The sequence below is a fragment of the Kogia breviceps genome, chromosome 1 (genome assembly GCF_026419965.1).
Source record: "Kogia breviceps isolate mKogBre1 chromosome 1, mKogBre1 haplotype 1, whole genome shotgun sequence".
Lineage (NCBI taxonomy): Eukaryota > Metazoa > Chordata > Mammalia > Artiodactyla > Physeteridae > Kogia > Kogia breviceps.
Window position 1 is genome coordinate 58,081,424 of NC_081310.1, and position 64,347 is coordinate 58,145,770.

Below are 64,347 nucleotides of genomic sequence, written 5' to 3' on the forward strand. Positions count from 1 at the left end.
AATTCTCTCTTACTTGAGAGAGGCTGGTCTTTTGCTCTATTCAGGCCTTCAACTGATTGGATGAGGCCCACCCACATTATGAAGGGCAATCTGCTTTGCTCAAAGTCTACCAATTAATATGTTCAACTCAGTAAAACAACACCCTCACAGAAACACCCAGAATAATGTTTGATCAGATATCTGGGCATCGTGTGGCTGAGCCAAGTTGACTCATAAAATTAACCATCACCCCACTCATACTCCTCTCAATGTCTGCCCTCTTGAAAGGATCATAAAAAAGTCATCCACCTTGAAGACTTCAATGGGGCATTTTGCGTCCCAGAAATATTTACACTGTATCTCTAATTGTGGAATTTCAGCACTGATTTCCTATGCAAAGGAAATATGATTTTGAGTGGGGTGTAGGGGTCCAGATTCCTGAAGCCTGTGAAGAAATCACAGCACACTGGCATTTCAGCCAGCTGGCTGGTGGCCCTGCCTGACATTCCTGCTAGGCTTGGTTCACTCTTTTCCAGCTTTGCAGACAGTATGTACAAAAGTTAATTTCTAGCCTTTCTTCAAGCTCTCTTTGGTCCCAGCACAGCCGTAAGAAAAATTGTGAAGTAGAGCAAAATACAGGGCATGAAACCAACCAGAAACCACCAAGAGTACTCATCCGTGAGAGGAAGAGGACCTCATTGCCAGGCCAGTGGGGAAACAAGAGACCCCTGGGCTCCAGGAGCTGAGAAGTGGAGCCCAGGGTGAAGGGGTGTGTGTGTGTGTGGTGTGTATGTGTGTGTGTATGTGTGGGTGCCTGTGAGTGTGTGTGTATGGGTGCCTGTGAAAGTTTGTGTGTATGTGTATGCATGGGTGCCTCTGTGTGTGTGTATGCATGGGTGCCTGTGAGTGTATGTCTGTGTGTGAGTGTGTGTGTGTGTGTGTGTGTGTGTGTGTATGAACCCTGACAGAAAGAGCTGGACACACATCTTGCCCTTCCTCAGGCTCTGGTGTTTCAGGTGTCTCTGGCCACAGCCCTGCTCAAGCTTAGTCCACTCTGCCCTTCTTTTGCGCCCCTTTGCCCATGACTCTCACATGCCAGGATCCAGGCTCTGAGCCCTGGTTCCTCACCATTGCCCTGCCCAGGATGCTCAGTCTCCTCAGGGTGTTGGGGAATCTGCTATGGGGCAAGACCCAGGAGGCCAGGCTTCTCCTTTTGGTTTGTCTCTACATCTGCCTCAGGTTCTTCTATCACAAAGTGACTCAAAGCTAGTTGATCTGCCAGCTTCTCTTCTAGCTCCAACAATGTGTGAGTAATTATTTTGGAAAACAGTGAAATTTAATGAATCAGTATATCAGGATGTTTCAGCTGCAAATAACAAAACACTTGGAATAAAGAACTAAATGACCGGGCTGAATAACCACAGCAAACCTGCAGGTCAGAGACAGGTGATGCCAGGATTGGTGTGGAATCTCTGAGAGATCATCAAGGACTCAGGCCCTTCCACCTTCTCTCTCTGCCTTCTTCACGGCTGCCGCGGTCTTCCCTCATGGCGGCAAGATGGCTGCAGTGGCTCCAAGCTTCCATTCTCATGTAGCAGCTTCTCAAGTAGGAAGAAAAGGGGTAAGGGTGAAATCAGTGAGGAAAAGCTTTCTCAGAGCTCTAGTAGCTTCCTTCTGGGTCTCTGGTCAGAACTGGGTCACAGGTCTAATCTTAAACCAATCACTGGACAAAGGGATGGGACGGACCAATCATGATACATCTACCTGGGCCTGATGGATGTACGAACAATTGAAAACTTGGGATTCTGTTAGCAAGAAAGGTTTGGAGCAGCTGTTTGGTGGGTTACACTGTTTCTTTCAGGAGAAAGAAACAGTGTCTGGCTGTTGTAGCCAAAAAGGGAATTTATTGGGAAGAAAATATAGGGTGGGGCCTGGAGGAAATAGGCAGAAAACAGCAGGAGCTTTTGAAATAAAAGCTTTTCAGCCAGAATGGCCTGGTACAGACCCCTCATCACTGGGAAAGAATTCTAGTGCCTCTGTGCCTTGCATCACTTGTTCAAGACAAGTCTTGGCAGAAGTAGCATATTGAATCAGGCTGGGGTTCAGGTCTATGACCTGGACACCTGGGTGCAGAGAGGAGCACCTGGCCTGTTTAGTCTCCCAAGAAGCCACCTACCAAGACCTTATCCAATGGGAGATTCTCATCCAGTAGGAAAGAGGAGTTGGAAGCTGCACAGACAACACAAAGCCAGACAGCACAGCTAATATCCAGGAATTAGAAAAGCCTCTGTGAAGCCTGTGGCTTGGGAGATGCAGTCCTTGGGAAGCAGTGGTTGGCCTTATTTATTTCCACCATGATTAATTACCAGGAAACAAAGTAATGACTATATGCTCCATATCATTTTGCAAATCTTATTAACTGTTGGGTAAGTTCAATTTATTTACAACACTAATATCTGTTTATGTCAGCCAAGTTGGCAGTGTGGTTAGCCGTTTGCAACTTCAAGGAATTAGAATATGGTTAAAACAAACATTAGAAGGAACATCGTCTCTGAGGAGGCTGGGCTGGGGAGGAGTTTGATCTCAGGGCCTTAACTGCAGCTGCTTCTCCCTTGGGTCTTTTCTGCAGCCCCGTGCTCCCGCCACTGCCCCCCCCCGCCCAGGTAAGACATTGATAGGAGCAGGAGCTCCGGAGGGGCCCAGGTTACATCTCCAGTGACTTGGCGATGGGTTGAGTTGGTTAGGAGGAGAGAGGCAGGTGGTCTTGCATTTTACAAGTTCTATTGAATTGAGGCAAAATTTCTGGTCATCTGTAGGACCTTCAATTAAAATGAGTTGAATAGGAGTTAACACAGCCCTGTTTCATCAGCCCTGAATGCAGGGACCTGGGTCTGGGATGGAGGAAAGGATGGGGCAAGAGTGCGGACAAGGGCTTCCCTGGTGGCACAGTGGTTGAGAGTCCGCCTGCCGATGCAGGGGACGCGGGTTCGTGCCCCGGTCCGGGAAGATACGGCACTCCGCGGAGCGGCTAGGCCCGTGAGCCATGGCCGCTGAGCCTGCGCGTCCGGAGCCTGAGCTCCGCAATGGGAAAGGCCACAACAGTTAGAGGCCCGCGTGCCGCAAAAAGAAAAAAAGAAAAGAAAAAATAATAATAATATATAAATAAATTAAAAGAGGGCGCAGAGCCAGTGATGCGCGTGCGCACGGTCGCGCACACTCCCACCTGCGCATGCGCAGACTCGCGCATGCGCACAGTCGCCCCTGCGCACAACGGCGCAAACCGTGTGCGTGCGCAGTTCGTCCAGTCGGCGCCGGCCTCCTGCGATGTTCGTTGAGGTGAAGTTGGCTCCTGGAGCCAGTCTAGTCAGCCTTGAGAATCCTGTGCCGGCTGTTCCTTCTTCTGGAGAGGATGAAGCCACGGAGTCTGCTGAGGTAATGGCCTGGATTTTAATTGGTGCTGAGTGACCTCTTTGCGGGAGGCTTCAGGGTTCGATTCATGCTTACACTTAGGGACAGACGAGGTTCCCTCTTCTTGGGGGCCCACGGGGGTGGGGATCGTCAGCTTAGGGCACGTCAAATGTCCTTTGCTACATCCACTACAATTTAGACGCTTCCGATGTTTAATATCTTTCCTCGCGGTGCACACTGAACCTTGGCGGAGAAACTCAACAGTGGTGGTTGGCACATCATGTAAAAAGAAACATTCTCTTATCAATAAAACTCCTGACTAGAATATTCAAGTCTAATGACTATGCAATTTTAATCATCTTCTTTAAACCCCGCCCCCCGGCCTGCCGCTTATCAGGCCCACTGAGTAGCCTCCTGAGGGACCATCACAAAGTCTCTTACCAGGAGCTCCATGGGAGGGATTGACCCCCGTGCTCACATCACCAGGCCTGAGGCAACCCTACACAGCCAAAGAGGAGTGAGAGAGGGGGGAAGGGGAGCCCACCCTCCTTCTGCCACCTGGATTCCTCTGGGACTCAGGAACCCAGCTGAAGTTGTCTCTCTGCCCTCACATACCCCTCACACACTCAGATTTCCTCCTCATAGCCTCTTCCTTGCCCAGGTGGAGCCATGGATGTGTGTGACAGCTCAGTTTCCATCTACCCACCAAATCCAACCTTCTCAATGACCCCATTAAGGCCTGCTTTCTTCAAAGACTCCTTTCCTGACTGTCCTGCCCCTCCTAGACCTCGCACCCCAAACTCACTCTCTCCCCCACCATCGTTAAGGCAAGGCGTTTATTTCCCTCCAATCAGACACAGTGCTTCTTTCCTTGGTGATCTCTTTTACCTGGCTTAAAGGCCACCTCTGGTGTTTACTCAGCGTGATTTCCCCGGACTACAGATATGATGTGTGTAGCAAATAGAAGGGGTGGGAGGCTAAAGGTAGTCGTTACCATCCATGTATGACATTCCTTCCAGCTTTTTTCTTTCCCAGTTCGTTCGTTCACTCGTTCATTCATTCATCAGTCAGAGCTTGCTCATTTGTCATGTGTCAGGTGCTATGAAAGATAAAGGGCATGAAAGAAAATGGATAAGACATGGTCTCTGCTCTCGCGAAGCTCAGAGTCTAGTAGGGCAGGACAGTTACACAAGCAGATAGTAGTGAGTGCAATGCTGAAGCATTACGGGAGCAGTGTGGAGAAGCACTGAACCTGGGTGGGGATGAAGCTGAATTGCAAAGGATGAGGAGGCATTGTCCGGGAAAGGTGGGGTGGGGGACTGGAGATCAAGAGACCGTGGTCTCCCAGGGAGAGGGGACTGCACAAATAAGAGCCTGGAGGCCAAAAGGCACCAGGTGTGTGTTGGGAACTAAAGGTAGTTTAGAGTTGCTGGACCTTAAGGCAGGAAGTGGTGAGCACTGAGGCCAGAGTTGCTACACACCCAGGGTGTCATCATACTGTAGTCAGTGCCGATGGATCCCCCTGCTGGGGACAGTTTTTGTGACCTTAGACCATGGCCCTGAATGGGTCCCAGAGGCAGGTAAGGGCTGAGCTTGGTGGGCGTTACAATTTGAAAAGGGCCAAAGGACATGAACTTCAGCCTCATGCTAGCCCAGCTCCCTGGGCCTCACCGTATGTATCCTTCCAGACACCCACACTCTGGCTCTCACTGTTGTGGCCTCTCCCGTTGCGGAGCACAGGCTCCGGACGCTCAGGCTCAGCGGCCATGGCTCACGGGCCCAGCCGCTCCGCGGCATGTGGGATCTTCCCGGACCGGGGCCCGAACCCGCGTCCCCTGAATCGGCAGGTGGACTCTCAACCACTGCGCCACCAGGGAAGGCCAAGTCCCTCTTTTAACAAAGAAAGACATGGAAGCCTGGAAAAGGGGTTGCCGGCGGTCACACCGCCAGTTAATGGCAAAATCTGCCCATCTGTTCTTCCCTCAAACCCAGCTCCCTACTGGCTGAGTGGACAACACACCCAGCATCCACCCCCTTCTCCCAGCTTCTCTGGGTATTTTCTTTCAGGCTTTCGGGTGTGCCTGAGGCTAATTTACTTAAACCTCTCCTCCAACAGTTCCTGTTTGGTGGGGGTGGGACCTGGGGTTGCACAGTAAGGCCGGAGGAGAGGTTTGTGGGAAATGCACTTCCTTACTCTAATGAGGACGTTTCCAGAAGTCCCCACTGGTTGTGGGGCAGGGGCTGCGCACAACACAGGGTGGAAACTGTCGGAGGAGGTTCGGAAGAAGGAGGCCCCTGGGAGACAGACACAGATGTGAGGTAGGAGGGCCCCCCCACGTAACCTCTCGGTCAGGTGTGCTGGCGTAGCCTGGTGTGTGGTCTTGAGGAGAGCACAGAGAGCGGACACCAAACAGAAGGACATCTTGTCCTGTGGCCCTCCCCTTGGTAGTGCCCTCTGGGGGTTAGGGGCGGGGAGGGCAGCATACCAGGAATTATGGGAAGTGATCAGGAGGAGCGGCTGGCTTGCCGCGATGCTAGGGGTGATGCCTGGAAGCCCCTGGTGCATGTGCGGCAGTAGGACGGGGTCACACGTGTATCAGTTCTGTAGATGATCGCCTGCAGGTGTTCACTGTATCCTCGTCCCCTCCCCTTGATGTTGGTCTGTCCTGTGACTTGTTTTGGCCAAAGGAATGGAGCATAACATTAGCAGAAGCTGTAAATGTGCTCGTGTGGTTGAGCTTCACCCTGACACACAGAGCACGTCCTTAGCGTCCACTAGTCCCAGAATTCAGAGACGCGTGGGGCAGATGTGAACATGACCCGTGGTCTGAAGCAGAGCCACCGCAGCCCACTTGCAGGCCTTTGAATGAGAGAGAAATAAACATCACCATCTGAGAGTTTGAGGCTGGCCAAGAGCAAATCCTAGAATACAGGTTCCTTTGTGAGTGACAGAAAGTACAAATGAATTGTGCCGTAAATCAAAAAGGTTTTATTTTCTCACATCGAATGTCCAGAGGTAGGCCATCCAGGGAGTTGTCCAGAGCCAAGATCCTACTAGCTTTCTGGTTCCTCAGAAGCTGTGGCCCTCAGCTTCGTGGTCAAAAGTGATGTGGATGCTCAAGGTGCAACCGTCGTGTCCACACTCCAGCCAGGAGGAAGGAGGAAGGAGGAAGGAGGGGGAGAAGAGCATACCCATCTCTCTAAAGAGACTTCCCAGAAGTTTTTGCACACCAGAAGTCATTTTCCAAGTATTTACAACATGGATTTCAATTAATCAGAATGGATGCCCTCTGTCAACGACAGGTACATGGGTACCTGTACTTGTGGGTTGTCCTGATCACATCTTTCCACGTACAAATCTCATTGGCCACAGCTCAGTCGCGTGACCACACCTGGCTTCAAGGAACACTGGGAAATATAGTCTTTATTCCAGACGGCCATGGGCACACTTAGCTACTATCAAAGAAGGAGAGGACCTTTACAGTGGGACAGCTAGCATCTCTGCCACACTATGGAAAGTACTTAAAGCTCTCAGTACAGGTCCACAAACCCTTGCCACAATTTGAAAGACAATTTTTCTGAAAACAAGTATTTTTCAGAAATCATTAGATGGCAAAAGTTGACCCGAAGTGTGTGTTTATCCCTCTTGTGAATATTCGTATATTTGCTGCAGAAATATAACGTTTGATCATGAGGTGCTGCCCTGGATCCCTCTAGGGTATTTGTATGTGTGTGTGAGATACACACGCAAGTACAGTATTTCCTGTAAAATCTTTTAAAAGTCTGAATTTGAAACCCATTTGGCTCAGGGGTTTGGATAGAGTGATCATACATCCCAGTTTGCTTGGGATATTCTGGTTTGCCCTTGTCCTGGTGACATTATTAATAGCTCTCCCAACTTTCACTTTCACAATTGCTCAGTTTGGATGATACATTTATAGGGTCAACCTATGGATAAGAGACTGTGAACCTGTACAAACTAAGCTCTCAGTTAAGGGCAGCTGTTATTACTGTTCCCCAGCAGAGCTCCTGTAGTGCCTATTGATATATACAGATATGCTAAAATGTTTCTTCAAGTAACCATTCAGTTCCTCAGGGCTAAACGGTACCCTCCTGCCGGTTTTGTCTCCATTCTTCATGAATTGGCTTCCAAGATAGTGTGGCAGTCAGTTTCATCCCAGCCACGTCTCAGAGAGCACAGGCTTGGAAGCAATGAACACTAAAATCAAGGCAGTTTTACTGAGTCAGGAACATGACTAGCAAATTCTGAACCTTGGCAGACTTTTCTCTCTTCATTCCTGGCGAATTTAAAAAATAGGTCTGGAGATGCCTGTGGATGCAGCAGAATTCCACAGGCATGATACCCTCTTCGCACCTGAGCAGAGATGTAAGGGAAACAGCTGAGTCAAAAGGCCTTTTCTTGCTTTCGTTAATTGTCCTCTGGGTCTCATGGCCAGGATCCCAGCTGTGAGCAGGGCCGGCCCTGGACAAACCCATAGAAGGCCCCCTTGTGTTCTCTTCCCCTCTGCTCCCTTGGCATCCATGTACCCTCTTAGCTTTCCCACCGCGAGGTGCAGAGAAGTGGATCCCAAACTTGGCTGGTCTTCAGTCAGGCCTGGGGTGTGTGCGAAGAGAGATTGCTGAGGCCTGCCCCAGGTCAGTGATTTGGGAGTCTGGCGCCAAGCCCAGGAATCTGTGTTTTAACTATTCCCCTGGTGATTCTGAAGAGCAGCCCAGTTTAAGAAAACACTGCCATGGTGCAATGAGCAAGGACTTTGGAATCAGACGAAGCGGAGTTCAAGTTTAACTTCTGTCACTGTGGCCTGGGGCTGTTTCTAAGCTTCTCTGAGTCTCAGTCTGCCCATCTGTAAAATGTGAAACTTCAGGAATATAATGTATTTTATTTTATTTTTAAAAGAATTAAAAACTCTCCTTTGAATATATAGTTACATTGCATTTTTTAATGCTCAGTGTTTTTATTGTGTTCACGCATGTGGGATCTTAGTTCCCTGACCAGGGATCCAACCCACGCCCTCTGCAGTGGAAGTGTGGAGTCTTAACCACTGGACCGTCAGGGAGGTCCCAATGTATTTTAAATTTAAAAAATTGTTTTTCAGATTGAAAGTCTATTCTTCTTCTCAAACATAAAATCAGACACTCCCCAGGTAGCCCATTAACACACTGGGAGAACCAAGGAGAATCTCATTGCTGAAAAGAACAGGCATAGGCTTGCCTCCCACCTTATCCTCTGCTCCCCTCCCATCCGGGACAGCAAAGGGCAGAGTTCATGACCTCAGGGTGACAACAAAAGCAGATTTGTCTATGCTTGGCAGGTAGTGTGCAGTCAACAAATATTTGTCGATTGCTTGCTTGATTTTATGTTTTTGTTTACCCAATTTCCTCTAAAATCTTGAGGAATCTAATTCTTGTTTGTGGGGGAGGCATGGTGGGAGAGAGGTGAACTGTGGGATTAGATAATATTTTATAGATGGGCTTTTATATTTCTGCTGTATTTGTGTCAATACGTCTTAATGAGAGAGGATGGTCTTTAGAGTCTGATGGATTTGGTGTCAGATCTTGCCTTCACCATGCGGTCAGGACAAACGACTCTTTTTTTTTTTTAATTAATTTATTTTATTTGTTTATTTTTGGCTGCACCGTGTCTTCGTGGCTGTGCACAAGCTCTTTCTAGTTGTGGTGAGCAGGGACTACTCTTGGTTGCAGTGCGTGGGCTTCTCATTGTGGTGGCTTCTCTTGTTGTGGAGCATGGGCTTTAGGCGTGCGGGCTTCAGTAGTTGTGGCAGGCGGGCTCTAGAGCACAGGCTCAGTAGTTGTGGTGCACGGCCTTAGTTGCTCCGCGGCATGTGAGATCTTCCCGGACCAGGGCTCGAACCCGTGTCTCCTGCATTGGCAGCCGGATTCTTAACCACTGCGTCACCAGGGAAGCCCCAAACTAAACTCTTAGTGGATTAACACGGTGAAGGTTTACCTCATCCAAGTCACAGTCCAGTGCAGGGAGCAGAGGACAAGGTGAAGGGTGCTCTGTTCCATGTAGTCACTCAGGGAGCAAGCTCCTCCCATCTTTTTGGCTTCCTGGTACCCTGGGTCATCCAGATAGCGATGGGAAAGGGCATGATGTACCAAGGTTTTTATGGACTACGACCGGAAGTGGCAAAATCACTGCTGTCCCTATTTCACTGGCAGAATTCAGTGATGCGGTCAGCCTAATAGCAAGAGGACCAGGAAATATAGTTTAAGACGTGCCTAGAAAGAAAAGGAGAAAGTGGATAGTAATGAGCAGTAGAAGGTTCTGCCAGAACCATTCATCAGCTCTGTGACCTTGGGCAAATGCCTTTAACTCTTAGCCTTAGTTTCCTCATCTGTACGATGGGAATGATACACATCTATTGGGCTAGTTATAAGACTTAAAAGAGATATATTACATGCTTGATACACAGTGTGCCCTTGCCTTTTACATACACGGAAGAGCATGTTTTCTTTCCTCTGAGTAGCCCCAAATACTGACTAGTTGAAAGTTTTGGCCTTCAATAAACTTTCCACCAAGTTAGGGGAACACAGATGAGAACACAGCTCCTGTCCCCTGAAGTGGAGGGTTCAGTTTGGATCATCTCCTTTTAAGCGAAGCAGTGAGGCGGTCCCTGAATCTTGGGGGAGTTTGTCTTCAGGTGTTTTCATGACATGTGTTAAGGGTTTGCCGGTGTATTACCTTAAAAACGAGAAACGGGCTTCCCTGGTGGCGCAGTGGTTGAGAGTCCGCCTGCCGATGCTGGGGACGTGGGTTCGTACACCGGTCCGGGAAGATCCCACATGCCGCGGAGCGGCTGGGCCCGTGGGCCATCCGAAACCTGTGCTCCACAACGGGAGAGGCCACAACAGTGAGAGGCCCGCGTACTGCAAAAAATAAAAAACAAACAAACAAGAAAAAACCCAGAAGCATCTGTACTCTAGTTACCTGAAGGAAAGAACCAGAAGACAATGACTTCCATGGCAGCACCAAGCAATTATGTTAATACAAGTAAAAACGTTCTGATGACGCTTGGTAGTCTGTTGGAAAGATTTTGGAAAAAGTATTTTCTTCTCTTGAAATCTTTAAGCAAAGGTCAGTTTGTGCCTTTTGGAGTTAGTCAGCACCTCCCAGCCTAGGGGCAGAAGAACGGAAGCTGTTTCTTCTGTGGCCACCTTCTTCTCTCCTGTCCTTTCTTGGAATGGTCCTCCTGCAAATGAGACGCCTAAGGCTTCGTGCCTGAGTTGACCTACCCCAGAGCTATCCTCTGAGGTCTTCTTTATTGGAACATCCAGACTGCTGCCTAACCACTCTGGCCAGGTTGCAGAACATTCTGTGTACTTGAGCAGCCATACCCAGTGAGGACAAGTAGAAGGGGGTGGATGTAGGAGATGCAAGAAGAGGGGAGAATAGCAGAGCGTTGTCATGGGGAATGGGACATAAATAATGCCTTGTTTCAGAGATGCAGTAATGCCCTGGGTGCTCTGCCCTCCACTGTGTACCCCGTTGGGAGGTTTTGGCAGGGCATGGGGCGTAACCAGAGCTCAGAGCCAGGAGAGGAGAAGGGGGGAGGGCTTGGCAGCCAGATGCTTTCTCTTCCTCTGACTTTTGCTGGGTCACTTACTAATGACAGGGAAGCCAGACTGTGCTTCTTTTCTCCGAATGACTTCCAGCCACATCCCTCCCCATACTCCAACTGGAGGCCACTCTATTTTTAAATTTCTCTTCGGAAGTAGATTCCAGAATTTCCCTAAGTCTTCCCGTCAGGGGAGCTGCTGATCTCCAGTAAATCCAGGGTCACATAGCTTTCTATACTCATTTGCCTTCAGTTTGCATAAATTAGCATGCCGCCAAAAGCAAGCAACCCCGGGAATTAACACAAAAGGACTCAGCTTTTGTGCCCCAGGGAGGTGATGAGGGAGGCAGCGTCATCCCCAGAGAGAGCGGCAGCCCTGACTTGTTGGCAGGAGGTTCCGTCGTCCCCTTGGCCTGCAGGTCCTCAGCGTGGGCTGGTGGGAGGAGGCATCCTCAGATCTGAGTAAACGTCAGAAGGGAGGGAAGCTGGGGGCAGGGGTGGGAGCAGATGTGGAAGGTCCCAGTGAGACGGAGTGCCATTCCAGTGGAGACGGAGACAGCCCGTGGGGCGGGGACAAAGGGAAGAGAGGAGAAGGAGCAAGAGTGGGTGGGTAAGTAGAGGCAAGTTGGTGGCGAGCACTACATGGCCAGTTAGGAGGGCACACGGTGGACATTTGTTAGCTCGCGAGCTCACGGTCCGAGAGAGCGTGTGGCCAGGCAAGTTTCCCAGGAGCCATTTCCATCCTCTCTCGCCAGGCGGGTGTTAGACTGGGTTTTCTCGCTGGGGTCTGGAAAGTCATCCCTTGGGTCTCTGAGGTGTCCCAGCCTGAAAGTGCAGATGACAGATTTTAAGGTGGTTCCAGATGAGACAGGTGACAGCAGGACAGGACTCTGGGTTGTTTTCCCAGAAGGAGGAGCAAGCTACCCCGTCCGCCAATACCGCTTGTTTCCCGGGTGGCCGCGACACTCTTGAACCTGAGTGAAGGGCGCTGCCTGGCGTAGGAGCAGAGGGAGGTGGAGCGGCCCTCACAGCCCGGGGAGGCTGGCACCTGATGCAGTGCCCACTGTCCTAGGTAACACACCTGTCTCTAAGCCACGGAGTTTACTGACTGCTGGCTGTAGGCTGGCCACTCTCCATAGTGCAGGGTCTGATACCTTCTAAGACCATGCACTCCGTGGAGTCAGCCCGTGGTACGGTCAGTAGCGTGGACTTGGGTGTCAGACCCCTTGGGGTTTAATCCTGGCTCCACCACTGGGGATCTTGGGTAAGGTATGTGAACACATCTGTGCCTCAGCTTCTTCATCTGTAAAATGGGAATAACACTGACTACTTCATAGAGCTGTGGAGAAAGAACTAAACACAATAATCCCTATAGAAGTCTTAGAACAGCAGCTGTGTGAGAGGAAGGGCTCAATCGATACAAACATTATCATATGCGGCAGCCCCAAATAAGATGCAGTGAAAGCGATTGCAGAACTTGGAGAGAAACACGGGGTGGGCTGCTAATTTCTTGGCCCCGTGCCCAGTGTGGCAGCTGCTCATACAATTTCTACCCTAGCTGATGCAGCCACAGCACCAGACCATGTGGACAAGGGCCAGTCGTGGGCTCTGGCCAACCACAGGCTAGGAAGTAACACTGTTAGCTGATGATGGTTCCTTGTTATTTCCCCCTCCCTCCAGCAGGGGAGTATGAAGGAAAAGAAATGGCTCCTGTGTTCGTTTGGCTGGAGAAAGGGACCCCAGCAAGAAAGAAAGGTATGGGACCCTTCGTGACTTGTTTCTACCACTCCCAATAGAGGGCCCCTAGGGAGGGCCTGGCATCGTGGGCAAGAAGGGACTGAACATTATGAATGGTCTCTCTCCATGTCCTGGGCCTCCCATCACTTAGAGCTGGCAGAGGGCTGCTGGAATGAGGGGAGCAGGGACTGTGGAAGGTCACCGTTGTGCCTGGATGCAGGAGAATGACGGATGGACTCGTGACTGTAGGTCTTTATAACAAACATTTATAGAGCCTCTAATATGTGTGCTGCACCTGGGGACTCAGAAACTGTAAGACATGGCCACTCCCCTAAAGGAGGTTACAGGCTGTACTAGTTGAAAAGAATTACTTCAATCCCTTCTTCTCAACACAGCCCTTCACAGGTGCCACTTCTCCCTCTGTCCTGGGCACTTAGACAGCCTTGGGGACTCTCACCGTTGGCCTAAGGTGACTTCCCTGACAGCACACCTGTGTCCCACTCTCAGCTTATCACCGACTTGCAGAACTGCTCTCTGCCCGAAAGCACTGGGCTGGCGGATTACAAAGAGTTCTGAGAGGCTTCTTAACAGGCTGTTCTCCACATCATTACTACTCAGATCCCAGAGCAACGTGCCAGCCGCCTGCTTTTTCTCCAGCCCATGCTCTTCCCTCAAGATCAAGCTGCTGGGAATTCCCTGGTGGTCCAGTGGTTGGGACTCCGTGCTTCCACTGCAGGGGGCAAGAGTTCAGTCCCTGGCTGGGGAACTAGGATCGCACATGCCTCGAGGCACGGCCAAAAAAAAAAAAAAAAACCTCCGGCTGCTGATGCTATGGGATGTCTGATAGCCCAGCCTGGGCTCCCTACTCTGGGCCCAATAGTCCGCTTGCTAGAAGTGAACGGAGGAAATAGACTGTAATGTAACAGAGTTGTTGTCTCTTGGACCTGGCCTTAAGAGTTGTGTCTTCGGGGCTTCCCTGGTGGCGCAGTGGTTGAGAGTCCGCCTGCCGATGCAGGGGACACGGGTTCGTGCCCTGGTCCGGGAGGATCCCACATGCCGCAGAGCGGCTGGGCCCGTGAGCCATGGCCGCTGGGCCTGTGCGTCCGGAGCCTGTGCTCCGCAACGGGAGAGGCCACAGCAGTGAGAAGCCCGTGTACTGCAAAAAAAAAAAAAAAAAAAAAAAAAAAGAGTTGTGTCTTCTTGTTTTACATCACCTCCAATTTATCCTCAGCCTGACTTCAGTCATCACCAGCCTAAGTTAAATCCTGGATGCCCAGAAAATTTCAAAACTGGCTGCTAGTTGATTCTTGAATTCAGGGAATTCTTGGACTTTGGGATCAAAAGAAGCTACTTGTGTCTGGAGTACAAGGAGGTGGTTGGAGGGGGGCTGGTTATATGGATCTCAACTTGCCGTATCTGTGTTCCCCCCTCCCCCCATCCATCTCTGAAGGCCAAGACCCAGGCCAGGGCTGGGACAGGCCTCTCTGGGCACAAAAACCTGCCAGCATTGATTTCGCTCCTGAACCAAGAGGCCAAAAGGACATTGTGACGGTGAGGCAATGAACGTGAAACAGAAACGAGTGGCTTTAGTTTCAGGAAGTCCGAAGTGGAAAGCAAGTGTTGACATTCTTTAAGACCCACTGTAGGCTGTATTTTGTGCTGCGCTAGCCAGAAGTCTGCTACTTACTTGAAGTAGGACCTTGGGAAAATCCCCTTCCTCTCTAGGCCTCAACTTCCTCATCTGTAAAGTGCATGTGGGATTAGTCAAGATCCTTCTGGGCCTGACCTGATATGGTTCTAGGTGTTCCAGTAATCTGTCACTCAGAGGACAAAGAGCCTGAAGGTATGTGGGGAGAGATGGGGAGGAAGGGACTAAGAAAGGTTCAGTGGGAGTCCCTGTGAGTTTAGCTAACTGATAGCAGAGAGGAAGAGAGGGGAGTAAAAACATAAAGCGAAAATGGGGAAAAGGGGAAAGCATTTAAGAGTGGGGACTAAGGGGGCCACCAGCATGACCTCAGCGCTCCTCGGGCACATCCGGGCCAGTTTACTTAGTTAGGATGGGGGGTAGGGTTGGGAAGTGGCAAACTGTATTTTCCAAAGAGGGCCACGATGATATTGCCACCCGCCATGTTCTTTGACATCGTGATCTTACCATTTCCCTGTCAAGAGGTGGAGTCTCGTTCCTCTCCCTTCAAATCTGGCCTGGCCTTATGACTTGCTTGTAACCACAGAATGTGGTAGAAGTTATGCTGGGTGACTTCTGAGGCTCAGTCAGAAGCAGCTTCCACTTGGTTATCTTGGGTCACTGGATCTGAGGGAAGCCATCTGACTACCTGAAACCATCATGCTGGAGAGGCCACATGTAGGCATTCCCGTTGACAGTCCCAGCTGAGGCCCACGTACCAGCCGTTTCCCTCAAGGCACCAGATACGTGGAAGAAGCTCCTTTTGACTCTCCAGGCCAGCCTCGCTTGATACCACGAGGAGGAGAAGATTTACCCCGCTGAGTCCTACCCAGATTTCTCATGTAGAAGAATCTATAAAATATAAGAAAATGACTGTTGTTTTAAGCCACAAAGCTTTGGGGTAGTTTGTTATAAAGCAAAAGGTACCGGCACAGGATGGTAGGAGATGTTTAACAATATGAGCTCCCTTGCAATGAAAAATCCTTAAAAATGTATAAACAAGACTTTAAAGATTTCAGAGATGTGTGAAATTTCAAAATTAATTTGGAAACCAACTTTAAATTTTGCCTATTAAGGACATTACAAACAAAACTACCGTTTTCTGTAGGTCACCGTATTATATATTTGAAAATATATTTTTATCATGAGAAAGGGAGAAAAGTCACTATATCCCACCTGAATGGCTGAAAGGAAAGAGGTAACCAGTATCAAATGTTGGCAAAGATGTGGAACAACCAGGACTTTCATACATTCCTGGTGGGAATTATTATTTCCACAGTCATTTTGGAAGGAAAATAGCTTGGCAGTATAATCAGAAGCTGAACATATGCATATATTCAATTCCATTCCTATGTATATGCCGAACAGAAGTTTATGTATGTTTTTACCAACAGATCTGTATATAGATGTTCATAATAGCACTATTTTTATTTTTATTTTTTTATTTTTTATTTTTTTTGCGGTACGCGGGCCTCTCACTTCTGTGGCCTCTCCCGTTGAGGAGCACAGGCTCCGGACGCGCAGGCTCAGCGGCCATGGCTCACGGGCCCAGCCGCTCCGCGGCATGTGGGATCCTCCCAGACTGGGGCACGAACCTGTGTCCCCTGCATTGGCAGGCGGACTCTCAACCACTGTGCCACCAGGGAAGCCCAATAGCACTATTTTTAATAGCCCAAAGCTGGTAATAACTTAAATCAATAACAGAATAAGTTGTAGTATCATCACACAAAGGAATACTGGAGAGCAGTGAAAATAAATGGACGATCGCCAGGAAAGTCATGCACAAACCTCATAAATATGATGTTAAGGAAAAGAAACCCGAGTCAGAGAGTACATACTATGTGATTCCACTATGTAAAGTTGGGGGTTTTTTTGTGGTACGCGGACCTCTCTCACTGTTGTGGCCTCTCCCGTTGCGGAGCACAGGGTCCGGACGCACAGGCTCAGTGGCCGTGGCTCACGGGCCCAGCCACTCGGTGGCATGTGGGATCTTCCCGGACCGGGGCACGAACCCGTGTCCCCTGCATTGGCAGGTGGATTCTCAACCACTGCGCCACCAGGGAAGCCCTGTAAAGTTGAAAAGCAAACAACATTCATCTGTGGTGTTGGAAGCTAGGGTAGTGGTTACCCTTGAGTGGCTGCAAGGGGGCCCTTCCAGAGTTGCAGGGATGTTCTGATTCTTCGCCAGGTGCTAGTTTTGTGGGGTTGCTTATCTCGTCAAATGTCATCGAGTGGTATGCTTACGATGGCACACTCTCCTGCATGAATGTTATAAATTGACCATTGATCAACATTGGGGTTAGGAACCTCCCCACCCCCAGGTGAAAATCCCTATATAACTTTACAGTTGGCCCTCTGAATCCGCGGTTCCGCATGTGCGGGTGCACCCAACCACGGACTGTGTAGTACTGTAGTATGTATTTAGTAAAAAAAAAAATCCAAGTTTCAGTGGACTCGAGCAGTTCAAACTCGTGTTGTTTCAGGGTCAACTGCACTTCAGAATATAATGTTAACAGACAAGGAGGCAGGACATGATCTCAAGGCCAAGGATAGATGTTTAAAAAACTAATTTAGTTTTATGAAAAGCAATATATTTGTTCTTATTTTTCCCTTGAACCAGTGTATATTGCATTGTGGCAGGGTCCTGGGACTGTGAAAGTGTCAGTGGGAAAAGAAAAGAGGGGTGCCGTGGTGAGCATCAGCTGAAGCTGTGGGGAGCAGGCTAGCTGTCCAGGGAAGGCACTTCTCAGCAGCTCCTTGCTGCTGCATTCACAGTACCTGCAAACTGTATCATGTACATGCATGTGCCGATCTAGAAAGGTGTTTCCCAACCTTTCACAGGCTGTGGCACATGTGGAAAATGACATCATTGGAATGGCACACACTGGGGTACCAGATGGGGCTCCTGGCAGCCAAAGCCAAGTGGCCTGGTCCTCCAGGTGCTCCCACGATGAGGGGGGTAACAACCTCAGCACACCTGTGGGATAAGGTCCTCTTACAGAGAGTGTGGGAAGCCATGGGCCTCCATTATCCATTTCACATTCTCTGAACTGGCAAAGGGGAAGAGTCTAGGTTTCCATTGCCCTTCTGCTCTTGGAGAAACCAACTCTGCACACCCCTCGGCCCTGGGTTACAGGTCCCATTTGCAGTCATGAAGATCATGGGGTTCAGGGGAGTTGTGCGGCATTCTGGGTCTCTCCTCTATGCTGTGGCCTTACTTCTATTTCTAGCCTCATTTCCCACCGCACAGCCCGCTCTCTCTGCCGAGCACATTACACCCTGGGCACACTGCAGTTGTCTGTCATCTGTGAACATCTCCCAAGCCCTTCTCCCTCTCCATCACACCATTCCCTGTGCCAGAGCACTCAGCCCGCCATCCCTGTGCTAAGCCCTCCACTTCTCCGTGAAGCCTCTTTCTGTACACTGAGGCCACTACCACGCTGTGATTTGTATTATAGGCGCGCGCGTGCATGTGTGTGTGTGTGTATTGTATGTGAACATCCTCATGGTCCCGGATTCCCTATCTTGCCCACAGTAGGTGCTCAGCAGTTGTTTCTCAAATGGCTTCCATGCTGCAGAGGGACCCTGGCACTAACTCCACCCCTGTTCTTGGCGGTGACTCATTGTCCCCTTGGGTTCGGGTCCCCAGCCTCTCAGGGACCTTTCAGCCATTTCAAACTCTACCGCTCCACTGCCAGGGGCCTGGAGCCATGCCGCCTGGATGAGACACATCCTCATTGCCCAGACCCCCCCACCTCCCCTAGCTCACACCTTTGGGGTTGGCATTAGACTAATTGTGGTGTGACAAAGGGAAAGGGTCACGGTGACTCAGCCTCAGTGCTGACTCCCCTCATTCAAGCGCCAACCTGCAGTACCAGCATGTGGCCACAAGGGGCTCTCTGGGGCGACTCTTTGCCCAGGGGAGGAGGGCTCTCAGATAAACAAGGAACTTCTCAGGGGCTCTGCCCCTCTCCAAGTGCTGAAGCCCCACTGACCGCCTCGGCTGCCTTATCCTGATGTTTTACCCTTAGCCGTCTAGCAGCTGTTGTTTTCTATCTGAACACATTACTCCTTGCTTTCCCGTTGAGCCTCTTTTCTGGCCACCCACTCTACTGACCAATAGCCGCCACAGGGGCAAGTCACCTCCACCTCTGTCAGTTCTACTTCCTTTAGATGAGGGCCAGACCTACACCATGAGCTCCCCGTCTTTCAGGATGTGGGCTGGAAAATTGTCCTGTTCCATCTCTTCAACACCTCCCGACTCTGCCCCCTTCTGTCTCCCCAGTGCCACCCAGGTTCAGGGCTCCCCAACTCTGCCAGGATTAATGCAGTGGCTTCCTGGAGGACCCCGTGTCTCCAGACAGCCCCCTGCCCATCAACTCTCCACCCTGGAGCCAGAGGGATCTTACTCCCATCAGACGCTGGCCTTCAGTGGTTCCGCAAGTCCCATACACTCAAATAGTACCCCAGGCTCCCCAAGACCCAGCTGCCTGATTCTCCAGCCTCACGTCCCTCTTCTCTTGCCCTCCAACCAGTGGTACTGACATACCTGTAGTTGCTTAACACACCGTGACGTTTCAAGCCTTTGTACTTTGCACGCGCTCTTTCCTGTGGCCTGATCATCTCCCACCCCTCCCCCACCTTTACCGTTGCTCCTCATACTTCCTTCACCTGGCTGAGCCCTATTCATCCTTAGAAGTGCCAATTCCCCTGTGAAGCCTTCCCTAACCCCAAAACCCCTCCTCTGAATAGATCCAGTCCCCAAACACACGTCTCTGATTGTATTTGTCACTCAGAGTTGTGATAATTACTCGTGCTGTCCTGTCTCCTCCACCATCCGTGTACCTCTATGCGGGACCGGGGTGGCACACTGTCTGAAAGTTGTTGCACTGAGGTAGCTCCCTCTCTGCACCATCACCTCCCACCCTGAGCAAGTCCTTTAAATGCTCTGAACTTCCGTTTGCTTATCTGCAAAATAGAAAGATGTGAGCATCGGAAGGGGGCACACACATTCAAGAACTTTATAAACGACTAAGGGCTATGCACATGGTTTTAACACTTTTTCTTCCTTCAGACTAGTGTTTAGCTGCACTTGCCTGTGTGGAAATCATAAGATCAAAGGAATGTGATGTGATCTTTTCGTAATTTCTCCACCTTGGGTCCAAGGAAAAGCTGGTGGAGAGTAAACCATTCATTGTGTCTCCCTGCAGCTCCTAGTCTTCTCGGAAGCTCTGGGTTAATCCTGGGGTCAGGAACCTTGTCTGGCCAGGGGCAACAGTGCCTATGTGTAGGTCTCGGGCTGTCTCGCTTTCTCATCAGTGCTCCCCACCAAGTGCTCTCCATTCCCTCCACCAACAGAAGAGACCTCTCCCCACCCTCCCGTGATGAGGTCTGTGGAAGTCACAAACTGAAGGTCCAATCAACAAGGATGCTCTGACCTAACAAATAATCTCACTCACGTGAGGGTTAAGGATTTGATTTTGGAGCCCCAAGAAGAAAAAAGTTCCTGAAGATTTGATATGGAAAAACCCTTCTGAGTAGGGCATTCCAAAGTTTAATTAGTGGCTGCAGGAGGACTGGACGCTGGGTGTTCCAGGAGTGGACGCTGGAATTCCAGGTGGGAGCCTGTTTATGGCTGCAGCGCGGGTCATGCCAGAGGCTAGAGGTAGAAGCCAGGGAGCCAGACGCAGCTCAGGGGTGGTCTGGATGCTCTCGAGAGAAGGCCAGCTAAGAGCTGTGAGCTCACTGAAGTCCGATAACCGGCTCCCAGCCCCCACCCCTCCCTCCGCTCAGTCTAGTAAAATTGATGCTCATCTCTGTAGTTTTGGAACATGATGGTAAGAATGCTGGTGCCTCGGGTTCTTGTGCCGGTCCTATCTCAGGCTTGTTTGCTTGCCTCCTTCCCGTGCCCCGGACAGGGCTTTGCGTAAAGAAGTGGGCTGGTGGATGACTGTTCTGCAAAGATCCCATGTGCGACTGGAGCAGGTTACCTTCTCTGAGCCTCAGTGTTCTTACCTGGAAAGTAGGCATATCGTTCCTTCTTTTCCTAATAACCAAACCAGCGTTCTTGTACTTTACCTTAAATAAATGTAATTTAAAGATGCCAAGCCTTTCGGACATCACTTTTGTGCATAAGGAAAAGTGAAAAAAACAGAAAGGCATTGGCAATAACTCCATCACAACTGCCGCGGTGACCTTGCTGATTTCAGAGTTAGTAAAATGTGAAAAATACACCACTTGTGTACCTACCATCTTGCCTAAGAGATGGAGCGATTCCCAGCAGCACTGACAGCCTTGTGTCAACCTCCTTGACCTAGCCTTTCCACCCTAGAGAAAACTGTCCCGAATTTTGTGTTTACTCTTCCCTCACGTTTAGCTACAGTTGTTTTTAAAATATGTACCCTATGCAATGCATTGTTTGAGCTTGTTTCAGAATGGTTCCGTGAGTGGAATTGTATCCCATTCTTTTGATGTTTTTAAAAATCAGGAGAAGTTGATCTATGCTAATGTGTGTAGCTCATTTATTTTTCACTATTGAATATTGCACTCACTTCATAGTCTGCTGTATTAATTCTGTTGATGGAAATTTGGGCTGTTTCCTGTGTTTTGCTGTTAAGTTATTTTTGCTATATACATTCTCACAGTTGTTCCTTAGAACATGTGTGTTTCTCCAGGGTATATACCTGGGAAGGGAACGGCTAAGTCTAGGTGAGAGTGCTTGCTGTTCTGATTGCTAGCCAATACTGCTGCCCTTATTTCTGTCCACTGAATATCCCGAGGGGACATGCGTCCCTGTTCTTGCTTTGTTTACAGGCCTTCAGAGGGAATAAGCGTTTATAAAAAACAATACGGGCATAGTGAAGGAGAGCTTCCCAGGCCATAGTCTGACTTTCCACCATGGCTGGGGGTGGGGGGGCAAAGCCAGAAAGGAGTGGAGGCCAGATGGAGCACCGCTGTTGGCGCTGAGCATGTGTGTGAGGTGGGGCTGCGCTTGACTGGACACTGGGTCTCAGACTGTGGCGCAGCTGACCTCCCAGAATCCACTGTGAGGCTCCGTCTGGGCTTCGGGACCTAGAAAGTCAGACAGAACACGGCATGCATTCTCAGATTTTTATTTCAATTTCCGTAGGAAGCTGCAATGGGCTCTCGAGGGGTATTTCTCTGAGCCCTGGTTCCCTTTGCAGCTCCCAGCTCTAGGTCCTTCAACGGTCGCTGGCTCCGTGGTCTCAGATGTCACACCACCAGTGATTTCCAGGCCCTGGCCACTCTCTGCTGTCTCTGCGATGGCCTCCGTTCGGGTCCTTTCCACTGCCTTCGGCGGGATGCTCACATATTCCTCGCGTGAGGAGGCCACACTGTCTTTGTCGTAAGCTTGGCTCTGACATTCCTGAAGAAAGAGCCGATCCTGCTGAGTCTCTTGGTGATGGAACCTGAACTTGCTGTAGGTAAGCTCCTGCCCGATTTGTGCGAGGTCCTGGACTCGTTGCTGATGGGAGCACGGCTGATGGCTTTGTGAGCAGTGCCCTGCTTGTTGTCCCCCGGGCTGCCGTGGCCTTTCTCCTTTTGGTCGTCTCTAGTGGCTCTCCGGCTGCCTGAGCCCGGGCCGGCTGCTTTTTGGATGGTCTTGTTCCCCGCAGTGCCCCCAGTGGCTGTGTTGGTTTTACTTGCTCCTGGACCCTTGCTGGCTGTGGCTGCTATGGCCGTGCTCTGCTCTTCGGGGGCAGGAGACTTGATCTCTGCCACGCTCAAAGCACCCGCTGCGGTGCCGCCTGCCACCCCTGCTGTCTCCACCTTTGTCGTTGCCCGCGATGCTGACTCTTTGTCAAGCACTGTAGGTTTTGCTTTGGCAGTGGCCACATCGGACATGGTATCGGGCTTGTGGGAGTCCAACTGGATCCCCTCCCCGCCAGCAAAAGCTGCAGACCCGACCGCGGCCACCTCAGAGGGCGTGTGGAGGCTCCTGATGCTCACCTGGTCCTCATCCCACTCTCCTTGGAAATCCTCCACTGCCGGGCTCCTCCCGTCCTCCTCCTCCTCCTCGAACAGAGTCCTGCAGATCATGTCCCCGGCTGGAACAGCGTAGGTGCGGCTGTGACCGTCCACTGGTGGTCGCAGGAGGTAAATCAGCTCTTCCCAGTAGGCGAAGAGGTCTTCCTGCGTGTCCAGAGGGGCACACAGCTGCAGGTAGAAGGAGCGGCCAGTGGCAAACTTCACGCGCAGCTGTCGTTTGTCACGATCGTGCGTGGAGATCCTCACAAACTTCAAGGGAAGGAGCCTGGTGAGCTCTAAGGTCTTGGCAACCTTGTGGCTCTTCCCCTTGGTGGGCTGGCTGTGCTCAGCGTGCTGTTCACAGCCGGTGGCCCGTCAGGCCAGCAGCCTGATGTCTGGGAGTGGGAGGACGGGGCTGGTGGATGCGATGCCCACGGTCACCGTGCAGTCACAGTTGTGCACGTCAATCACGTGTCCCCTCTTCGTGATCTGGATAAAGTCGCTCTCGAATATCGGCGCGTACTTGAATATGTCGTATTCGCCGTTGTGCAGTTGCTGCTGCAGCTCCCCCATGGTGCTTTTGAACAGGCCCAGCCCGGTGCTGCTCTGGGCCGTGTGATACGGGAGCAGAGAGTCCCCACTCATGGCTGTCTTCGATCACTGCCAGGCAGCGTGGTTAAGGCGGGCCCCTGGCTCTTCCCTCCCTCGGCCTAATGGGCCGAAGAGCAGAGCGAGCTGCGGTGCTCCTGCGTCCCGCAGGCGGCCTTATGGCAGGTCTTCCAAGCCCAGCCCACAGGCCCCCACCTTTGCCTCAGGGTCTCCCAGAGGCAGGGGTGTGGGTAGGGGCACCGATGGTCACAGCGGGGACTCTGTAGGGCGGCTGGACCCCAGGCTGAATCTCTTCAAGTGTGTAGAGAGGTATGGTAGGCTCCCCCTCGGCCTCAGCTCACTTCCGCTTCTGGGTTTTTATCTCCCCAAGCGGCTGTGAACGTCAGTCCTAGTGAGAGAAGTAACCACTTTCTCGGCCTAAGGCCCTGGCACAGCCTATTTATCCTCTGATGCCCTTTGTGACCTATCACTGTCACATAGCCCTTTGCCTCATCCCCCAGCTGCCCCGCCCCGCCCGCCCAGTGCAGGGCCCCCATCCTCTCCCAAACGTGCCATTGCCCCCGCGGAGGACAGGCCCATCCTGCCAGTGACTGAGGTGGCTACTAGAATAAAAATGTCTTCAACTGGGAAAATTTTGTGTGGGTCCTTTTTATTTTCCTCCCCCAGATTTAGCTACTGGATGAAATCTATAGGAATGTATGATGATGGGCTAAATTTGAACCATTTAAGCCCATGGTTTAATTGTATCGAATAACGTAGAGCTGGCAGTGGCGATCCTTAGTCTGTCCTTTCATAAAATCTCAGTAAACGTCGGTGGTGATTTTTAATAATAACATTAAAAATTGGTAGGAGGAGGCAAGAAAAGATAGAGACAGACAGAAGACTACATTAACTATTTAGGGGTTCTGGCTGCTAAGATCAGGAAAGGAACCTCAGATCCAGAACTGCCCTCCAAGCCCAGAAACCGTGAGGTCTCACCAAAGATTTCTCTTCTTGTTTTTTTGGTTTTTTTTTTTTTTTTTTTTTTCCACTGCGTTGGGTCTTTGTTGGTGCACGAAGGCTTTTTCTAGTTGCGGCAAGCGGGGGCTACCCTTCGTTGTGGTGTGCAGGCTTCTCATTGTGGTGGCTTCTCTTGTGGCAGAGCACGGGCTCTAGGTGTGCATGCTTCAGTAGTTGCAGCACGCGGGTTCTCGGGTAGGTGGGCTTCAGTCATTGTGGCGCGTGGGCTCAGTAGTTGTGGCTCCTGGGCTCTAGAGCGCAGGCTCAGTAGGTGTGGTGCACGGGCTGAGTTGCTCCACGGCGTGTGGGATCTTCCCCGACCAGGGATCGAACCCCATGTCCCCTGCATTGGCGGGTGGGTTCTTAATCACTGTGCCACCAGGGAAGTCCTCACCAGAGATTTCTATGAGACTTCTCTCCTGGACAGTTGCACGTGCAAGCCCCTTACCTGACTGAGTGAGATGGGTTGTAGTTTTTGATGATCAGCAAAGCCTAAGTAAATCAATGCCCACGTGGGAAGTCCTCAGTCATCTTTCAACTGCCCGTTCAAATGGTACCTCCTTTGAGGAGCCTCCCCTGAGTTACCTAATCGAACCTATTCTTCCTTCCTCTGTGCTATTGTAGAATCTCATATGTGTCTCTTTTACAGCATTAATCTTATTTTATTCAATTTTAGATTTACTGTATTATTTTTAAAATTTCATATTAATTTAGAATTATCTTGTCATTGTCTAGAAACCACAGTTGTCTTCAAATATGGTTGCATTAAATTTATAGGTCAATTTGGGGAGAATTGACATTTGATCATCTTAAACCTTCTAATCCATGCGGGTGATACTATCTAGTCTTTTATTTAAACATTTTAAATATCTCTCGGCTTATACAATGTATTAAAAAAATTCACTGTAGATGTGTTGCACATCTTCCAGTAAATTTATCCCTAAATATCTGATGCTTTCTGATATTATTGTCAATGGGATTTGTAAGATTGTAATTTTCCAGTTGTTCGTGCTGGTTTATTGGTTTTTGTGTGTTGATCATGTGTCCTTTCACCTTGCTAAATTCACTTACTAATTCTAGTTTTGGTGTTTTTTTGTTTGTTTTTTTTTAAGGATTTCTTGGAATCTTCTCTGTAGACAATGATGCTGCCTGTAAAGAAAGTTTTACTTTTTCCTTTCCAAACTGTGTGACTTTTATTTCATGTTCTTGCTTTATGCATTAGCTAAAGGCTCCAGCCTAGAATTGAATAGATGGGTTAAGAGCAGTTATCTTTTCATTGTTCCCTCTCTCAGGGGAAATCTTCAATCTTTCACCATAAAGTATGTTGTTAGCTGTAGTTTTATTTCAGAATTGCCTTTTGTCAAGTTTAAGAAATTCACTTCTAGTTTTAGTTTTCTGGGCATTTTTATGGTGAAGGATTATTGGTGTTTTTCAAATGCTTTTTCTGCATCTATTGAGCTGAATACTTGATTTCTTTTTTTTTTTTTTTTCGGTACGCGGGCCTCTCACCGCTGTGGCCTCTCCTATTGCGGAGCACAGGCTTCGGACGCGCAGGCTCAGCGGCCATGGCCCACGGGCCCAGCCACTTCGCGGCATGTGGGATCTTCCCGGACCGGGACACGAACCCGCGTCCCCTGCATCGGCAGGCGGACTCTCAACCACTGCGCCACCAGGGACGCCCTGATTACTTGATTTTTAATCCTTCATTCTGTTAATGTGGTCAAGTACACTGATTGTTGTTTAGATGCTGAGTTGGCCATTCACTCCTGGGAAACCCCATGTGGTCGTGGTGCATTATTTGAACATATTGCTGGATTCAACTGGCCAGAAGTTTGTCAAGAATTTTTGTATCTGTATTTATGAACGATGTCGGGCTGTGATGTTTTTCTTGAACTGTTTTTGCCAGAATTGATATAAAAGCTTGTTTTTAATTAAAATTTATTTTTTAATCAAACATATACATAATTTAAAATCATCAGATAGTGCTAGAAGGCTGATGGAGTAAGTAGCATTAGTTTCAACTACAGATAATTTGGAACGCCAAAGATTTGCACTTAAACAAGATATATATGTAGTCTCATTTAAAAGCAGTCTGAAAGGAAGGGAGTCAAGCTGGTATGGCAGCTCCACTGTGTCATCAGAGACCTAGGCTCATTGTCTTTTCCTGGTTATCCTTAGGGTCACTTCATATTCCAAGATGGCTGCTGAAGCCCCATTCATCAAGTCCATATTCCAGGCCATCAGCAAGAGAAAGGGGAAGGAAAGAGAAAGGTGGTCTGCCTCTCACTTTTACAGAGCCTTCCAGAAGTCCCACATGACCCTTCTAGTTATGTTTCTTTGGCCATCATTGTATCATATGACCACATCTAGTTGCAAGGAATGCAGGGAAGTGTAATCTTTTAGCTAGGTACATTGCCCAGGATTTACTGAGGAAGAAGAGGAGGATGGATACAAACATTATGCTGAGGCAAAAAGGCCAAGACACAAAAAGGGTACACACTGTATGATTCCATTTATCGGAAACTCTGGAAAAGCCAAATCTAATTTCTAGTGACATTACTGATTGCAGGTCAGGACAGAATGGGATGGGGCAAAAAGAAACTTTGGGGAATGATGGAAATGTTCTGTAACTTGATTACATGGGTGTATGAATTTGTCAAAATTCATCCAAATGTATACTTAAAATGGGTGCGTTTTTGTGTATATACTTCAATAAAGTTAATTTTTATAAGTTTGGAAAATCTCAGCAACCATAACAAAACTACTCTTAAATTTTGTTCATGTCCGTCATGTCTTCATTCGTTTGCTTACCTTTGCATGACTGAAATCAGAACGTACCTAATGACTTTGAATCTTGCTTTTTTCATTTAACATTACATCATAAAATTTTCCATATTGCTTCATTAATTTTCATAATCACCATTTTAAATGACTCTATAATCTTTTGGGAATTGAAAATGTAATCTATACTTACAATAAAAAAAAAAAAAAACCCACAAACTAACTTCAGAGACCCCCTACACAGTAAGAGCTAACTCTTCCCCTGAACTCTGATCTTTAAGGCCCCTTACTTAGAAGTAGTGGACAATCCAGTTTCTAGTATGTACATTCAGAAATATTCTATGCATATAAAGACAAGATGTGAACGTCTTTCCCTCTCCTTTTAGACATAACTAAGACAATACAAGATGCTTGCTTTTGCCCATAATACAGCTTGGTTACCATCTCATGTTCATACATCAAAAGGGGCCTTGTTCTTTTTAACCACTGCATGTATTCTACAGTGTACTGAACCAATATTGATAAGCACTTAGGGTTTTCCCAGGTTTTTTTTTTTCTGTTTCCCATACCACAAGATATAATGTTAAAGTTTTGACTCAGCTATCAATTTACAGTAGATGCCACATTCCAAAGGCAGTGCTAGCCTGTATGCAAAATGTACCACAAAAGTAGCTGAGAGCTTGTCACATGATCATTGAAACCTCTCAGCTAAGCTGAGGATATAAAAGGGTGGAGAGGGAAGAGATTGTGAAGGGATTTGGGAGGGCTTCCTCCACCCGTTAAGGTCAAGAAAGACTTTCTTCAACAGGTAACTCAAAGGGCTCAGTATACGTCCCTACAGTCAGGGGTCTGACTTCTGTCTAGGAAACACCGAGGAGGAAAGAAATACTAGAATGATCTCTTAAGGGTATAAAGTGGTGTGGCTCCTGCTGTGCTCATCCTGTGGGCTCAGGATTTTTCCAGAGAAAATTACACAAGTTTTCCCGGGCAGCAGTTGGCTCTAAGTCGGTGCCATCTACACCCCCCTCCCCCTCCCACTGGCTTCCTCTGGTCTGTCAGCTGGAGGCAAGGCCAGCTTTGACCTCTTTGCCCATGAATCACAACCTGTTTCTCTCATATGCTCAGCACAAGTCAGGGGCGGACAGGCCAGGACATCTGGATAAGGTCTGGGTCCAGTTCTCAGGCTGGCTCCTTGCCTTTGACCATTCTTTGGCCCGTAGCCCACCTACCCTGTGGGCTGGGCTGAAATAGAGACCCCGTGGGTCACTGTGCTGAGCATGAAGGGCTTCTCTCTTCCTTCCTCCCACCTGCATCAAGACAGGTGCTTCTTCTCACCCCGCTGCTGCCCTCCCGGGAGAGCCTGCTTTCTGGGCTTCTTTCCCCTCATTTGCTCCTCTTGATCTAGAGGCCAGTTGCCAAGGTCATGACATGCACACACTCCCTACGTGATCTGTCCTTGCAGTCCTTGGGTTGTTCTCTCTCTGCTCCTCCCGCCCTCAACTCTGCCCAGGGCTGGCTGTCCCCAGAACAAGGCATACGCTCAGAGAAGACGAGCCCCTGTTAGCATCCTTGGGAGCAAAGCAAAATTCTGCAAGGAAAGTCACTGCCCATGAAGATAATATCCAACAAGGTGCTTCTCAAACTTTAATTTGCATTGGAAGCATCAGAGGATCTTGCTGAACCGCAGACCCTGACCCAGGATATCTGGATGATGAAAGTGTGCATCTCTAACAAGCTCCCACGTGATGCCAGTGCTGCTAGTCTGTGGACCAGACTTTGAGTGGCAAAGACTTAGGACATTCCAAAGCCAAAGTGACTTTTAAAAAGTCATTCTTTGGGGTCATCTCATAGGTAGAGAGAGCAAACAGAATTAAAAATAAATTACTGGGACTGCCCTGGTGGTCCAGTGGTTGAGAATCCGCCTTCCAATGCAGGGGACGCAGGTTTGATCCCTGATTTGGGAACTAAAGATCCCACGTGCCGCGGGGCGACTAAGCCCGCACGCCACAACTAGTGAGACCGCGTGTTGCAACTACAGGGCCCATGTGCTCTGGAGCCCGCACACCATAACTAGAGAGAAGTCCACACGCCGTAACCAAAGATCCCGTGTGCTGCAACTAAGACCCGATGCAGCCAAAAATACATAAATAAGTAAATAAATATTTTTAAAAGATACATCCTCAAAAATAAATAAAATTAAAAATAAATTATTTAAATATTGTAAAGCACAAGGGCTTTTATTTCTTTCAAGGATACGTATTATCATGGAGTGGAGTGACAGAGGGCTAAAAAAGAGAGTCCCGTGACTCTGCCGCAACAAAGAGGGAAGCACTAAGATTCACAGGTCTGTTTTCCTGCTACATGTGAGGGCTTCGAAACAGCTTGAAAATGCCTGATTCTCACCCATAGACCAGGGTGCTATGACGGATTCTCTTATCCATTTTTTTTTTTCTTGGCCATTTTTAGGGCGTTTTCTAACCCTCCTTGAGTGTGTTCTTATCTATGCATTGAACAAATGAACAAAGAATTGGATTAGTTTGCTAAGAAATTAGTTTCCTCACTGTACAAAAGTAAACTCTGGTCCCGTCACTACGTTGTCACAAAGTCTGTGCACTGTTCAAGTTAATGATGCTTTCCCCAAACCTAAGCCAGGCTCACGCCTGTTTCCTTCTATTGCCGCTGCTGGCCCAGGGGTTGCTCGGGGTTACATGAATGTGTATTCCTGAGCAAGGCTGGGCAGTCACTGTTGCTGTCCTGCAAGGACAGCCAGAAACAGCTCTTCTGTGATCACCTCTCCCCGCCTGTGCCGGGTCGGGGTGGGGATGCAGGAGGATTGGCAGGGAAGCTAAGAGGCTGCTTTGAGAGGCTGCCAAGTAAAGTGCTGCACAGTTATCTCTGAGTCATCAGGGCAGGGACGAGCTTGGAGGAGTGGGGTTTTCCTGCCAGTATTGTGGTGTCTCTGCTTATGAGCAGATGCAATTGGCTGTGTGGACTGGCAACCAGCCCCGTGGCTACTGCCTCATTTGCATCATGATTTACACGGTTGGGTCTTAGACACTCATGGGTAGGCGTTTTTCTGAAAGGTTTAGACAGACACATGCTTTATGCCTATCTAGGCAAGTGAAGAGTTCTTTGGAGTGATGAGCAGATTTTTGGCTGTTTCTTAATTTGTGCATTTCTAGCAGTGGTGCCAGCTGCTAATGCAGTGATAGCTGCATTAGAAGCTGGAGCATCTCACTAGGGTCCACCTTATGAAAAGCTTCACGTGGGGCCCTTGGCGTTGGAGAGGAGAGGCCATAAAGAGAACTGGTAAATACAGCCCTGGTTTTTGAGGAACTGACAGTCTGAGGCAGGAGGAGAAGCAAAGAAAGATCCTGAGAAATCATGAAGGAACTTCTGTGCAAATGGGTTTAGGAAGCACAAGGGCACGGGGCGGTGACCGTGGAGAGAGCAGAGGTGCTGCAGCCCTAGGGGGCGGGGGGAAGCAGAGGGGAATTCGCTGTGTCCTCTAGGGAGTTACTTAACCTCTCTAGGCTTTAATTCCCACCCCCATCCCCACATCCCACAGCGAAATCCCACAGCAACTGCCAGCTCAGTTGCTTTGAGGATTAAATGACAGAATGCATATAAGATGTCTGGAGCAGCACCTGCTGTCAGTGGCATCTGTCACAATTATTATTGTCAATAGAATGGAACCGCGGACCAACCATGATGCTGTCTTTCACATTTAGACTTCCACTGTGAGGAAGGCCTGCCCTGAGCTCCCTCACTCCCTCAAACCTTGGGTTTTCCTTGGAATCGACAGCACCAGTGAATGGCTGGACAGAGGGCAAAGTGCCATCTGTGGCCACCAAACAGGATAGAAGAGAATGAGGCTGAGAGGTCCACTTGAGGGTAAACGTCAGAAGTGCAACCTCAGGGATAGAGAGCATCACTCACTTTCTACCCCCAGCCAGCTGGCTGGAACGGGTTGGCGGACTGAGAGGTTGCATGATGAGTAGTTACGAGCATAGGGCCAAACCGGGTTCAAATCTCAGCACTGTCACCATTCATATACCCTTGGGAAAGTGACCTTAACCTCGCTGCATCTCTGTTCCTTGATCTGTCAGATGGAAATAATCATAGTGTTGTTGTGAGAATCAGAGAAGTTAACACATTCAAAGGGGTCAGAACAGTGTCTGGCATGGAGTCAACACACTATTCTTTAAAAAAAAATAAAAAATTATTTATTTATTTTGGCTGCACCGCGTCGGTATCTTTGTTGTGGCACGCGGGATCTTTAGTTGCGGCACGTGGACTTTTAGCTGCAGCACGCATGTGGGATCCAGTTCCCCGACCGGGGATCGAACCACGGCCCCCTGCATTGGGAGCGCGGAATCTTACCCACTGGATCACCGGGGAAGTCCCTGCTATTCTTATTTAGCAGAGATCCTTGGGTATGACGTTCTGGGTTTTGTCCCTCTGCGATAATTTTTGGGGAGGTGGCTGGCCTGTGTATGGTAGTGTGAGGGGGGGCTGTGGCGGCAGAGGACTGAAGACACCCAGGTGGGCAGGCAGAGCCCTGCCTTTGCCCTGGTCTGTGGGTTGTCAGGGAAGGGGAGGATAAGGCTGCTTGCCAGGAGGGAGGAGGATGTGCTTGTCCAGGGTCTTAAAGTTCCTTTAAAGGACTCTAACGAATTTTCTAGGAACATCCATGAGGAGCTCGGGGCCCTGCCCAAGGTGTCATCTCCTCTTGCAGGTGGAGAATGGCTGTGTCTACATGACCCTTCTGGGGCACCATGCCCACCAGCTGCAGCCTCTGCTTCCCAACCCGCCAGCAGCCCCTCAGCCCAGGCACTGGTGCCTAAACCTTACCCTGGCAACATCTGACTTTTCCCACCACTACTTTCCCCTCTTTCGTGTTCCTTCTTTACTGAAACAAAACAAACAAACAAACAAACAAGCAAAAAACCCTTGTTGTGTCATATCTAGTCTTGTAAGTCACTTTAGGTTGCTCTTGGAATAGGCAGAGTATAAATAAATAAACTTGTTCCTGGAGTTCTCGTTTACCTTTCTTCAAGTTTTTACAGCAGTGATTTTCAAACATTTTTTTCAGAGAAATCCCCCCTCCTCCGCTTTTTTTTTTTTTTTTTTTTGATGTGGAACTTTTTCTTAAAGAAGATGTTGGGTGTAGGAGTTTATTAATTTATTTTATTTATTTTTGCTGTGTTGGGTCTTCGTTTCTGTGCGAGGGCTTTCTCTAGTTTGGCAAGCGGGGGCCACTCTTCATCGCGGTGCGCGGGGCTCTCACTATCGCGGCCTCTCCTGTTGCGGAGCACAGGCTCCAGACGCGCAGGCTCAGTAATTGTGGCTCACGGGCCCAGCCGCTCCGCGGCATGCGGGATCCTCCCAGACCGGGGCTCGAACCCGTGTCCCCTGCATTAGCAGGCGATTCTCAACCACTGCGCCATCAGGGAAACCCGATGTGGGCCGTTTTTAAAGTCTTTATTGAATCTGTGACAATATTGCTTCTGCTTTATGTTTTGGTTTTTTGGCCATGACGCACGTGGGATCTTAGCTCCCCCACCAGGGATCAAACCCACACCCCCTGCACTGGAAGGCAAAGTCTTAACCACTGCACTGCCAGGGAAGTTCCGAGAAATCCTTTAGAAAAATTTTTTTTTTAATTTTTGTCTGCATTGAGTCTTCACTGCTGCTCACAGACTGTCTCTAGTTGCGGCGAGCGGGGGCTACTCTTTGTTGTGGTGCGCAGGCTTCTCATTGTGATGGCTTCTCTTGTTGCGGAGCATGGGTTCTAGGCGTTTGGGCTTCAGAAGTTGTGGCGCACGGGCTTAGCTGCTCCACGGCATGTGGGGTCTTCCTGAACCAGGGCTCGGACCCGTATCCCCTGCATCGGCAGGCGGATTGTTAACCACTGAGCCTCCACGGAAACCTCGAGAAATCCTTTTTCAAAAATGAAATATTTCGGGCTTCCCTGGTAGCGCTGTGGTTGAGAGTCCGCCTGCCGATGCAGGGGACACGGGTTCGTGTCCCGGTCCGGGAAGATCCCACATGCCGCGGAGCGGCTGGGCCCGTGAGCCATGGCCGCTGAGCCAGCACGTCCGGAGCCTGTGCTCCGCAACGGGAGAGGCCACGGCAGTGAGAGGCCCGCGTACCGCACACACACACAAAAATAAATAAATTCAAAAAGAAAGAAAGATTTCATAGAAGCTCTACATATATTATATATACCTCGGGTATTGTGGGCTCGGTTCCAGATCACCACAATAAGGTGAATATTGCAATAAATCGAGTCTCACAATTTTGGGCGTTCCCCAGTGTATAGAAAAGTTATGTTTACACTGTACTGCAGTCTATTAAGCCAAAGTAGTATGTCTAAAAAAATGTATTAAAAATATATAAGGGGCTTCCCTGGGGGTGCAATAGTTAAGAATCTGCCTGCAAATGCAGGGAACACGGGTTCGAGCCCTGGTCCAGGAAGATCCCACATGCCGCTGAGCAACTGAGCCCGTGTGCCACAACAACTGAGCCTGTGCTCTAGAGCCCGCGAGCCACAACTACTGAGTCCACGTGCCACAAGTACTGAAACCCACGCGCCTAGAGTCCGTGCTCTGCAACAAGAGAAGCCACTGCAATGAGAAGCCTGCCCGCCGCAATGAAGAGTAGCCCCTGCTCGCCGCAACTAGAGAAAGCCCGCAAGCAGCAAAGAAGACCCAATGCAGCCATAAGTAAATAAACAAATTTATTTAAAAATAGAGAGAGAAAATAAAAATTTATTAAAAATATTTTATCACTAAAAAGTGCCAAAATAATTACAATAGTAACATCAAAGATCACTGATCACAGATCACCATAGTGTAATAATAACAAAAAAGTTTGAAATATTACAAGAATTACCAAAATGTGACACAGAGACACGAAGCGAGCAAATGCTACTGGAAAAATGGCACCAATAGACTTGCTTGATGCCAGGTTGCCACAAACCTTCAGTTTGTAAAAAACACAATATCTGTGAAGCGCAATAAAGTGAAGTGCAATAAAAAATAAAATGATATATATATATACGTGTATATATATATATACATATGTATGTATATATACATATATATATCCATATATATGTGTATATATATATCTTGCTCAGTTAAAGCAGGAGAAGGACCCCGAGCACCCAGGCCCTGGCCGTTCCCTTTTTTTGAGGCATCCTTACCAAGCCTTAGCTCTGGGGATCCCTGTTTGTAAACCACCAGTCTGCTCCATGGAAAACATGCTGCAATACTTAGTATGTCATTTTGATGCAAAAATAAGGAAGTGAGATGGTTTCTTATGACCTTTTGGACAATTTGCTAACTAGTGGTGGAATGCTAAAGAATGAAATGCTAAAGAATTCACTAGTATCTAACAGAAAAGAACTGTGAACGAAAACAAGTCTTGGGGTTTGCCTGGTGGCGCAGTGGTTGAGAATCCGCCTGCCGATGCAGGGGACACGGGTTTGTGCCCCAGTCCCGGAAGAGTCCACATGACGCGGAGCGGCTGGGCTTGTGAGCCATGGCCACTGAACCTGCGCGTCCAGAGCCTGTGCTCCGTGACGGGAGAGGCCACAACAGTGAGAGGCCCGTGTACCAAAAAAAAAGTCTTATTGACTCTTCTATTATAAAAGATAATCATTGTGAGTTTAAGTAACAATTTGGTCTTAAATATTACTGATGGAATGTCACAGTTAAATGTGGGTCCTTCATGTGAAATGTAGAAGAAAAAACTTCAGAAGTCATGATGGAACAGAGTTTTAACTGATAACTGACACAACATCTCTATCAGCTGCCTCTGTCTCCCCCATACCAGTGAATTCCCCATTCCTCAAAATGCCTCCACTTTCCGGTCTCCCTCCTTAAAGAGGGTTTAACCCTCTTTCTTCTCAACTCCCAACTCCATGAAGCCTCTTGTAACCTACCTAGTCCAAACCTTGTAGCACTATGTCAAGCACAGGCTGCTCTGAGTTAGGATGCGGGCCTGGCTCCCCCAGGGAGGGGATAACGTGGTGTTGAATCACTTTGCACTTAATGGTCAGCCTACACTAGGGCAGTGGCACCAAATAACTGCCACCGTTATGCTCTAATTCTGCCTGGTACCTAACACAGTGCCAGCTTCTAAAATAATTCAAACTTTTACGGCCGTGTTGGTATAAGTCAAATATATTAATATCATATGTCAAAACATCTTCTTCAGACCTAAAATTAATTTTTTTCTTCTGATTAAAAAAAAATTGCAGCATTTTTGTAAGTCTCCCAAAATTCTGTAGTACTTGGTACTCGGCAGGTATATAAGACTGCTGCTTGCTAGCTATGTGGACTGGGCAATTTACTTAATTTCTCTGGGTTTAGTTTTCTCATTTGTAAAATGAGGATAATAATAGGACCCAATTTGCAAAATTAAACGTTATCTATCACTTGTTTTGCACAGTTAAAAACTGGGAAGCACAAAGGAGAAAATCTTAATTTCTTCTTGTGCTCTGATCCAACCTCAAATCTAGTGTTTCACTGTACTCTTGGCAAAAACAGACTTCCTATTTCAAAGGAAAAGCACCACAAAAAACAAATGAAACCAAACCAAAAGCCCTTTCTGAGACATCCAAGGACTCTTGCCAAGCACCAGCTTGATGAGTTCATAGTAAATGAATCAGAGACACACGCTTTAGATTTCCCTCTCAAAGTCCCAAGAGAGAAACAGGAAGGTGAGGATTTGAGAGAGCTCCTGGCTGTGCCAGCCCCACTCCACCAGCTGAGCGAGAGATCAGAGTGTCCAAGAGCCCCTCAGACATCCTTCCCCTGGGCTCAACTCACATTTCTCATTTGAATGTGTCCTGTCCCAGAGAGTAGATGCCATCGAGGGGCCCTGACAAGAAACCAGATAGTAAACACGGCACCCCAAACCCACTATTTGGTTATTGCTTAATCCTCCACCTCTATTCCGTCCATTTCTAGCTGCAGACAGGTAGGATTTCTAAGAAAGATCTGGGGGGTGGAGGTGGTGGACTGGCTCTCTGTGGGTGATGTTCTCCAGGAAACTCAGCTAGCTTCCTGAAAGATGTCATACACTGGAATGTTCTCAGGGGCTGGCAGGGGAACCCTGGAATGACTCAAGTGAGGACCTGACCCAGGAAAGGGTGGGTTATGGCCTAAAACCACACTCTCCTCTCACTTTGTCAAACTGCGTCCATTTTACTCACAGCTTTATCTCCTACCCCAATAACCAGGAAGACTTCCTAGATGAACTAGAAGCCATTTCCACCCCAGGTCCCGCTCACACCTCCAACACCCTCATTTGCATATGCCATTAGATTTTATTGACAGCTGAGTGATCTGTGAATAGCTTCAGCAGGGTCCACGAATGGAATGCAATGAGTTGGATCGCAGCTTTTAAAAAGATCTGCTCGACACCCAGTTTGGTTGAGCCCCCCCCCCCACCAGAGCCAATTTGTCAGAAAGTCAGTCAATACACGTGGAGTGATCGTGCACTGCTAGCAAGTCCTTTTGCCAAGCACTGGTTAGTGCAGGACCGAGACAGATGTTAAAGAAAGACCTGACCCTGACTCCTAGAGATGGAGAAGTCAGGAAAAATATAAACGGAAGCCACCAAGAACTCCAGACGCAAACATCTACAACCTGACTTGTTAACCTGTGTGGTCATGCCCAGCAGAGGTAAGTGTTCCCCACTGTCTTAATCTGGCTAAGGGTCTAGAGGCGGCTTCTTCCTCTCTGCCCAAGCAGGCCTTTATATGGAGCACACAGTATCTCCAATCCTAAGTGGAAACAAAACAAGTTGGGCACTACCGCTCACCCGCTCTAGGCATCCCCCGAGCCCCAGGAAGCAGGAGGGGCTTCCTGCCTAGAGGAGAGTAAAAGGCTCTCATCACTCAAAACTGGGCACCACGCATCCCACAGCAGAGAAGGGGAGCACTCAGCAGTTGCATCAGCAGATCTGTGTAAGAACCCACCACCTGGAGAAGACAACATGAATGCAGAATTGTAGCTGGAGGCTGTGGTTTGCGGTGACCACTGTGACCCACTGTAATTATCATGCACCAGGAGAGGGCCTGTGCTGGGCGTTTTGGAGCACAGAGATATATAAGACAGCTCTCTGGCCTTGGGACATCCTATATGAAGAGTCAACCAAAAGCACAAGGCTGTCTGCATTCAATGCCAAATGGCTGATGTGCACAGTGTATCAGAGGAAAAGAAATAATAATGGTAACATTTATTGAGCGCTTCCCATGTGTCAGAGCGCTATTCTAAATGGTTTATATATACTTAATTTTTCCAACAACCCGTAAGGTGGGTACTAGTAGTATTCTCATTTTATTGATGAGAAAAGTGAGGCTCAAGGAGGTTAAAGAATTCACTTGGTGTCACATGATTTTTAATGGTAGATCCAGGATTTGAACTCAAAATTCCACTTCCACAAGCGTGTTTTTCTTAAGAGATGGGAAAGGACTCTGGGAATGAGAGGTAACAGAAGGCACAGGACTCTGACTCTTTTTTTTTTCTTTTTCTTTTTTTTTTTTTTTTTCTGTGTGTGTGTGTGTGTGTGTGTGTGTGTGTGTGTGTGTGTGTGTGTGTGTGTGTGTGTGTGTGTGTGTGTGTGTGTGTGTGTGGTACGCAGGCCTCTCACTGCCGTGGCCTCTCCCGTTGCGGAGCACAGGCTCCGGACGCTCAGGCCCAGCGGCCATGGCTCACGAGCCCAGCCGCTCCGCGGCATGTGGGATCTTCCCGGACCGGGGCACGAACCCGTGTACCCTGCATCGGCAGGCGGACTCTCAACCACTGCGCCACCAGGGAAGCCCTGACTCCTATTTCTGTTACTTATTTTTGATATAGACAGGGAAATTCAATGGCTGAGTTTTAAAGTAGGAGCATGCCTTAACAGTCGAGAGATCGTTTCTGATGTTTAGTTTTGCAATATTTAAAATCCTCAACTTGTGAGCATGGTTTTAAATTATATATTCAGTATCTTGTAATAATTCTCTCTATATATATGAATCACTTTGCCGTACACCTGAAACAAACACGATATTTAAAATCAACTATATTTCAATTATAAAAAAATTATAAAGTGCGAGAGCAGTGGGCTGGGACTGGCTGGCTGGCTGGGAAGGGGAGGAGCTGAGGGGCAAAGAGGAAGGGAGGGCCGGGAGGGAGAAGCAGCTCTCCTGGGGGCTGCCTGCGTGTCGCTGCGGAGTCCCAGGCTTGCCTCTGCATCCTGCGCTCCCTGATGCGGCCTCCGTGTCACAGGCGGGACGGAGGACGGAGGGGAGGGGCATCCCGGTCGGGTGGGCGTGGGAGAGCGTCCTCAACAACCTCTTTCTTCCTCCTTGGGGTCGAGTCGTTCGCGAGGCAGCTCTCTTATCCTGGTGGGTCCCGTCCCGCAAGGGTCCCGGGTCCTGACCCTCGGTCCTCGGAGACCGTGTCAGGCAGGACCCAGAGTCTCCTGAACCACAGCGCCATCGTGTGGCCGCTGACAGGTGCCTCTGGGGCTCCTCTGGCTCCGCTCTCCCGCGCTCTACCCACCTGTGCTGGTGGGTTTCAGTTGGCTGTCTTCTGGGGCAGGGAGCCCAGAGGGAAAGTGGGCCTGCCTGCCGAGGCCGGGAGCAGATTTGCCTGGCTCTGAGAACTGGCTTCTCAGAGCGTAGCATATTGGAAGGAATGATCATTAGAGCTGGGCGGGCCAGAGCCCTGCCCCCCTTGCTTAGGAGCTTTTGTCCCTGAGCCTCTTGGGGCCTCAGTTTTCCCATCTGTTAAAGGGGCATAATCATACCTGGTGGAAGATAAATCGCGAAGCCTCTAGAAGCCTCCACCTCCTGCAAGCGGTGGGAGCTCAACGTGTCATTGATGGTGCCATAATCCTCAGTCACCCCAACAGGTCTCAATGCTGCTGAGACTCAGGCTTGGCAGACGGCAGGTGTTCGGGGTGCAAACCACTAGGAATGCCTTCTTAGTGCCAGCTTAATAGTGGGATAGCCCCAGGGCTAAATATTTGCCTATTCTCATAAAAGATAACAGTCCAGTTGGTCTTGCAAACCACATAGGAACAGCTGGCTAATCTGTTCACCAGCCCAGGGGAATGCTCCGTCTTCACCATTTACTTCTGCCTCCCACGTCTGCCCGAGGGAAGCCCTCTGGGAACAAACACATCCCACTTCTGAGAGGCACTGCAGTTGCAGTGGTGAGGGGGAGGCAATAATGCAGGGGATCCCGCAGACCCAGAGTGAGGGTCTTGCCAGGTGAGGACCTGGGGCAAGTCACTAACTTCTCCAAACCCCTGTCTCTCACCTGTGAGTCAGACATCTTAGCTCCCAATTCCTTAGGCTTTGTGGAATTAAATGAGGTATTCATGTGAAACGCTTAGTACACTGGATTTAGTATGTATTAACAACACCAGAGAACTTATTAAAATACTAGTAACCGGGCTCCACCCTGAGTTTCTGAATCAGTATATCTGGGGTGAGGCTCAAGAGTGTGCATTTCTAATTTGCATTTCACGAGATGCTGCTACAGTCTGTCCCAGGACCAAACTTTGAGAAGGACTAATCTCGCATATACTAGACCTGCAATTCATGTTCACGGGGACTCCCCAGCCATCCAAGTACAAATCAAAAGGGAGAATGACAAGATATGGGGGAATGTGAACCCAAACCCTATCAAGCAAAAGCTGCAAGCCCAACATCCAGCTAGTAGTAAGAAGAGTTCCATTTAACAAACGTAAATTGAATGTCTTCTCTCCATTGCTTCCATATGCTCCGTTGGACAGTGCTTTGCTCACATGCACCGTCTCATTTGATACTCATCCTAGCCTTCTGAAGTGTGTGACGATCAGGAGGAAGGGGCTCTCGGAGAGGTCCAGTGATTGCTGAGGGCACAGAGCTCTGGAAGGCAGAGCACAGTCAGCTGGTGCCGGCTGGCTATGATGGGGGCCCTTTCAAGCTGCCTCTCAGACACCTGAGCATGCTTGGCCGAGGCTGGGTGGGCCCCTGTGAACCTGCCTCGGGCCCTGCCCTCTGACGGCTTCTGTCCCGTCTGAATTCCCATCGCGAGCACACTCTCTTAGCCAGCTGAGTCTGCTCTGGGGCCAAGGGCCGAATCACCTCGCCCTTGCCAGTCTCATTGGCTCTGCCTCTCTTCTCACCCACAGGACACTTTGTCCTTCTAAGAGTGTGGCATGTGTCCTCACCTCTGGCTGTTTGCTCTGGGCTCCAAGGCTCCTAGCAAAAGGAGGAGGTCCTCAGGGTTTGGGGTAGAACCAGTAGGCCGTCCCTTGGCAAGCAGCACATACCAGGCCCTGCAGGTCTCAGAGGGAGTCCTCCCTTCCCTATCTTGGGCATCTGAGAGGCTGCAGAGACCCAGCCATAGCAACACCCCAGGAGCGAGCCACCTCGAGAGGCTCAGATGGAGGTGCTGCTCTCCCCCACTCAGCCTGGGTCGGGGAGGGAAGGGGCACTAACTGCACGGACTTCAGGATGCCAGGGTTCCCTCCTCCAGGCCCAAGATCCATTTGTTTTTATGGTTGCTGGAGGGAACAGGGGCTTGAGAGCAAAAGGCCGTCATCTGAACCAACGCTGGGTCTCTGCTACCGAAATAGCTGTGTGGTCTAAGGAAGTCGCAACGTCTTCGCCTGCATTTGTTTCCTCCTTTGCAAAGAGCTGAGGAGGACCCGCCTCCTAGGGCCGCTGGGCGGGCTGAATGACATCGGTGTGTTCCAGCTGCTGGCACCTAATGAGCAGTGAATAACCCCATCTTCCTTCCTTTGGTGAGCCTGTTCCTGAAGGTACACAGGCCGTGAGACAAAGACCCCACCTGCTAGGAGCTTCTACCCCACAGTCTTGCCCAAACAGGGCAATGGCAGGAGGTCTGAGACTGGACCCGGCTGGGGGCATTGGGTTCAGGAGGTTGAGGCTGCTGGTCCAAGGGATGGGCACCCAGTGTGTGAGCTCTGCAGCTGGGTGACTGAAGCCTGCTCCGTGCCAGCTGGGCTTGAATCAGAGCTAATGGCCTGCTAATGGTTTTCAGAGCTTTGCCTTGGAGGTGTGGAGAGCCGTGTGACTCACTGAGAGCCCCGTGTGGCTCACTGCCGTGGCAGCCGGTGCGACTGGAGGCTCTTCCATCCAGCAGCCTCTGCTCTCAGCACCTTTCGTTTCATGTTCCTTCATTTATATTTATTCATTCTGCAAACACTAGTCAGGAACCCAGAATGTGCTTGGCCCTGGGAGCACAGGCCCGGCTGAGGAAGACAGACTTGAAGGGGGGAAGGACTGAAGGTGGGTGACCTCCCACCCATCACCCCCTCTCCTCATCAGGCTCTGAGTGGCGGGGGGTGGATGAGTCAGAGCTTTCCTCCAGGCTCCCGAGGCTCACCCCCTTTCTCATGGGGTCACAGGAAAGGCCTGATGAAGGAGAAGTGTTTGAGGTTAATTGTGCTGAACTTGGCTCCTGAAGGGATGTGGGATGGGGAAGGAGGAAGCATGGAAGATAGTGCCCGGGGGACCAAGAGAAGGTACCACTGACAGCTGCGGCCATAGAACTGCCTTGGAAGGGGAGAAGATCAACTTGGTTTCAGTTTGTTTTCTTGAGTTTCTTTTCTTTTAGAAGATGAAAAGGGAGTCAAGAAGCCCAGTGTGAGGATACTGGGGGATAAAAGTGAGGACGGAGAAAGGGTAAATGAAATGCTTCCTTGGCCCCAGCTCCCTCGAGCCTTCCTTCCCGGTTTCTCTGTCTCCAGCATCTCCCCTCTTCCTCTGGCCATCCTCTCTACCCTCTTGTCTCTTCAGTGCCTCTCCATCCCAGACTACCTCTGAAGCTCCCGAGGAATAACTGAAAAGTACAGCGACCGCCAAAATTGCTTCCCCGGCCCTGGCTCCACCTCTGCATCTGCTGTCCAGATTTTGCTTCAAAGTTCTGCCCGCCACTCACAACCAGAAAAGAAGTATTGATTAGAAAAGAAAAAGAAGTTGGGAATTTGAGTTGGAAAGTGGAAGGAGCAAGGGATCTCTTTCACATTCAGCTAATGGCACTGTGGCTAGTGAGCTGTAGTGGGACATCAATACCAACTCCAAACCCCACTCACATCCTGCTGAACTGAGGTCTGAGTAAAGGCTAACTGATGGATGGTGACAGTGAAGTGACTTGTCTAAGGGTATTCGATAAAGACTAGTTCTTCTCTCCCTCTCCTCCTCCAAATTTCCTGGAGGTCCCAGGACATTCCTAAGACCCTCCCCCCCCGTCATCTCTGTGGCCATAAACTAGCTTCTAACCTCTTGTCCAATTGCCGGAGCCTAGAGGCGGTTGGGAGCTTTGGAGTAACGAGCCTGGGCTCTTACTAGCTGTGGGAACTTGGGAAATACTTAACTTCTCAGAGTCTCAGTTTCCTCATCTTAAAAAGGGGGGTAATAATATCTACCCAATGGGATGCTGTGAGGATTAAATGAGATCATGAGTTTGAAGGGCTTAACATGGTACCCAGAAGGGAGTATGTTCTCAATATGTGTCAGTCAATAATAATTCCAATAAAATCTCTACTTGGACGACCTACGAGTACCTTACACTCAGTATTGCTTGCCCACAAACCAGCTCCCTGGCCTCACTTTCTAGTTCCCTTACTGGAGTTAGCATTCCTCCTACATGTCCTCGGTGGTCTGGTCACCTGGATTCTATTCTGTTCTTTCCTCGTGTGAACTTTCTACCATCTCCTCATGCCCAAGTTCAGCCTTTCGTTATGTTTTCCCTGGGCCCCCTGACATCAGCGCTCCTGTTCAATCCCTCTCCACAGAGCCACCAGATTTAGCTTTTGGATTATGTCACTCTCTTCCTCAGGAACCTCCGGTGACTCCCCAGTGACCACTACTAATGTAACTACACACTCCTCACCCTGACGGTTCAGGTCCTCCACACTATGGCCTGATGCACCCCACCCCCCTCCTCCCTGTCCTTTCCCTCTCCCAACTCTTCCCCTCGGATGGGACATCACTGTCCCCACCACCCTCTTGCTCCCCAGGGTATGCTCTGTCAACAGAACAGATTGTAGAGACTATCCTAGGCAAAAAATAAAATAAAATAAAGGAATCTTTTGATGCTACCCTCAACCCACCAATACACTGGTCTACTCAGTCAAGGTTCTCCAGAGGAACAGATTTATATATAGAATGTATGTATATATACATGAATTGGCTCATGCAATTATGGAAGCTGGCAACTCAGAAATCTGCTGAGCTGGCAGGCTGAAGACCCAGGAGCACCAATGCTGGATCCATTCTGAAGGCCATCTGCTGTAGAATCAGGATAAGCCAATGCTGCAGATGAATTCCAAAGGCCGTCAGTTGGAGAATTCTCTCTTACTTGAGAGAGGCTGGTCTTTTGCTCTATTCAGGCCTTCAACTGATTGGATGAGGCCCACCCACATTATGAAGGGCAATCTGCTTTGCTCAAAGTCTACCAATTAATATGTTCAACTCAGTAAAACAACACCCTCACAGAAACACCCAGAATAATGTTTGATCAGATATCTGGGCATCGTGTGGCTGAGCCAAGTTGACTCATAAAATTAACCATCACCCCACTCATACTCCTCTCAATGTCTGCCCTCTTGAAAGGATCATAAAAAAGTCATCCACCTTGAAGACTTCAATGGGGCATTTTGCGTCCCAGAAATATTTACACTGTATCTCTAATTGTGGAATTTCAGCACTGATTTCCTATGCAAAGGAAATATGATTTTGAGTGGGGTGTAGGGGTCCAGATTCCTGAAGCCTGTGAAGAAATCACAGCACACTGGCATTTCAGCCAGCTGGCTGGTGGCCCTGCCTGACATTCCTGCTAGGCTTGGTTCACTCTTTTCCAGCTTTGCAGACAGTATGTACAAAAGTTAATTTCTAGCCTTTCTTCAAGCTCTCTTTGGTCCCAGCACAGCCGTAAGAAAAATTGTGAAGTAGAGCAAAATACAGGGCATGAAACCAACCAGAAACCACCAAGAGTACTCATCCGTGAGAGGAAGAGGACCTCATTGCCAGGCCAGTGGGGAAACAAGAGACCCCTGGGCTCCAGGAGCTGAGAAGTGGAGCCCAGGGTGAAGGGGTGTGTGTGTGTGTGGTGTGTATGTGTGTGTGTATGTGTGGGTGCCTGTGAGTGTGTGTGTATGGGTGCCTGTGAAAGTTTGTGTGTATGTGTATGCATGGGTGCCTCTGTGTGTGTGTATGCATGGGTGCCTGTGAGTGTATGTCTGTGTGTGAGTGTGTGTGTGTGTATGTGTGTGTGTGTGTGTATGAACCCTGACAGAAAGAGCTGGACACACATCTTGCCCTTCCTCAGGCTCTGGTGTTTCAGGTGTCTCTGGCCACAGCCCTGCTCAAGCTTAGTCCACTCTGCCCTTCTTTTTTGCCCCTTGGCCCATGACTCTCACATGCCAGGATCCAGGCTCTGAGCCCTGGTTCCTCACCATTGCCCTGCCCAGGATGCTCAGTCTCCTCAGGGTGTTGGGGAATCTGCTATGGGGCAAGACCCAGGAGGCCAGGCTTCTCCTTTTGGTTTGTCTCTACATCTGCCTCAGGTTCTTCTATCACAAAGTGACTCAAAGCTAGTTGATCTGCCAGCTTCTCTTCTAGCTCCAACAATGTGTGAGTAATTATTTTGGAAAACAGTGAAATTTAATGAATCAGTATATCAGGATGTTTCAGCTGCAAATAACAAAACACTTGGAATAAAGAACTAAATGACCGGGCTGATTAATCACAGCAAACCTGCAGGTCAGAGACAGGTGATGCCAGGATTGGTGTGGAATCTCTGAGAGATCATCAAGGACTCAGGCCCTTCCACCTTCTCTCTCTGCCTTCTTCACGGCTGCCGCGGTCTTCCCTCATGGCGGCAAGATGGCTGCAGTGGCTCCACGCTTCCATTCTCATGTAACAGCTTCTCAAGTAGGAAGAAAAGGGGTAAGGGTGAAATCAGTGAGGAAAAGCTTTCTCAGAGCTCTAGTAGCTTCTTTCTGGGTCTCTGGTCAGAACTGGGTCACAGGTCTAATCTTAAACCAATCACTGGACAAAGGGATGGGACGGACCAATCATGATACATCTACCTGGGCCTGATGGATGTATGAACAATTGAAAACTTGGGATTCTGTTAGCAAGAAAGGTTTGGAGCAGCTGTTTGGTGGGTTACACTGTTTCTTTCAGGAGAAAGAAACAGTGTCTGGCTGTTGTAGCCAAAAAGGGAATTTATTGGGAAGAAAATATAGGGTGGGGCCTGGAGGAAATAGGCAGAAAACAGCAGGAGCTTTTGAAATAAATGCTTTTTAGCCAGAATGGCCTGGTACAGACGCCTCATCACTGGGAAAGAATTCTAGTGCCTCTGTGCCTTGCATCACTTGTTCAAGACAAGTCTTGGCAGAAGTAGCGTATTGAATCAGGCTGGGGTTCAGGTCTATGACCTGGACACCTGGGTGCAGAGAGGAGCACCTGGCCTGTTTAGTCTCCCAAGTAGCCACCTACCAAGACCTTATCCAATGGGAGATTCTCATCCAATAGGAAAGAGGAGTTGGAAGCTGCACAGACAACACAAAGCCAGACAGCACAGCTAATATCCAGGAATTAGAAAAGCCTCTGTGAAGCCTGTGGCTTGGGAGATGCAGTCCTTGGGAAGCAGTGGTTGGCCTTATTTATTTCCACCATGATTAATTACCAGGAAACAAAGTAATGACTATATGCTCCATATCATTTTGCAAATCTTATTAACTGTTGGGTAAGTTCAATTTATTTACAACACTAATATCTGTTTATGTCAGCCAAGTTGGCAGTGTGGTTAGCCGTTGGCAACTTCAAGGAATTAGAATATGGTTAAAACAAACAACAAACATTAGAAGGAACATCGTCTCTGAGGAGGCTGGGCTGGGGAGGAATTTGATCTCAGGGCCTTAACTGCAGCTGCTTCTCTCTTGGGTCTTTTCTGCAGCTCCGTGCCCCCACCCCCGCCACTGCCCTCCCCCACCCCGCCCAGGTAAGACATTGATAGGAGCAGAGGCTCCTGAGGGGCCCAGGTTACATCTCCAGTGACTTGGCGATGGGTTGAGTTGGTTAGGAGGAGAGAAGCAGGTGGTCTTGCATTTTACAAGTTCTATTGAATTGAGGCAAAATTTCTGGTCATCTGTAGGACCTTCAATTAAAATGAGGTGAATACAAGTTTACACAGCCCTGTTTCATCAGCCCTGAATGCAGGGACCTGGGTCTGGGATGGAGGAAAGGATGGGGCAAGAGTGCGGACAGGGCCTTCCCTGGTGGCGCAGTGGTTGAGAGTCCGCCTGCCGATACAGGGGACACGGGTTCGTGCCCCGGTCCCGGAAGATCCCACATGCCGCAAAGCGGCTGGGCCCGTGAGCCATGGCCACTGAGCCTGCGCGTCCGGAGCCTGTGCTCCGCAAAGGGAGAGGACACAACAGTGAGAGGCCCGCGTACCGCAAAAAGAAAAAAAGAAAAAAGTGGGCGGACAGCCAGTGATGCGCGTGCGCAAAGAAACCGCCGCCCAAAACGGCGGAAACCGTGTGCGTGGGCGATTGGTCCAGTCGGCGCCGGCCTCCTGCGATGTTCGTTGGAGTGAAACTGGGTCCTGTTGCCAGTCTAGTCAGCCTTGAGACTCCTGTGCCGGCTGTTCCTTCTTCTGGAGAGGATGAAGCCACGGAGTCTGCTGAGGTAATGGCCTGGATTTTTTTTTTTTAATTTTTGGTAGTACGCGGGCCTTCCACCATTGTGGCGTCTCCCGTTGCGGAGCACAGGCTCCGGACGCACGGGCTCAGCGGCCATGGCTCACGGGCCCAGCTGCCCTGCAGCATGTGGGATCTTGCCAGACCGGGGCACGAACCCGTGTCCCCTGCATCGGCAGGCGGATTCTCAACCACTGCGCCACCAGGGAAGCCCTGGCCTGGATTTTAATTGGTGCTAAGTGACCTCTTTGCGGGAGGCTTCAGGGTTCGATTCATGCTTACACTTAGGGACAGACGAGGTTCCCTCTTCTTGGGGGCCCACGGGGGTGGGGACCGTCAGCTTAGGGCACGTCAGATGTCCTTTGCTACATCCACTACAATTTAGACGCTTCAGATATTTAGTATCTTTCCTCGCGGTGCACACTCAACCTTGGCGGAGAAACTCAACAGTGGTGGTGGTCACATCATCTAAAAAGAAACATTCTCTTATCAATAAACCTCCTGACTAGAATATTCAAATCGAATCACTATGCAACTTTAATCATCTTCTTTAAACCCCGCCCCCCGGCCCGCCGCTTATCAGGCCCACTAAGTAGCCTCCTGAGGGACCATCACAAAGTCTCTTACCAGGAGCTCCATGGGAGGAGGGATTGATCCCCGTGCTCACGACCCGGCACAGCCAAAGAGGAGTGAGAGAGGGGAGAAGGGGAGCCCACCCTCCTTCTGCCACCTGGATTCCTCTGGGACTCAGGAACCCAGCTGAAGTTGTCTCTCTGCCCTCACATACCCCTCACACACTCAGATTTCCTCCTCAGAGCCTCTTCCTTGCCCAGGTGGAGCCATGGCTGTGTGTGACAGCTCAGTTTCCATCTACCCACCAAACCCAACCTTCTCAATGACCCCGTGAAGGCCTGCTTTCTTCGAAGACTCCTTTCCTGACTGTCCTGCCCCTCCTAGACCTCGCACCCCAAACTCACTCTCTCCCCCACCATCGTTAAGGCAAAGGCGTTTATTTCCCCACAACACTGAGAGGCCCGGGTACCGCAAAAAAATAAAATAAAATAAAATAAAATAACAAAGGAAACTTTCTGTCGCTACCAAAATCAGAAAAATCTAGAACCCCTTGCCATGTAGAACACCAGAAATAATTTTAGTGAAAACCAAGTACTGTGAATAATTTCTGGATCCAAACTGTTGCTTGCCTGAGTTTGCTCTGCATTAGAAAAGGGAACTGGAAAGTCTCAAAGAGGAGCTCAAGACCAGCTCCAAACCAGACCTTCTCCTTGGTGTCAGGAGAAGAAAGAGACCTAAAAAGATAAGAACACTCCTGCTGTGGAAGTCTGCAGTCGTTAATTTCTTGTGCGTGCGTGTTGGTTTGAAAACTGGCCCCAATAGACGGTAGGCTTGGAGAGACGGAAGAAAGAGGCAGCCACTCCAGACTGGTAGGAGGCAGGGTTAACGCGCAAGAGAACTTACATATGAGGCTTGTCTTGAGTGCCGCAATATGAGTAGATCTCTGCACTTGCCCACCAGAATCTCAACAGTTTACAGAGAGGCCTTAACAGGGTTCAGACACATATACACCATCCAGATGGTATAACACTTAACTGCTGCATCCTTGAAGTAGCTCCTAGTGTGAGAACAGTGGGTGGAATGTACATTCCAAGGACAGGGGAGGGAGGAGCCTCAGATTGCCTGGGTCCAGGTCACAGGTCCACAAGTGGTCACATCCTCTCGGTGACCTCTTCCAACAATGCACCCACTACAGTCATCTCATATACCAGTCCCAAGCACTGGGAAACACTATTATTTTAAGGTGAGAAAATTGAGGTCCATTGCTGGGCAGTGAGTGACTTGCCCAAGGTCACAGGGCTGAAAAGTAATGACTTCTATTTGACAAATCCTGTGCCCTGAGCCAGGATGTGAGGATCCAGAAGAGGGAGAATCAAGGCAAGTACTTTCTTTGCCCCTATGGAGCTTACTGTCCAGTGGAGGAGAAAGACTAAATAAATAATCAGACTGAAAAATTAAATAATGATAATTGCAGCAAGCATTATAAAGAAAAAGCTCAGGAAACTAGAGGATCTTGCAATGGGAGAATCTACCTGGACTTGGGTGTGGGGGGGTCATCAAGTGGGCTCTTAAGGAAATCACATGTAGGCTAGAGGTGAAGGGCAAGTAAGAAGTGGCAGGGAAAAAGTTTTAAGCAGAGTGACGTGCATGTGCAAAGGTCCCGAGGCCAGGTGGCTGGCACAGTGACTGAGGAGGAGAATGGGTACATTTAAAGCTGAGGGAGGAAGGAGTTCAGGTTTCCTCCACAGCAATAGTTTTCTTCAACTCTGGACTTCTGACTCCTAGGGAGGTTTATTTCCCCTGTCACATGTCACCCTTTGGTTAAGTCACTTAATCTCTCTGAGCCTCTGTTTTCTTTCTTTTCTGTAAAATGGATCAATAGTAATCTACTGTATAGGCTCACATGAGAATTAAATGAGATGTTCTTTGTAGACCAAGAAGTGCCCTCCAGCGTTAGCGCAGTTAGGTAAATTGCTTTCCTTGTGCCGAGGGGCCAGCAGAGGTGCAGAGAGGTGAAGTGACTTACTAGGGTCACACAGCTACGAAGCCAAGACCCTTCAGGGATGGACACAGGAGAGGAGCTTGCTCTGGTGATCCTCTTTTACAGGTTAGTTTGGAGGGTCTACTGGATGGAAGCCGCTGGGACCAAAAGACCTCTGGTCGCTTGGGAGAGAAAACTCCTCAGAACTTGTTTCCCAGCTTGAAAAGGAATGGACAAGGAACCGCAGCGCAGCCCAGCGGTGAGTGTGTGGAAGATGGGCGCTCAGCCCAAAGCTGGGTCAGCAAATCACTGGACCCCAAATACAACCACGCCCCTACTCCAGGCTCCACCGCCACAGTCCCCTCCCTGTCAGCTGACCTCACTAAGCATTAGCAGGTCGGGCTCAAGATGCTTTTCCTCCCAGATGCTTTGCAGGTTCCAAAAGGATATTGACAGAGGGGGAACCTCTCCAGGCTCCCAGAAGGAAGCTCGGATGGTGGGATGGAGGCAGGGAACAGAAGGACTATTTTAAGACTGGGGGTGGAGAGGTAGGTATGGTCCATAACATGCAGGCAACTACTCACTTACTACTTAACCTGAGTGATTAGTTTCCTGGCTTTTAGTTTTCTTATCTGTTCAAGGTGGGGGGGGTGCGGGGGATGCCATTAGCCCTAGCTCCTCATAGCTTGTGTGAGATGAGAAAAAAAAAAGATTTATAGAAAAGAACTTAGCGAATTTCTTAAAAATGGTAAAATTTCCAGCAATATCAGTTATCCAGAGGATTTCAATCTCTTTCTAGTCCTGCCCACTTGCCTCACTCTTGCCCTCTCTGGCATCTCTGGAAACTTCTGTGAAGTGCTCAGAGCCTGAGGAACCTGGTTTGTGCAACTTTGGTCTAGAGAAATAAGCTCTCTAATAGGATTAATTAAACCCGGGTTAAACATAGCCCTGCCATCGAGTAGTTGATGACCTTGGACAAGTCGCTTGACCTCCCCGGGGCCAGGTGTTTCAGGGCACAGACAAAAGTAGCTCTGTGGAAAGTTACAGGGTTCCCCTGCATACTCTATTATTTTGTGGTGATTGTTATAGGTGGCTAAATCCCACAAATTAGAAGGAGCCAGAGAGAGACAGAGTCTGCTGGCTCACGTAGCTGAGAAGGTAGGTCTGGCCTCAGGTGTGGCTGTATCCAGGACTTGAATGACGTCCAAATTCTCTCCCTCCATCTCTCAGCTCAGCTGTTGTCTGGGCACTGGTCTCTCTATAAACGCCTGTCCTGTATCATGCCAACTCAGCAACCCCTACTACCATCCACATAGACAATCCCAAGGAAGGCCTTTTATTAGCTGGCTTGAATCCTGTGCCTCTCAGGGGCCAATCCCATGGCTGGAGAGCAGGCCCCATAATTGGTGGTCCCTTCAGAGCCACACAGGGAGGGGAAGAGCTGCTCCCCAAAGGAAGGGAGTATGTTTTGCAAAAGGGGTAAGTAATATGAGCAAATCAAAAGAGCAGCTCTCGCTCTCACCCCGGGCATATCTTGCTGTACGGTGAGTTTAAGTACAGCTGAAGTGACTTTTGAGTGGCAGAATTAATTCAAAAGGACCCTGGAGGTCTTGTCCACCCTCTCCCAGCTCTGGCCTCCCCTGCCAGCCTGGGAATGATAGTCACCCAGTGTTAGAGCTAGCACATAGAAACACTCTCCAGAACAGTTTGAGAATCCGTGAACAACTGACAGAAAGAGAGGAGGATGGCAGGGTTGTAGAGAGATCTGGTTCAGGCATTTTCTAAGCTGACTCATTACACACCAAGAGAACTTTGGTTTTATTTCTAAACTATTTTGCAGCCTTTGGGGGAAGGGAGAAGATGTCATCTTAAGAGGTCACAGAGCAATCTGTCTGCTGGCCAAGTCAGGGTCACAGGTGTGTTTGGCCAGCATGGTGTCTTGTTGTTTAAGGTTTTTTTCTTTGTTTTGTTTTTGGAGAAGTCACCAACATTTAAAATGTTGGAGATGTCACAGGAAAATGTGGAATTTGGGCCTCTCTTAAAGTAGAATGGCAGTACTGGGCCACATCCCTGCATGGCAACAGGAGGGTGGATCTGGGTAGCAGCTTCCCCATTGAACAGGGCATGTGAGCTGCAGTCGCCACCACTCCCTTTGATATCCCCCAGCTTACACCTGGCCACTCACTCACGCCCCCTGCCTTGGCCTGTGGTCATTTTTGGGTCCTGCACTAAATGGCTTTGGGGCCACAGACCAAAGACCAGCCACCAGTCTAGAGACCTTCCCTGATGGAAAGTGAGACCAGCTAGAAAGGAAGAAGTTTGTTCCCAAGCCTGCAGGCTGAACACAGTGACTCAGAATTTTGGTGTGAGCAGCTAGAACAGAACAGAGCAAAACATCCAGCGGGAAAGAGGCTTTCACAGTGGCCTCTTCACCCACCCCATTTTATGGATGGGAACACCGAGGCTCAGAGGGAAGGGCATTTGGACCTCGGTTTTCCTGCTCAAAGGCCAGGTTCTATCAACCAAACCAAATCATTTCCTTCCTTCCTTTGCTTCCTTCCACAAATCTTTATTAATAGCAAGCAGTAGGCCCTTTGCACACATCACTCCCTCTGTTTTTTCCCATTCACTGGACAAGTATTTATTGAGCCACTTATGCATTCGGGTGCTGAACTCGGTGCTGGGGGAAATACGAGTAAAAAGAAAATACAAGCAGGAAGCCTACCCACCTGGGTCCCACTTTAGGCGGGGCCGGAGGCGGCGGGGGCGGGGCGGGGCGGGGCGGCGGGGTTGGCCCTGGTTGGCACTTGCCCAGCCCAGTGGGTGTGCAGCAGCAGCTGAGTCAGGACCAGCACCCAACATCGGGCATCGAGGCACCGTGCGGACGCCGCGCTGGCCTTGCCTCCGACCCGGACCGACCCCAGGCAAATTGTGGGTGCCAAGGAGAGGCCACATCTCAGGGCTACGGAGGTGACAAGGGAGAGAGGTGAGCGCAGGGTTAGAAAAATGGCTGAATTGCAAATCCCGGAAGGGGAGGTTGGGGGGTGGGGGTAGGCTTCAAGACAGGGGTAGAAAGTTAACATTTGCTTATTTCTTAGCAAACCGGGTGGTAAAGACTGGTTCCTTATAGCCTCTTGTGCTAAAAATACCACTTTTCCTTTGGACTGCCTGCTGAGATTTGTCCCTCCCCTCCATCCTGAGGAGATGCTGAGAGGATTCTTGAGGGGAAGGGAGGGAGGGACTGGACGTCTGGCTTGTGGTGGAGGGGTATTCACACTGCTGGCTGGGCCTTGGGGGTAAAAAGGCTGACTTCCGGGGTCTCAACCCACCTCTCTGAAAAAGGAGGCCCAGGCACACCACCGATCGATCCTTCAGCTAGTTCAGGTGGAGTGGGACTAGGCGGTTTGCTTTGCTGGACAACGGGAAACTTGTATCTGTTTAAACTGGGCCAAGAGACTAGTTGCACCTGGTCCTAGTGAAAGCAACCAACAGGTTAAGTCCAGTGTCACGAGGAGATCTTGAAAAGTTCAGTCTATTCCCAGGTAGTGAGTGCTTGATTCAGTGCCTGATCTGTGCCAGGCCCTGTTCTGATGCTGGGGATACAGCAGTAAACAAGACAGCCGTGGCCTCTTGTTCCAGAAAGCTGATTTTTGGTGGAGAAGACAGATAATTGCAAGTTCAAGTAAATGCTGGGACAAAAAACAAGGGACTGGGATAGAGGACCAGAGCTCCTTTAGTTGTAGCCTGCAGGGAAAGTGTCTTTGAGGAGGTGATGTTGAAATTGAAGTCAAGCCTTGGGAAGAGCGGGGCAGAGACATTCCAGACCATGGAGAGTCTGTGCTGAAGTCCTGAGAAAGGTAAGTTGTGGATGTGTCAAGGAGCTGAAAGAAAACCAGAGAGGGACTTCCCTGGTGGTGCAGTGGTTAAGAATCCGCCCGCCAATGCAGGGGACACGGGTTCGAGCCCTGGTCTGGGAAGATCCCACATGCCGCAGAGCAACTAAGCCTGTGTGCCACAACTACCGAGCCCGAGTGCCCCAACTTCTGAAGCCCGTGCTCCTAGAGCCCGTGCTCCGCAACAAGAGAAGCCACCGCCATGAGAAGCCTGCGCACCGCAACGAAGACAACGCAGCCAAAAATAAATAAATAAATAAATAAATTTAAAAACAGGGAAAGAAAAAAGAAAACCAGAGAGGACCAGGATGAAGTGGGGAGGTGGGCAGGGGCCAGGCCGTGCAAGACTGTGTCTAGGAATGGAGAGTTTTTATAAAACCATTGAAGGGTTTTATGGGAGAAGAAAAAAAAAAAAAGTCCACCCACCTGGAGGTCTAACAGAACAGATAAGAAAAGGAGAGAGTTGGAGACAGTGAACATGGCTATGAAGGCAATGAATTAAATGGTGTGATACGATGGGGAGGGGTGGTCAGGGGTAGCGTTTATAAGAAGGTAGCATCCTTTTGGCATTCAAGACCCAAATAGCAAGACGTGAGCGGCAGGCATGCCCAGCTCACGATGGAGGCCAAGTCACAACTCTCCAGAGATGCCAAACTAAACAACAAGCTGGGTCAAGGGGTGAGGGGCAAGACCTTGACGTTGTTAATGAGGGTCTGGGTACCTGCACTCATCAAGGGTTTTTTTTTTCCTTTTTCCTTTCTTTTTAATTTTTGGGTGGGGGGCGTGGGGCTCACAAAGAGGCTCTCTGTGAATCGTGAGTCAAGATGTGGGCTTAAATCCCTGCTCCGTCCTCTATGTGTGACCTCGGGCACCTGTCACACCTCTCAGAGCCTCAGTCTCCTCCAAGGTAAAATGGGGACCCCATGACACCCATGGGGCAGGGAGGTTGAGAGGAGTTGATGAGCTTGTGTGTGTAAAGGGCTGATCCCAGTGCCTGGCCCTGGGTCCCAGCTCTGAAAACAGCACTGAAATTCTGATAACCCTGTAAGTTGTCAGAGCTGGAAGGGACTCAGAGAGTGGGGCCAGCCCCATCCTTTTGCATGTGAAGACAGAGAGGGGAGCAGCCTGCCCAAGGCCACACAGCAACTGCACTGTCAGTAGCTGCATCACTGCCAGCCTCTCCCTATGGCCTAGAACCAGCCTGCTTCCAGAAAGGCCCTCTGGCTTCCTCCCCTCCCTCCTTCCCCCTTCCTCTCCCTGTGGCCTCTGATGATGATCATGGGCCAGGGAGGGATCTTAGGCATCATGGCTGCCTGAGCTTCCATCTGTGGTTTCACTCAGACCAGGTGTGCCAGGCCCACAGACCTCATCTGTGATTCTAAACCCATTCTGAACCAGTTCTAAACTACCTCAGGGCTGGCTGGTTGTGGAAGAAGGGGAGGGCTGCGTAAGGGATCAAAAAGTTCTGGGCTCTGAAGGTTGGGATCAAATCCCAGTTCTTACACTTCTCAGCTGTGTGCCCTTGGACAAGTTGACCTTCTGAACCTCAGTTTCCTCATGTATGAAATGGGGTTACACCTGAGGGCACTTCTCCAGGGTTTTTCTTATAGGGGCACTGATCCCATTCCTGGGGGCTGCACCTGCATGACCTAATCACCTCCCAAAGGTCTCACCTCCTAATACCATCACACTGGCGATTAGTTTCAACATGAATTTGGGTGGTGATGGTGGGGGTGGGGTGGGGGAGACCCAAACATTCAATCTTTTACAAGGACCCAGAGCTGATTTCTCCTCTCCCCTAAGGCACACCAAGGCGACACCATTTAAAAGGAAAGGAAACCACGGTGCGGAGACCCCAGAGACGGAGACCCTCCTGCAGCAACAAGGGGGCAAGAGGGGCCCACTGCTGAGGGCCATCTGGCAGGTGGGCCGCTCCACCTTCCTCCTGGGGACCCTCAGCCTCATCATCAGTGACGTCTTCAGGTTCACGGTGCCCAAGCTCCTCAGGTGGGTCCAGGCCTTGGGTGCCTCGCTGAGGCTGGTGGTCCCATTAACGGCGTCCTTCCAGGGCCAGGGGACCTTCAGCCCTCCTCCTGCCTCTGCCTAGACCTCTGGTGCTCAGGGCACTGAGGGTGGGTGAAAAGGATACTCAGGAAGGACCACTTAAACAAGAAAGTGAGTGACCTTGGGGAGGGAAAACGAGTGAATTCTAGCCTGACTCTATCCGTTTGCTTTTGCTATACAACAAAGCCCCTCAAAAGTGAGGGGCTTAGGGCTTCCCTGGTGGCGCAGTGGTTGAGAGTCCGCCTGCCGATGCAGGGGACATGGGTTCGTGCCCCGGTCCGGGAAGATCCCACATGCCGCGGAGCGGCTGGGCCCGTGAGCCGTGGCCACTGAGCCTGCGCGTCCGGAGCCTGTGCTCTGCAACGGGAGAGGCCACAGCAGTGAGAGGCCTGCATATCTCAAAAAAAAAAAAAAAGTGAGGGACTTAAAGCCACTTCTTTAGCTCATGATCCTGTGGGTCAGCAATTCAAGCTGGCTTCAGCTGGGTGATTCTTCTTTTCTTGGCTGGGTTCACTCATCTGTCTGCAGTCACCTGTGGGGCTGGCTGGGGACTGGCTGGTCCAAGACAGTCCCAGCTGGGATATCTTGTCTCTGCTCCGGTGGTCTCTCATCCTCAAAAGGCTAAATCCGGCTTGTTCACAGGGCCATTTGGCAGGATTCCAAGACAAAGCAAAAGTTGCATTTTCTCGTGAGGCCAAAGCTGGTTGCACAGCCAGCCCAGATTCAAGAGGTGGCATGTTAATGTGTTAGGGCTGCCATAACAAAGCACTACAAACTGGGTGACTTTAAACAACAGAAATTTTTTTCTGGTGCTTATCTTTTCTACTGTTCTTTCTTTTCTTTTTTAATTGAAGTACAGTTGATTTACAATGTTGTGTCAGTTTCAGGTATACAGCAAAGCGATTCAGTTATATTGTACATACATATGTCAATATATTCTTTTTCAGGTTCTTTTCCCTTATAGCTTATTACAAAATATTGAGTAAAGTTCCCTGTGCTATACAGTAGGTCCTTGTTGGTTATCTATTTTATAATAGTAGTGTATATATGTTAATCCCAAACTCCTAATTTATCCCCACCCCTTTTCTCTTTGGTAACCATGAGTTTCTCTTCTATGTCTATGGGTCTATTTCTGTTTTGTATATAAGTTCATTTGTATCATTTTTTTTAGATTTCACATATAAGTGACATCATATGATATTTGTCTTTCTCTGACTTACTTCATTTAGTATGATAATATCTAGGTCCATCCATGTTGCTGCAAATGGCACTATTTCATTCTTTTTTATGGCTGAGTAATATTCCATTGTATACCTATACCACATCTTCTTTATCCATTCAGTGGACCTGGAGGTTGCTTCCATGTCTTGGCTATTATTGTAAATAGAGCTGCAGTAAACACTGGGATGCACGTTTCTTTTCAAACTAGAGTTTTCTCCAGATATATGCCCAGGAGTGGGATTGCTGGATCATAGGTCAACTCCATTTTTAGTTGTTTAAGGAACCTCCGTATACTGTTCTCCATAGTGGCTGCCCCCATTTACATTTCCACCAACAGTGTAGGAGGGTTCCCTTTTCTCCACACCCTCTCCAGCATTTATTATTTGTAGACTTTCTGATGATGGCTATTCTGACCGGTGTGAGGTGATACCTCATTACAGTTTTGATTTGCATTCCTCTAATAATTAGCGATATTGAGCATCTTTTCATGTGCGTTTTGGCCATCTGTATGTCTTCTTTGAAGAAATGTCTATTTAGGTCTCTGCCCATTTTTCACTTGGGTTGTTTTTTTGATATTGAGCTGTATGAGCTGTTTGTATGTTTTGGAGATTAATCCCTTCTCGGTCACATCGTTTGCAAATATTTTCTCCCATTCTGTAGGTTGTCTTTTCGTTGTGTTTATGGTTTCCTTTGCTGTGCAAAAGATTTTAAGTTTAATTAGGTCCCATTTAAACAACAGAAGTTTTTGTCCTCACGTTACTGGAGGCTAGATGTCCAAGATCAGTGTTGTTTCTTCTGAGGCCTCTCTCCTTGCCCAGACAGCTGCCTTGTCGCTGTGTCCTCACGTGGTTTTTCCTCTGAGCACATGCACCCCTGGTGTCTCCTTATGTGTCCAAATTTCCTCTTCTTACAGGGACACCAGTTGTATTGGATTAAGGCCCATCCTAACGGCCTCATTTTAACTGAATCACCTCTTTAAAGGTCCTATTTTCAAATACACAGTCGTATTCTGAGGTACTGGGGGTTTGGACTTTAACATATAAATTTTGTGAGGACACAGTTCAGCCCATAACAGGTGGCGGTAAAAACTTCACCTGTTGATTGGTGGAGACGCAAGTCACGCTGAAAATGAGTGTGGACAGTGGGGGAAATGATTGCAACCATTTGTGTAGAAAACAAAAAAGAACCCCATACTGTCTGGTCCTCCAGACCTGGCCAGGCTTAGGCAGAGGCAATAGCCATGGGTGCCCTTTCTCACCAGCCTCTTCCTGGCGTTTATTGGTGACCCCAAGACCCCGGCCTGGAAGGGCTGTCTTCTCGCCATGCTGATGTTCCTCTCTGCCTGCCTGCAAACACTGTTCGAGCAGCAGCACATGTACAGACTCAAGGTGCTACAGATGAGGCTGCGAATGGCCATCATGGGCCTGGTGTACAGAAAGGTGAGCCCCGGGGGAGAGGCGTGGCCTTTCCTCTCTCTCCATCCTGTCCCAATTCACAGACAAATGTTCCAGCCAAGAAGTGGAATGTTCCTGAACCGTTACTGTCATCAGTGCCTAAAACCACACTCATTCATCACTTTACTCATGTTTGCCCACACCACACCCTCACCTTCTTGGCTATTTCTGTAAGGCTTGCGTGATCTGACCCTGGCACCTCTTCTAGCTGATTACATCACACACTTCCTTCACACTTCTTTCACTTTCCTCCGGCCCCACAGGTCTTCTTTCAGTTCCTCAAGCACGCCAAACAATCTCCCAGCTCAGGGCCTTTGCACTTGCTGTTCCCACTGCCTGGGCACCCTTTCCACAACTCTTCATGTAGTGAACACTCACCCCCCTGAGGATAAAGGGCTAACCTACGGGCTGTGTGGAAACTGGATAAAGGTGGACTGTCAGCTATTTTACCCGGTAACACTGCTTACAATTAAAATGACCCCTGACCCCTTGGTAAATTGCATCTGGGCTGAAAGTTCTGCCAATGAACTATGATACCCGGAGGGAAGCCATAGCATTGGGCTTGGGCTTCTCTCTGCAGTGATTCTTGTCCCCTTGGGGGACCTTGGAACCGAAACCTGTGAGGCTGCTGCTCTAAGAGATGTTGGCCCCTCTGGGGTCTGGAGCATCTGAGCAAGGCAGTCCTGTGTAAGCCCCTTTCTCTCACACCTGAGCTGTCACTTGGGAAAGAAGGGGGCAAAGGGATCAGCTCCTGGGTGGCCGTGTAGCTCCTGAATTTCAGGTCACATCCCCCTGAGCACACTGGAGCTGGTGTGGCCTGTCCGGTCTCGGGAGTCCACACATGGAGCTGAGGCTGCAGGAAGATGACCCGAAGGCTTTGCTCTTCCCATCCCCACCCTTGGGGCAGCCGCCTTCATCACCTGATGAGGTCATACCCCTCCACTCTGCCCTCTGGGCTGCTTCTGTTTTAACTGTGTCTTCTTACTTTCTGTATCTGGTGCTTTGACATCTGGGGTCTTGCTGACCCTGGAGGGACTGCCCCTCTGTCCCTCCCAGGATCAGCCAGTTCCCAGAGATGCTAAGAGACTCATCTGAAAGCATCTCTTTCACATGCAAGCCAACCAATCCAGAGCTCACACCCCAACTGCCTCCTTTTTGGGCCCTAACACTCTAGGCCACTATCCCCTGCCTTAATCGCCCCGGGGCAGGGTACCAGACAATGAGGCCCAGCTCCTATGCCAAGAGCCCGGTGGAATTATTCAAACTAGCCAATCCTAAACCTGCTTACCCTGCCTGACCTTCCCATGAAAACCACAACAAGCTCTTGCCTGTGGTCCCCCCAACCCTGCAGCATCCTGGTGCTTCCCCAGTGGCCCCCTCATAGCGTGGGGTGCCCCCTCCTCTTGAGATCTGTGAGTATAATAAACCCTCTTGTCAAGGGCAGTCTTCTCTGATCTGTGGGCTTGCCGTGCCTGAATAATGATAAAAACCTATATTTGAAAACACTTCTTCATGGCACTCATCATAATTACTATTAAAGGATGAACTATGTAAATCTTTATTTAATTTTGTCCCCCAGCTCAAACTCCACTCCGAAGAGAGCAAGTGCCCTGCCTCTTGATCACAGTACTCACCTCAGAGTGAGGCCCAGAGCAGGTGCTCGGTAAAGATTTGAAGATTTTTTTTTCAGATTTCTACACTCAATCATTGCCAGCTCACCACTTCACCCCCTCACTTCTTCCCTGACACACTCAGCAGAGAGAGAGAGGGGACTGCAAGTAGAACGTAGCATTCAACAGGTTGGAAGGGGTCCACTGTGACCCCAGAGTTAGGGCAAATTTGGGGCTGCCAGAAAACCAGCTTGGTGTCTGAGAGGCACACTGAATGCCTGCAGGGGTCAGTCTAACACCCTGTCTAGCCCATGTCGTGCCTCTGTCATCCTGGATTCCAATCCTGGCCCAGTCACTTAGGAGCCCTCTGGCTTTGGGCAAATTGGTCAATTTCTCTGTGCCTCAGTTTCCTTAGCTGTGAAATGGGGTTAATAATTCTGCATCTCACTGATTCTAGTCTCACGTTTTTTTTCTCTTTTTAACTTCTGAAATCAAGATGTTTTAATTTAGTTGGCATTGATGTTTTTTCCCATAGTGATACAAAAGTAGAGAGTACTTTATCCACAGTGTTTTAGATTGAATGAAATATGGCAGTACCCGCTCCATACAGTTGTCTGATGTGCCCCATCACGGAAAATGGTGAAACTGTTAGTTTATTGAGCACAGTGCCTAGGCTGTAGCGCTCAGCAGATGACCACCATTATCAGCATTATCACCATTATCAACTATTGCTTTCACCACTCGCTAGTAGTATGTTATTAATTGTTATTAGTCCAGTGCTTTAGGGGTTTCAGGGTATTTTCATTTTTGTCTTCTCCCTGGAGTCTCACAATGGGAGGTTAGCTGAGGAGATTTTATTAGCCCACTTTGCAGATGAGTGAACTGAGGCTCAGATGGTAAAGAAATCTGCCTCAGCCAGCAGGGGCAGCACAGCTTAGACCCCGGCCTGCTGGGTGGCTGTTCTCTTGCTCAGTCCAAGCCGTGGGCCTCCCTCCCTCCTGGGCCCTTCCTCCCTCGTGGTCCTCCCTAACTGCCCCTCACCCCCTCCTTCCCTCCCTCCTGATTCAGGTCTCCATCTTCTGCCCCTCCCAGGTCCTGGCTCTGTCCAGCAGCTCCAGAAAGGCCAGCGCAGTGGGGGACGTGGTCAACCTGGTGTCTGTGGATGTGCAGCGGCTGACTGAGAGCATCACCTACCTCAACGGGCTGTAGCTGCCGCTCATCTGGATCATCATCTGCTTTCTCTACCTCTGGCAGGTGTTCTGGGGCAGAGAGAGCTGGGATTTGAGTTGAATCCTCCTCACCCCCCATCCCCCTCCTCCTCCCCCTCCCCTTCCTCCTCCCCTCCCCCTCCCCCTCCTCCTCCTCCCCCTCCTCCTCCCCCTCCTCTTCCTCTCCCTCCTCCTCCTCCTCCTCCTTCCTCTCCTCCTCCCACTCCTCCTCCTCAATCCTATCTCCATCTGCACACTGCGGGCTGATGTAATGGGCAAAGTCTTAGACGAGGATGACCTTCACTTCACCTTGGGCTGGATGCTCACCTCTCAGGGCCTCAGTTTCCTCATCTGTATGATGATGATGGTGATGACATTGGCACTTTTTGGGTGTGATATCGGGGTAACAAGTGAGCAGATTAGGCATGTTTTGAAGTTACCAGTAATGGTAGGGCACCATCACCACCACCACTACCAACAACAAAAAAAAGGGAAAGAAAATTTAGGGGAAAGAATTTACTACTTGGTTTTCAAAAAGCATTAAGTCGCCAACCAGGCCAAAAAAAAAAAAAAAAAAATCAGAACTTTTTCTAACTTTCTTATATCTGTTTTGTGGTGCAGGATTTTCTTTTTTCTTTTTAATTAAAATCACAGACTTTGTAGTGGGACTGCCTGGGTTCGAAACCTGCTTTCAGCACTTGCTAGTTGTAAAACCTTCCAGTAAGTAACTTAGCCTCTCCGTGCGTCATTTCCTCATTGGCAAAGTGAGGACTGTAATTAACCGAAGAGCCCCAGCCCTTGAGTTGCTGAGGAATTAAATGAGCTAATACCTGTGAAGCACTTAGATAGCATCTGGGACACAGCTATACCCTATAGGTGTTTAATTGTCTTGTTGGTTATGCATGGGGGTGGGGCAGTTCATTTGAAGATCTTCTTCAGCTCTGCTCCATGAGGGCTGGTTCCAGGCTCACAGACTTTTCTGTAAAGGAGCAGATTGTAGATATTTTAGACGTTAGGGGCCATAGGGTCTCTCTCAAAACTATTTAACTCTTCCCTTCTAGTGCACAAGCAGCCACAGGCAATACTAATCAAACAGGCCTGGTGGTGTTCCAATAAAATTGCTTATGAACGCTGAAGTTTGAATTTCATGTAATTTACACATATCATGAAATCATCTTCGTTTGATTTTCTTCAATCATTTTAAAATGTAAGAACGATAAACAATCTTTGTATGGCTTGAGGTCGGCATGTAAACAGGTGGATAGATCTGGCCCATGTGCTGTGTTTCACAGGCCCCTGGGTGAGTGTATCAACGGCATATTGATTGTGAGTGAGTGTGGAATGCTCCAGAATACCAGCTGTGTGTTATCATCATTATTGTACCTCTGCTACTGCTCCAGTGTCCCCACAATAAGGGCTTGGGGCCTGGACACTTTTGGACTTGCTACCTTGCAGTCTAGGACCTAGCATACAGAGGGTGCTCAGCAAGTGCATAACTGTTGGCTGTTATTATTAGAGAGAAAGGGAGGAAGGACACTGGGGAAAATGCAGGGCAGTTAAACAGGCCGACCCGTGACTCAAGTGAAACTGCAGACAACACACCCATCACTTTCCCTGACTCTTGGCAGGTGGTCCTAACATCAGAAAGTCACCATGAGACCCTGGTAAAGGGGGAGCGGTAGGAATTGGGGTTGCTACCGTTAACATTTGTAGCATTTTTGCCAGAGAGAGTGTATTTAACCTTCTGTTCACATTCCTTTGACTATTCTCCCAGCCCCGGCTGTAGGCAGGTGTTTGCCTTCTGGGCACCTCTCCATTTGGCCACTAGGGGGCGCAGTTGCGGCATAAATGAAACACTGGCTTGCTAGGGTGTCAAGATTAGAAACTAAACATTCTTAGGGGCTGAGAGCTGAAAATGAGGCCCACAGACTGAAGAGGGGGGTGGGGCCCGTCTAGAGAATGGACCCAAATGACGTCTGGAGGAATCTCACATTACAGCCACTTAAAAATCATTTACCGTACTCTCCAGCTCCACATTTTCCAGATAGAGAAATGAAAGAGGGAGGGAAGATAACTGTCCCAAGTCACAGAGCTGGGGGGTAGGGCTGCCAGACAAAATACAGGATGTCCAGTTAAAGATGAATTTCAGATAAGCAGAAGAATTTTTATTATAAGTATATCCCAAACATGACATGGGATATGCTTATACTAAAAACTTATTTGCTGTTTATCTGAAATGAAAATGTCACTGGGCAGGCAGTTTAATATATTTATTTGCTAAATCTGGCAACCCTTGTCAGGGGATAATCATTGATTGTATGACACCAGCACTCACTACAGGCAGAGTGGGAATAGCTCCATTTCCATTTAATGTGAGCAACTGCAGCTTAGGGAGGGTCAGTAACTTGCCCAAGGCCACACCAGTGTGTGTAAAGTCAGCATTTGAACCCAGATCCCGATTCCAGAGTCTGTCTTCACCGTTCTAGCCAGGCGCTGCCCATCTACGTGCATGACCCGTCTTGACTGTGACCCTGCCCCCATTCCATTTTGTGAGGTGCATCATTCCCCCTCTCTCCCATCCCTAACGGAGATGGACTCCATCTTCCACAGGTATTTCCATCTGAGGAGCCCATGAGTCCTGGTCTCTATAACCTGGTAGCTGCCCTCATTGGACTCTCTGACACCTCCCTGCCTTAGGGCCCAAGTTTGAGCCTCCCCCCACCCCCGTAACTACAGCTGGGCTTCTGGAATTGTCTCGTGACATCCTGCCCTTTGTCTCCAGCTTCTAGGACCCTCGGCCCTCACCGCCATCGCTATCGTCCTGAGCCTTCTCCCTCTGAATTTCTTAATCACCAAGAAGAGGAACCACCATCAGATTTGGTATGGAGAAACCCTTCTGAGTAGGGCATTCCAAAGTTTAATTAGTGGCTGCAGGAGGACTGGACGCTGGGTGTTCCAGGAGTGAAGGCTGGAATTCCAGGTGGGAGCCTGTTTATGGCTGCAGCGCGGGTCATGCCAGAGGCTAGAGGTAGAAGCCAGGGAGCCAGACGCAGCTCAGGGGTGGTCTGGATGCTCTCGAGAGAAGGCCAGCTAAGAGCTGTGAGCTCACTGAAGTCCGATAACCGGCTCCCAGCCCCCACCCCTCCCTCCGCTCAGTCTAGTAAAATTGATGCTCATCTCTGTAGTTTTGGAACATGATGGTAAGAATGCTGGTGCCTCGGGTTCTTGTGCCGGTCCTATCTCAGGCTTGTTTGCTTGCCTCCTTCCCGTGCCCCGGACAGGGCTTTGCGTAAAGAAGTGGGCTGGTGGATGACTGTTCTGCAAAGATCCCATGTGCGACTGGAGCAGGTTACCTTCTCTGAGCCTCAGTGTTCTTACCTGGAAAGTAGGCATATCGTTCCTTCTTTTCCTAATAACCAAACCAGCGTTCTTGTACTTTACCTTAAATAAATGTAATTTAAAGATGCCAAACCTTTCGGACATCACTTTTGTGCATAAAGAAAAGTGAAAAATAGAGAAAGGCATTGGCAATAACTTCATCACAAGTGCCGCGATGCTGATTTCAGAGTTAGTAAAATGTGAAAAATACACCACCTGTGTACCTACCATCTTGCCTAAGAGACGGAGCGATTCCCAGCAGCACTGACAGCCTTGTGTCAACCTCCTTGACCTAGCCTTTCCACCCTAGAGAAAACTGTCCCAAATTTTGTGTTTACTCTTCCCTCACGTTTAGCTACAGTTATTTTTAAAACATGTACCCTATGCAATACATTGTTTGGGCTTGTTTCAGAATGGGCTTGTTTCAGTATGGTTCCGTGAGTGGAA

At 49.3% G+C, this 64,347-nt stretch overlaps 1 protein-coding gene and 1 pseudogene across 1 annotated transcript; one reads left to right on the top strand and one right to left on the bottom strand.

Moving 5' to 3' along the window:
- Positions 1-22,047: 22,047 nt before the first annotated feature.
- LOC136794066 (Golgi-associated RAB2 interactor protein 4-like) lies at positions 22,048-23,043 on the bottom strand (annotated as a pseudogene).
- Positions 23,044-46,314: 23,271 nt separating this feature from the next.
- LOC131754855 (ATP-binding cassette sub-family C member 6-like) lies at positions 46,315-60,523 on the top strand. Its single transcript, XM_059060945.1, has 5 exons — positions 46,315-46,401; positions 49,204-49,331; positions 54,769-54,972; positions 57,512-57,689; positions 60,383-60,523. The coding sequence occupies exons 1-5, from the start codon at positions 46,315-46,317 to the stop codon at positions 60,521-60,523; spliced, it is 738 nt and encodes a 245-aa protein (XP_058916928.1).
- The last annotated feature ends 3,824 nt before the right edge of the window (positions 60,524-64,347 follow it).

Bases quoted from the DNA above. Each gene is read 5' to 3' on its own strand.
- LOC131754855 (XM_059060945.1), top strand. From the start codon at position 46,315: ATGCGCGTGCGCAAAGAAACCGCCGCCCAAAACGGCGGAAACCGTGTG. The intron at 54,973-57,511 runs GTGGGTCCAGGC...CTTTCTCACCAG, and splicing joins ACGGTGCCCAAGCTCCTCAG to CCTCTTCCTGGCGTTTATTG. The intron at 57,690-60,382 runs GTGAGCCCCGGG...CTCCTGATTCAG, and splicing joins TGGGCCTGGTGTACAGAAAG to GTCTCCATCTTCTGCCCCTC.